The 72,089-nt window shown below is 38.9% G+C and overlaps 1 protein-coding gene and 1 long non-coding RNA gene across 4 annotated transcripts; one reads left to right on the top strand and one right to left on the bottom strand.

Moving 5' to 3' along the window:
- Positions 1–27,735: 27,735 nt before the first annotated feature.
- On the top strand, positions 27,736–30,776 carry LOC145166550 (phospholipase A1-II 1-like). Its single transcript, XM_079085560.1, has 2 exons — positions 27,736–28,750; positions 30,115–30,776. Exons 1-2 carry the CDS (start codon positions 27,983–27,985, stop codon positions 30,724–30,726), a joined length of 1,380 nt encoding a protein of 459 aa, XP_078941686.1. The 5' UTR covers positions 27,736–27,982; the 3' UTR covers positions 30,727–30,776.
- A 16,793-nt stretch (positions 30,777–47,569) lies between these two features.
- Positions 47,570–71,611, bottom strand: LOC145109262 (uncharacterized). 3 transcript variants are annotated; one of them, XR_013708856.1, is made up of 3 exons: positions 71,371–71,611; positions 71,088–71,228; positions 47,570–47,728 (listed from the first exon to the last, which is right to left on the bottom strand). It is a non-coding gene; the product is annotated as an uncharacterized LOC145109262 (long non-coding RNA). The 3 variants fall into 3 exon arrangements; XR_013708855.1 differs by lacking the exon at positions 47,570–47,728 and adding an exon at positions 57,517–57,839; XR_013708853.1 differs by lacking the exon at positions 47,570–47,728 and adding an exon at positions 69,813–70,472.
- Between the last annotated feature and the right edge of the window lie 478 nt (positions 71,612–72,089).

Genomic DNA, 72,089 nt, shown 5'->3' with positions numbered 1-72,089 from the left:
TAAGATACCTACAATAGCATATGTTGGGACCCTGGCCTCCCCTCACTGACATTGAAATGCTCGACTCCTCTCTGCTTGGGCTCCTGCCCTACCCTCACGACCGTTAGTGATCCTCGATGTAACCGGAGCAGGTGCACTCACTGCTCCACACCTAGACATCGGAGAGTCGACCTTCTTGTGGCCCACTTGGTTGTAGTGAAAACATAAAGGGCTTGTCCCCCGAGGACAATCCCGTATGACATGACCAACCCTGCCACACTTGAAGCATCCGATGCCCCTAGAACGGAAAACCCCATCGTGCTGATTCTCGCACGAGCTGCACTGACCCCGGCCCTGTTGGCCCGTCAATTGTTGATCTAAATCTTGGGTCTCCTTGGAGGACCCTTACCTGCCTACACATGCTCTGGCTCCCCCTTTCCCAGGCGCTCCAAATGGATCTCCTGCTCTCAGGCTCTAGAAATCATATCATTCAGGGTCTTACACCCCGAAAGACTCACGAACTACCCGATGTCATCCCTCATCATATCATGATACCTTACATTCTTCATTTCCTCATCTGCTGCATAATGCAGAACTAAAAGAGCCCTCTCCTAAAACTTAGCAGAGTTCTCTGCCACAGTCTCCGTAGTCCGACGAAGGTCCTGAAACTTCCTAGCAAACTGCTATACCTCAATAGCTGGTGCAAACTCAGTCCTAAACCGGGTCACAAACTCATCCCATGTCATCGTCTCCAAGGCATCGCCTCCCAAGGCGAAGTCTACCTCCTCCCACCAATCTCGAGCTCTGTCTTTCAGAATACAAGAAGCAAATATGACCCTTGACTCCTCGGGGCAGAAACTCGTCCGAAAAGAATTAGTCATGTCCGCTAACCACCTCCTACTCACAATGGGATCCTTCTACCAAAAAAACGTGTGAGCTCCACAAGCACGAATGGAAGGAAAGAGTGCAATACCCAACAATCACCAAAACCTCAACACAAAATGCGCCCAGACGCTCATCTAAAATCTCCAAAATTCCCTCCTTTACCGTTCCAAAGATCACAGGAGTCTGCTCCACAATACCGTGGGTAATCTCCGACGAGATGAAGTCCCGTATCTGCTCGCTAATTGGCTCAGTACCTACACCTGAGCCGGAACCAGAACCAAAACCTCATTCCTGAGTGCTCATCACCATACTAAAAAGCAACATTCAAATGATCAGAAGATACTCAAGGATCCTTAACCCACAGGCTTCCTAGATTCTTCGTAACTCTCCGCGATTAGAGTATGGATCTTGTGCTTTCAGTAGTACGAGAGCAATACTACCTTCCACACCTATCCATACTTTCCTCAAGAATCATCCAAGATCCTCTAAGTCACCCTCTCAAATTGTTACTCCAAATGATCGCCAAACAATGCAACCAAACCCACTAAACCACTTCCTAGGCTTTCCTAGGTTCTCGACCTCACCCTGCCATCAGCTGTTGTAGAACTACCAATAATTTATGTTAACTACTTCATGAAAACAATCACATGAAACGAATCTTAGATAATCCTTTGAGTAACTGACTCATCCCTATATTGGTTAGACTCAAACAAGAGTTTCACAATAGGGTCATCACTCTGAGATTATTCAACCTTTGTCACATGTGACTTAACATATTCACTTAATAGCTAACTCACATCATTTAAGAGTCCCACAAAGCACAAAGCAAGCAGCATTCGGGCATAAAAAATGTAACCAACGTGCCAACTAATCAAGCCATTCTATCCCATTATTTGAAGACCATATTAGCATGCAATTATAAGGCTCAAACAATCAGGTATATAAAGGCATCTTTCCTAGCATGAAATCCTGAGCCGATCCTTAGCCCAAATCTAGCATGCAATTCTCATAACATATAATGATAATAGACATGTATAAGTATTATGGGAATCACTTACTTAAGCTCGGGTGATTGCATGCACCAGACCCCTTTGTCTGTATAAAAATCCATTTTTGTAGTTTAATTCCTTTTTCAAAATATTTTTAGAAACTCATTTTCCTTTTAAGAAAATTTACCAATTCCTCAGTTTGATTTCAGTCACCACCGAGAGTGTGCCCGAATCCCTCAAACCAAGGCTTTGATACCAACTTGTAACACCTTAAAATTTCAAGGTAAAATTTTCATTTTTAATATAACCAAAACACTTGTTTATCTTTTACTCAAACATTTAGAAGTATTTCATAATAAAACAGTTATCATAGTGCAATCCCAAAATCACAAAGTTGCGGAAAAACATGGGTGTATGTGCTGCGATCAAGGAGGGGCCTTCCCTTTTGAACCAGAAGTACCTTAAACTATAAACAATAAACTGTAAGCACAAAGCTTAGTGAGTTCCTCAAAATACCACATATCATACATACAAAAGAGAATGCTATGTGCCAGCCATACTCTTGTCATCATGCCATGAGCCATATCAAGGTCTTTCCTTGCCTTGTCGGGGGCCAATACCCTAGGTCTTACTGACAAGTTCCAAGAGCCACCTCTTGGTCTTCCATGCAAGCATCACAAAGACAACATGCATACAATCTACAACTAACAACCTACTTAATTGTCGGGGTCCAAACCCTGGTGTTACATACAGATTTTCCAGGAGCCACTTCTGGGTCTTTGATACAATGCCAATGGCAACCCTTGGTCTTCCAATAATACATATGCCAATGAGCCGACACTGGTGCCTTCGATCCATAGAATAGTGAGGGGACTCACCTCAGACAGCTGAAACCCACGGATAAATCTCTAACGGTAGATCTGCTAAAATCCCCACGCTATCAATCACAGAATAACATCCAATCAATAATTGGATCCCGACTCGCACTAAGAGTCCAAATTGGGGAAAAAGACTTTTTTACCCCTTCCCGAACTTGGTCCAAGGCCAAGGCCCAATCCAATTGTCCAAAAAGCCCAAAATCTAAAATAATCACCCAAAGCCCAAATATGGCACAATTTTCCAAATTGGGGCCAATCCCTTTCATGGGCCTTCACCTATGGAAGTCCAATAAAATATCAACAGCCCAATAATAGAATACAGATTGCCCAACAAGGCCCAACACAACCAAAGAACAACATGGCCCAAAAACGAGAGCCCAAAATGATCGAAGCCTACTCTGCTAAGTATGCGGGGTGTACTCAGCTTGTATGCTTACTGTACATGCTTGAGGGCTTGTACGCGTAGCGTATACGCTTGTATGCCCAGCATACTCCACTATCTTGACCCACAACTTATTTTCAGCTCTTAATCAATTAAGACTTCAACCTATACCCAGATCTGACTTCCTTAAGGTGGTTTATCTTGTAAAGTTTCCAACTTTATGTGCATGCATGGCTCAATGGGACTTAAGAGCTCAAAAGAGCTTAATAAATGACTTAACACATGCATGAGACCAAAACCACCATAAATTTTGCATTTTTATGCTTAAGAAGCCCTTAATATGTCCAGATTTACAAGGATAAGCTCCAAAAACGATTTAACTCACAGTCACCAACCAAAGGGACCAAAATGACCAAAAACAAGCCAATGAGTAGATCTATGAAATGAGATGACAAGCTTTGAACTTTATGCCTCAAAAGCCATGAAATAAAGGTGCTAAAGCTAGATCTCAAGGCCCTCATCCAAAGAATGAGTCTTCAAGCTTCTTCTTTCCCCTCAAGATGCACAAAATCCCCCACAAAAAGCTTCACAAAAGATGAAAAGCACCACACAAAGGCTAAGGAACGAATTAGGATTTTCAAGGGTATGGAGGTTTGTTAAACAATGCAAAAGGAGGCTATCTTATGGACTATATAGGGTACAAGACCCTAAACTAGGGTTCCTTATCTGCTCACGTACGCTAAGAGTACTCCACATATGCCCACCGTACGTGGATGAGCTCTGCGAGCAACCTGTATGAGTACACCCAACGTACAAGGAGTACGCCCAACATACTCCAACTTCCTGAAGTTGATAATTTTTCCCTTAGGGACCAAAGTCGCAATACCTTCCACCCACCAAGGGTCTAAACTGAAAAGCACAATGAACCATGTGTTGTGGGTTGCACCGGATCCCATATTATTTTGGAAGGAGAACGAAACATTTCTTTATAAGGGGTGTGGATACCTTCCTTGTCACAATACGTATTAAAGTCGTGAGGGCATCAGATCCCATAAGAATTATGCAGCTAAGCGTGCCCGAGCAAGAGCAATCCAGGGATGGGTGACCCTTGAGAAGTTTTCATGCCGGGAGCCCAAAGCGGACATTATTGTTATACATGCCAGAGGCGGATGTAACAAATGGTATCAGGGCTAGGGCATGTGCCGATGTGTTCGACAGGGACATCGAACCTTATAATCGGTGGCGAAGGTGGGTTACACTGGATCCCACATCCTCTTGGAAGGAGAACGAAACATTTCCTTATAAGATGTGTGGATACCTTCCTTGTCACAATGCATTTTAAACCCGTGAGCGCAACATATCCCATAAGAACTCTACAGTTAAGCGTGCTCGGGCAAGACCAATCCAGGGATGGGTGACCCTTCTAGGAAGTTTTTGTGCCTAGAGCCCAAAGCAGACTATATTGTGTTACGGGCAAGAGTGGGATGCTACAAATGGTATAATAGTTTGGATATGGGTCAATGTTGCTGGATAAGGTGTTTAAGCCCATAAATATAGTTTGTATGTACTTGTATTGATTGTATCAGTGTCCTTTTGGGTTGTTCTCAAGACTAGCAACCATGAAGAATAATTTTGGAGAAAAAGGTTGATTTATTAATTTGATTAATAAATTGTATTAAGTACTTTATTAATATATTATGAGAATAATGTATTAATTAGAACTAGTAATATTTAATTAATATTTAATCAAAAATTAAGTAGAATTAATTTTGGGTGTAAATGAATTAATTAAAAGTGCACGGTTTGAATTGCAATTGTTTAATAATTGAGCAAGAGGAATTCTAGAACCCTCCGTAGGCATGGACGGTTTTGATATGGTCTAGGGTTTCTAGAATAGTCCTTATTGGATAATCAGGAAAGCAGATAATTACCAGGTTTAAGATTATCTTGGACTTGGGCTTATCTAGGTTTTCCTGACTGCAGTATATAAAGGGATTTACCCTGAGGATTTCGGTCACTTGTTCTTAGACAACCCTAGCCGAAATTTTTCCTCCTCTCTCCTTCTCGGTAATCACCTTCAATTTCTAGTGTTGGGTGTGAGCCATTAGAGGTGTGACAGTTGTGATACTTGTTCTCAAAACTTCAATAACATCAAGGAATTAGATTGTTATTGCTTAATAACAATCAAGGTATGTTTTGTAACCCTTTATATTGTAATTTTCGATTATATGCTAGTATCTTAGGGCTTACATATTGTTGTTTACATGGTATGTTAAATTAGAGAAAACGTAGATGAATTTTTAGGGTTGCATGCACACATAGGATTTTTGGTATTCTCAAAACCCATCAGTAGTATCAGAGAATAGATTTAGTTTTCTATTGAATTGATATTAATGTGAACTTGAACAGGGAGGTTTTAACAGAATCGTCATTCTGTTCTTACGACACGTCGTGGAGCTCCTCCAACATGGTGTGTTGATCTGCGTTTTCCGACCCGACACGGCGTGGTAATAGCTCACCACGGCATGTTGTGTTGTTAGATCCTAAAAATTCGATTTTTTTCAAATATCTCAAGGATTGATAAAGATAATTACATTAATATTGTTTTAATTGGATAAAACTGAATATTTTAAAATGTAATTTGATATCCATATCTTGAATTCATGATTGGTTATATTTTTTAATTTAATTAATTGAACATTAATTTTGAAAATTTTAAAATATAACCTAGTGTTTTTGAAAAATTTTAAAAATACACTCTTAAAAATACACTCTTATATATATATATATATATATATATATATATATATATATATATATATATATATATATATATATATATATATATATATATAAAAGACAATGCGGTCGAACCGCTAATACGCCTCATTCACGAAGTCGATCTATAATGGATGTATAAAGAAATTGCCTATAAAATGGCGATTGAATGGGTGTCCACTCTCACCCACTACTTCATTGATTGGTTAATGAAATATAAAGTAACTAAATAGATTTTTACAAGAATTCCCAATCTTAGTTGCATCATGAAAAATGTGAAATTGTGTGCTAACCCATGAAATTACACATTGCGTCTTATTGGTCGTTAGTGGAGCGTGTCTGTTTAACCGGAACACTAATATGGACTAATAATGTTGGTAATCGGTATCTCGTAAATTATCGTGGATTAATGGAGTGCGTGTGGCTAACCGGCACAATAAAATGAGATGATAAATGACATCGGGAGTACCAAGTTAATTTGCATGGTTATTCACATCTTGTTTATGATCCTCGATATCCCCGTCACATATAGAAGAGCATAATCGAGATTAAACATGCCATTGAAAAGTTCAATGATTCTCAAAAGATCAAGGAATTTCATTCAAAACTTAATTCGTTAAAATTTCGTTTTCGAGGGTGAAATTTGTAAATCGTCATTTACCTATCTTTATATAATTTGCAATTAGATAACGGCATCCCTTTTCTAAGTTGTAAATTATTTAGTTGGTTCCTAGCCTTGATATTTCATTTGGGTGTGATATTGAGGAATTTTCTTATCTAACTAAAACTTTCCTTTCTTTCAGATGTCTACTCCTACCAATGCTTCTGGTTCCTCCTCCACCAACAACAACAACTTCTCTATTTTGAACATTTGCTCAAAGGTGCAATTGGATGGAACTAACTACAATGATTAGATGTGCAATATCAATATGGCGCTTTGCTTTGAGGATAAGGAGTACGTCCTCGAAAAGCCACTCGATGAGATCGATGAAATGAATGCCAGTCCTAAAGAGATAGCTGCATATGAAAAACACTACAAGGATGCAACTAAAGTTTCTTGCATCATGTCAGCTACTATGACCCTAGAATTGCAGAGACATTATGATGATTAATGGCCGTACGAGATGAATAAGGACCTTATGGAAAAGTTCCATAAGAGAGCTCGTCAAGAAAATTACGAGGGGGTAAAGTCCCTCATGGTGTGCAAGATGAAGGATGGTGAATCTAATAGTAACCACATTTCAAGAATGCAAAGATACGTGGATAGACTCATAAAACTAAATGTGAAATTTTATGAAGAGTTGGCAATCAACATTGTGTTGAACTCCTTGCCAAGTTGTTATGATCAGTTCATTTTGACCTATCATTTGAACAACAATGAAACTACTTTGTCACAATTGCACAACCTCCTGAGAACAGCTGAGGCAGAAATAAAGGGAAAAAGTGTTACCTCCTTACCTGTTGTTGCTCCTATTTTGGCCATTCGTCAAGGGAAGGGATATAGAGGAAAGGCCCTCCCAAGCAGAACTAAAAGGGAAAATCCCAAGTTGGTCATCTAGTAATGGACCCAAAGGAAACTCTAGTTCTTTTGCTTCCCCTGTTTCCGACCCGAAGGAGGCCACTTGCTTTTACTGCAACGACAAGGGGCATTGGAAACGAAGTTATCCGAAATACGTGCAAGATATTAAGGATAGCAAGGTGAAGCCAACCTCGTTAGGTATTTACACTATTCTATCTAAAAACTCATCATATTCTCATTCTTGGGTCCTTGATATAGGATGTGGTTTTCGCATTTGTTATGATTTGCAGGGGCTAAAAAGAAGTGAGGACGTGGAGTATGGGAGAATGAACTTGATCATGGGCAATAGGGGATCGTCACTTGTTACCAATATTTGAGTTTATAACTTAGTGCTTAGTAGTGGGTTATGTGTAGATTTAAATAATTGTTGCTACTCGTCAGAAATGACACGAAACATCATTTCATTCCATGCTTCATATACACAAGGTTTTAGATATTCTTTTAATAATGAGAATGGATCTATTTATGCATATAAAAATGGTGTATTTTATTTTGAAGCTCTAGCTTGTGATGGTGTGTATGAAACTGTGATGGTTGTAGACAATTTAGGAAATAATGTTTTACAAATTGATTCGTCTAATGGTTTAGACAAAGCATGATTGTGGCATTGTTGTCTTGTACATGTCAAAAAGAAATGCATTGCCCAACTCCAAAAGGATGGAGTGCTGAAATCATTTGACTTAAGTTCGGATGATACATGTAAGTCTTGTTTGCTAGGTAAGATGACAAAATCACCTTTCACTGGTTCTTGTGAAAGAGGTGAAGGATTTTTGGATCTCATACACACAGATGTGTGTGGGCCCTTTAGATCCACCACAAGGGATGCAAATCGATTCTATGTGACTTTTACTGATGATTATAGCAGATATGGTTCTATCTACTTAATCAAGCATAAGTCAGAAACCTTTGAAAAGTTCCAAGAATTCAAACAAGAAGTCGAGAATCAATTAGGCAGGAGGATAAAGATGCTTAGATCCGAGAGAGGCGGTGAGTATCTTAGTATCAAGTTCCACGACTACCTCAAGGAATGTGGAATAGTTTCACAATTGACTCGTCCTAGAACACCACAACATAATGGTGTAGCTGAGAGGCGTAATCGAACCTTTTTGGACATCGTTCGTTCCATGATGATTCGACCTTCACTTCCGATCTCTTTCTGGGGGTATGCCTTAGAGACTGTCACCCACATTCTTAATCTTGTCCCAACAAAAAAGGTTGCCAAAACTCCTCACGAAATGTGGACGGGGAAAGTTCCCTCGTTAGGACACATCAAGGTTTGGGATTGTGAAGCTTTTGTTAGACAAGAGACTCACGACAAGCTTGAACCTAGAAGTGGGAGATGTATTTTCTTTGGCTATCCATAGAAGTCCTTTGGATATTTGTTTTACAGACCTTGTTAGAACTTGGTCTTCGTAGCACGAAGGGGAGTCTTGAGAGAGAGAGAGAGAGAGAGAGGGGGGGGAGAGCTCATATGAAAAGAGGACAGTGGGAGTATAATTGATCTTGAAGAAATTCAAGAGGCAAACGATGAAGGAACTTCTGAAAATACTAGCACTGAACCTGAAGAAGAAATTCCAGTTGAACCTATTAAAGAGTCATTACCTCTTAGGCGTTCTGGTAGGGTTAGCATTCCACATGTGTTGTATGGTTTCCATATAACAACGGAAGCTGATACATTTTATCAATGATAGTACACGGGTAAATTTGGATGAACCTGCTAACTATAAGGAAGCAATGGAAGGCGCTGAGTCTGCCAAGTGGAAAGAGGCAATGGATAACGATATCAAGTCCATGTATGACAACCAAGTTTGGAAATTGGTTGACAATGTACCAAGTCATAAGATAGTTGGGTGCAAATTGATCTTCAAGAAGAAGATCAACATGGATGGAAAGGTACACACTTTCAAAGCTCGACTGGTGGCGAAGGGCTTTACTCAAACCTCAGGGGTTGACTATGATGAAACCTTCTCACCAGTAGCTAAGATAAAGTTTATTAGGGTAATGCTTGTCATAGTTGCATTTCATGACTATGAAATTTGGCAGATGGATGTCAAAACTGCTTTCCTTAATGGGATGTTGGTTGAAGATGTTTACATGAGTCAGCCATAGGGTTTTGTGGATGCAAAATACCCCAATAAAGTGTGTAAGCTTGAGAAATCAATCTATGGATTGAAACAAGCTTCTCGCAGACGAAATCTTTGCTTTGACGAGAAAGTAAAAGAGTTTAGTTTCTCTATAAGTGAAGATGAATCTTGTGTGTATTTCAAAGCTGGTGGGAGTATAGTAACCTTCCTGGTATTGTATGTTGATGACATACTTCTTATAGGAAACGACATTCCAACCTTGCAAGAGGTTAAGTCTTGGCTTGGAAAGTGTGTCGCTATGAAGGATGTGGGAGAGGCTACTTATATTCTGAGAATAAGGATTTTGAGAGACAGGTGTAAAAGGCTAATTGGACTTAGTCAATGTACATACTTGGATAAAGTACTAAAACGTTTTAGTATGGAAAATTCCAAGAAGGGAGAATTGCCAATACAGAGTAATACCAAACTAAGTAAGACTCAGAGTCCGAGTACCAATGCCGAGATAGCAGAAATAAGTAGAGTTCCATATGCTTCGGTCGTTGGATCGATCATGTATGTTATAACATGTACTTGTCCTGATGTGGCTTTTTCTTTGAGCATGGTTAGTCGTTATCAGGGAAATCGAGGTAGAGGTCATTGGATAGCGGTCAAGAATATTTTCAAGTATCTGCGAAGATCTAAGGACTAGGTCTGTGTGCTTGGTGGCATTGAAGAGTTAAGAATAAATGGGTATAGTGACGCCAGTTTTTAGACAGACATTGACAATTTTCATTCTCAATCTAGCTGGGTGTTTACCCTAAATTGAGGAGCTATAACTTGGAAAAGTTCGAAACAGGAAACAATGGCTGATTCTACTTGTGAATTAGAGTACATTGCGCAAGCGAAGCACCGAAGGAGGCCATATGGTTGAAGAACTTCATCATAGACCATGGAGTTGTGCCAACCATAAAGGAACCAATGGAGATTTTATGTGATAATGAAGGAGTGGTTGACTTAACCAAGGAACCAAGACATCATGGTAGATCAAGGCATATTGACAAAAAATACAATTTCATTAGACATAGAGTGGAAGAAGGTCACCTCATCATGAAGAGAGTATCATCCGAGGAGAATCCAATAGATCCACTCACAAAGGGTCTGAGCAGGATTAAACACATTCAACATGCAAGGAACATTGGTCTGAAGCATGATATTAGTTTTAGTATTTAGATAAATATTTGGAAACATGTAACAAAATGAACGTAATTAACATTTGATGATTGAAGAATGGAGAATTATTTATGAGTATTGTTTACTATCATTTGTCGATTGTTTATTATTGTGTTTCATTTTGAATGTTTTACTTCCAAAATAATTAGATTATTTAAAACATCCACAGACGATCATAAGTTTGGAAGTAACTAGTGAATCAAGATTGTCATGAATTGGGTTGTAGATTGTCTAAGGGGTTTAGACATAGCAATAGTTTGCTGCAACGTTCATGAGTTCTTTGAAATAGAGATTTAAGTATTGGATTACTCGATGCTCATAGAATTACTTCATAGAATCTTATCACGAGTAATTGTGAGACGATAATATCCTATAATCTTTACACAAAGATATATGAGTTGTTGTTTCCAAGTTGGTTGTGCATTGATAATGCGTAAACACATCAGTAACTTGATGTTATAAAACGTATTGTTCTGCATGATTTGATGAGTAAATAGTACAAGCATATAAGTCAAAGTTTATCTGTTCTTTTTTTCCTTTAAGGGGAAAAACTGATATCATGGGCCCCTCGATCATTTGGTGTTGATTTGCAGTGTCGGGCCTGGCCAGGACTAGATTGATGTGTTCGATTAGTAGTTCTTTGTCATTACAAATCAGAAATCAGGAAACAAAATATTGGACAATGAGAATGATTATGTTCCATGTCATTTTTCCACATGATATCTTTCAAAACGGAGGATTATATGATCACTTATCTTAGGACACGTGACTGACTAGGTCAGAGTTCGACAACGGCTTTGAGAGCTACAATTTGCTTGTCAATTTTGAAGGATATACTGGCAACTATAGTTATTAGACTTATCCAAGTGGGAGACTGTTGGATTAGGTGTCTACGCCCATAACTCCAATTGATATGTACTAGAATTGATTGTAGCACAGTCCTTTTGGGTTGCCCTCAAGATTAGCAACTAGGAAGAATGATTTTGGAGAAAGACGTTGATTTATTAATTTGATTAATAAATTGTATTAAGTAATTTATTAATATATTATGAGAATAATATATTAATTAGAAATAGTAATATTTAATTAATATTTAATCAAAAATTAATTAGAATTAGTTTTAGGCTTAAATAAATTAATTAAAAATGCAGGGATTGAATTGTAATTGTTCATTAGTTGAGCAAGAGGCATTCTAACCATTTTGATACGGTCTAGGGTTTCTAGAATGGTCCTTATTGGATAATGAGGAATGTGGATAATTACCTAGTTTAAGATTATCTTGGACTTGGGCTTATCTAGGGTTTCCTGACTGCAGTATATAAAGGTATTTACCCTAAGGATTTCAGCCACTTGTTCATAGAGAACCCTATCCGAAATTTTGCCTCCTCTCTCCTTCTCCTTAATCTCCTTCAATTTCTAGTATTGGGTGCGAGCCATTAGAGGTGTGACAATTGTGTCACTTGTTCTCAAAGCTTCAACAACATCAAGGAATAAGATTGTTATTGTAACAGCCCAAAAGTTTTCATTTAATAATTAGAAATAACATCCATATTTTTTTTTCCAAAAATTCCATTACATAACACATTGTTCAAAAGTTCAGAGTATCCAAAACTACTAGTGTGGAATACTGGAGAGTGCACATTGTGCCATCTAGCCGGGCCCTTTCCCTTAGAGCCAGAAGTACCTGAAACACCCAACAAAACTGTAAGCACACGCTTAGTGAGTTTTCCCAAAATACATAACCACATAATTCCATGCACATATATACAAGTTTTCCATGGACTCCCTTCATGGTCTTCATTTGGAATGCCATGGGCTACCCCCATGGTCTTGTATCCAAGGGCCATGGCTCCCTTCATGGTCTTGCCAAGTGCCATGGGCTCCCCCCATGGTCTTCACATAAGTCAGCACATATACCAATTAGCAAAACCATTGCATACTCAATTACAAAAAATCTCATATCAATTAATGGGTCGGCCTTGGCGACTTCGACCCATGAGTGTAGTGAGAAGACTCAGCTCAACCTGCTGAACAATAGGTGCTCGACTACCAGTCCAAAATCTCACACTGAACACTTATACAAACAACCGTAATTAGAATTATAACACAACCTAGCCAAAAAGGCCCACAATCCTAAGTCCAAATCCCTCCATGAGGTCCCAAAAGTCTATCCTTCATTAATAGGCCTCGGGATAAAGTCTAAATCTATAATGGGCCACATGGCCCAATAAGTCCCAAACATGACATCAATAGCCCAAAGCAATTCTCAAGGCCCAACATCTCCAAACAATCCAGGCCCAAAGCTAAGTGAAGTCTAATTGGCCGAAAAAGTCCGCTGAAGCCCAATTCCCACAGTAGAGTGTACGCCCGACGTACTACGGAAGTACGGTAAGCGTACTGGGATCCTCGGATGTACGTGCAGCGTACAGGTTGGTATGCCCAGCGTACAAGCGGACAAAACACATACTCCATTAAGTTCTTAATACCTGAAGACTATACGTTCCAATTTCAGATCTAGGTCGTTTAAAGAGTCCTAAGGCATAAAGTTGGCAACTTTATAACTTTTCATGCCATAAATGCTCCCAACAACTCTATCCCATTAAGACCTTTCCAAGGGTCTTAACTCATGCATGGAGCCATAGAACCCATCAAGTTTGCCTTTTTATGACATAATAAAGTTAAAGGACCTCAGATCTATCCTTCCTAACCTTTGGAGTTGCCCAAATTCCCAAGAGATGATCTATGAACTCAGAAGAGGACTCTTAGAAAACCTTAGCTAAATAAACAACAAGGATTAGCAAGGAGAAAGCTTTTTACCTCCACAAGCTTCCTAAGCTACTCCAAATGCAAGATCCATAAGTTTTTCCGACGATCAAGTTTGCTTCATCTTCCTTCTTTTTGCTAACACACCAAAAATGAGTAATTTGAGGCACTCACAAGCTCAAGAGGCACACACAAAGGTTTTAGGGTTTTTGGGACGATAAAGAGTGATGGAGGTTGGTTAGAGTATGGTCCAAATGACTTAAGAACGTTTATATAGGTCACAAATCCGAATATTAGGGTTTTGGTCTTCAGCCACGTACGCCCCGCGTACCCCTCGGTATGCCCCACGTATGTGGTACACCTCCGCGATCAGCCTTCCCCAGTACGTTAAGCGTACACGTAAGTACGCCCAGCGAACAAAGGGACCACTTATGCAATGAAATTTCATTATAAGGGAAAGAAAGGTAAATACATGGATTCTGACTGTTACAGTTATTGCTTAATAACAATCAAGGTATGCTTTGTAACCCTTTATAATGTAATTTTCAATTATATGCTAGTATCGTAGGGTTTACATATTATTGTTCATATGGTATGTTCAATTAGAGAAAACGTAAATCAATTTTTAGGGTTGCATGCACACATAGGATTGTTGGTATGCTCAAAACCCATCAGATGTGTTCGACGGGGACGTCGAGCCCTATAATCGGTGGTGAAGGTGGGTTACACCTGATCCCACGTCGTCTTCGTAAGAGAACGAAACACTTCCTTATAGGGGGTGTTGATACCTTCCTTGTCACAATGTTTTTTAAAGTCGTAAGGGAAACAGATTCCATAAGAACTTTGCAGTTAAGCGTACCCGTGCGAAAGCAACCCAAGGATGGGTGACCGTCTGGGAAGTTTTCATGCCGGGAGCCCAAAGCGGACAATATTGTGATACGTGTCAGAGGGGGATGTTACATCGTTCCCATCAAGATTCTTCAGAAGTTTATTTCAAATGATGCCATGAGTGATTCCTCTGAGCATATCAACAAGAAATTTATTGAGCATCTCCAATGGTACATCAAAGTCATAAGTTGGCTCCAGAGTGCCTACTTGTTTGTGTTTTATGAAGCAAAGTGATAAATTGGTTGATTGCAAAGGTCACTTAGGGGAGATTGATAGAACATGAAAAATGATCCTTATGCTATCCGATGTGGTGAAAAGTCTAAGATGATGAGTTCCGAAATACAAACTATTCTAAAGTAGAATACAAGTCTGAAATGCATCTTAGTGATAGAATGTTTCTGCCACAACTAGCACTTTTGGCTAGGAAATTCCGTCCTCAGGTAAGTAAGGACTATTGTGAGATTGTGCTAACACTCCTAAGTGTTCTTTATGAGTTCCTAAGGAGCCAGGAAGTGTTAGAATGCAAATCTCTCCAAGTATAGTGAATATCTCCCAAATCTCTCCAAGTATAGTGAATCTCTCCCAAATCTCTCCAAGTATGTGAAATCTCTCCCAAATCTCCCTAAGTATGCGAAATCTCTCTAAGAACAGTGAATCTCTCCAAAATCTCTCTAAGTATGCGAAATCTCTCCAAGAATAGTGAATCTCTCCCAAATCTCTCCAAGCATAATGAAATCTCTCCCAAATCTCTCCAAGCATGTGAAATCTCTCCCAAATCTCTCCAAGTATGTGAAATCTCTCCCAAATCTCTCCGCATATCTCAAATCTCTCTCAAATCTCCCTAAGTGCCTTCCTTAGTCGAGAACAGCTCAAAACCGGAAGAGGAAACCCCAAAAAGGACCCTTTTGGTCCGGAACCTCTTGGTCTGGAACCCTCTTGGTCCGGACTCCTCTTGGTCCTGAACCTCTTGGTCCGGAACCCTCTTGGCCGAAACCGTCTTAGTTCGGAACCCTCCTGGTCCGGAACCTCTTAGTCTGGAATGTCTTCTAAGGAAACCAAGAGGAGTTGCACCACGGAAGCCTCTCATCATGACCATCTCGCAATCTCGGAACTCCTGACTCTGGACAATCTCGCCTATGGTCGCTTCGGAAAGGTCAGCTGACTTCGGAACCCTCGGTCCGGACTGTTGGCCTCGCTCCGGAATGAATCAGAAGACTTCGGAAATCCGAGAAAGTGCTCCGGAAGTTACTGTGGATTCCGAAATTTGGAGAAGAGCTTCAGAACTCGCCCAGTACCTCCAGAAATTGTAATACAGCTTCGGAAATTGCCCTAGAGTTCCGGAATTCACTATTTAGGCCCAGATTTTGGACTATTCCGAACCTTTTTATCATTTTAAGATATTTTGAGGTCGGGAATCCCACCAAACTCGTGTTTTTCTTAACTGAGACCCCTAAAACCATTATTTTATGCTAAAATTAATTATTTTAAGCATATTTTTCATAAAAATAAATGTTTGGGATTTAGGAAAACCTTATCCTAAATCAAGAAAAGGACAAAAGGATTGACTTTGTGATTTGATGAAATTCCTCATTTCTCATGCAAATCACAGTATTCCATGCTTTACCCACCAAATATCCATGTATGGACCACCAGATCCCCATGCATCAAAGATTCCTTTCCTTTTTCTTATACTCCAAAGCAACGACAGTGAGGGAGTTTAGACTCCACATCCTCTCTCACTTTTCCCATTTTCTCTCAAAAACTCATCTTCAAGCAAGAACAGGGGATCTTGCTGAAAGGAAATTTCTCAACTTCTTCCTGGGAAATTTTAAGGTAAATTCCTCCACTCATCCAATTTTTTATAATATTTCAAGATGAATCCATATTATTTTATTCATAATAATATGAGATGATCATCCATAGGAAAACATCCCTCCCAGGGAAGTTCCCCATCTCAGCAAGAGTTTAAGCTTGAGATCTTCACTCCATAACTCCAAACAACTCCTCAACCAACTCAAGGTGAGCTTCATACCCCACCTTTTCAATATTTCAATGTTTTTGGGGGAGAGTACAAGTCAAATCTTGCCTAAATACTTGAATAATTGCATATATACGTATGTTTGTATGTGTGTGTGAAATATTATTAAATTAATATTTTAGTAATATACTCATGAACGTAAGAATTCTCAATTTCATAAAGAACAGAGGATACTTTGTACAAAAGAGCCTCCCAACTATTGGATGTGTTCAACTTAACCCCTTTATCTATGCTTTCATGTCTAAAGATAAAAGTTATAATAGGGATCTTGATAAGTGGACACCATTTCTAATAAATTTTCGAAAATGGAAACTTTGTGACTATTTTGCAAACTGTCAGGGGTATTTTATAAATATTCAATATAAAAGTTTGCGTCAAGAAATTACACAAATAGAGCCTTTATGACAGAAAGATCTGCATGTCATGAACCGCTGTCATAAAACCTCCAAGAACATAAGTAATGTTCTATATGTCATAAAACAGAAAATGCGTGTCATAACCGGCAGTTATAAATTTATACAAATTATAACTTGACACTTTTTCTCTCTTGACTAAAATGACTTATTTTTCAATAAACGAAAAGGAACAAACACGAGCACCTAGTTAACGAGCACAGTCAACGATATGGAACGAGAACGATACTTCTATTCAATGAGTACGAGTTTCATTATTTATCTAACAAATAATGGATCTCTAACGATTGCTCAAAAGGTTGTTAATATTCTAGTCAGACAAATCTCAAAAGTACCTAAATATAAAAATATTAGTGTACGTCTAAGTCCTATAAGGAGTTATAGCCAGAGTCTCCTGGAGGGAGAGCGGGAATTTGTGTATAGATCTATACGGGGTTGACACTCTGCACCTTCGTTGTTCACTACAGCTAGGCAGGCCAGTCTAGGGTGACAAATGTCTTATCCAAACCGAGGGCGCCTAAGAAACGCCAAAACAGGCACTTCATCATATTATTATGGTTATAACGACTCACTAGAATATGTTATATTAACTGGAAATTTATGTAAGGAAAACCTCATAAATAAACTTTGCACATTGTGTTGACTGTCCTACACGTGATAGGTGATGGTCCGCATTTGTTGTGTTGACTGTCCTTCTTCATCGCGTAGAATGTCCACAATAGTCATGTTGATTCTTTCTCCTACAAGTATAGAGTCGTAATACTGCTATTTTTTACAAATTAAAAAGCGTAGGACTCTATGGAAAACGTTTGTAAACGATTTTGATAACGATAAACTAACCCACACATATACATAGTTGGAAACTAGAACTTACGATTATTTTATAGCAGAAAATATAGGATTTTCTGGGGAAAACGATTTTTCTACGATTTCGATAAGGATAAACTAGAACTTACGATTATTTTATAGCAGAAAATATAGGATTTTCTGGGGAAAACGATTTTTCTACGATTTCGATAACGATAAACTAGAAAGCACACACTCAATTTTACTCGATAAGAGGAACAAGATTTTCAACCATATTTCCTTTTTGAAAATAAGGGATTTTTCTTGAAACGGTTGATTGTTACTATCCAAAAGAACTATTCTCGGACACAGCTCGCTTTTACAAATCACACTACTTTTCAAAATCACTCCTTATAAGGATGAACAAAAGTAATGTCATGCATACACATATTCATGATTTTCAAGGCAAGACTTAAAACGATTTTATAGAAAATATCGGATTTTCTGAAAGTACAACAAGAACGATTCTAAACAAGTGTAAACGATTTTATACACAAAACTGCTTACGAACTCACCAACTTTTTAGTTAACGCTTTTCAAAACGACTTGTATTCTCAGGTATCTAGTAAGCAGGTAACAAGGGACACGGATGCAAGACTTTTAGCTGTAGCTTGCATTTTTCTGCTTATGTCTCTTTTATGTAATTCGAAGAACAAATACAATATGTAAACAATGTAAGTTTGTTATGTCAATGTATGATGTTTGGATTGCTCTGTTTCATTTATATTCAATTATTATGATACTGCACAATGAAGTCACCCGTCTCCGGACGTTTCCGCCGTCTGGTCCGGGGGTGTGACAGATTGGTATCAGAGCATTGTTTATAGTGAACTGGTATATCTAGCCATACAAGATATACAACTATAAATACAATGCGACTAAAACAAACTCTGCCTGAAGTATACTTTAAAAAGACAAGTATTCTATAAAAGTATATGTAACTACTAACACAGTATCATAACGAGAAGAAAACAAAAGTAACTAAAAGGTTGAACACTACAGTCAAACCTGGGCAGTTATGTAATCATATATGGGATCAATATAGCCTGATCAACTATATTTATTTGAGATATGACCAACATGTTCTTGGGAGTGATGGTGGTGTTGCAACAAACCTAAGATCTACCAACTATGCGCACAAGAGAATACTATAATCGAACATCAAGTTTAAAATACTATAGGAGTATTTTAGGACACTATGAACCCCTCCCACACCTAAACTTTCCCCGTATATCTCGTACCTCGATTCTCGCACAAACAAGTAGTTGAAATTCCTCGCCAAGACTTCTACTACCCTATCACGATGATTTGCGGATGGGGCAAGGAGAGACCAAAAGAAGACCAAGAGGAAAATCCAGAAATGGATCCTAAGGGATACCCAGAGATGAATTGTGAAAGGGAGAATTCCGACTAAGAAACCAGCAAGGATGAAAGCGCCAAGGAAACCCTTGACGAGCTTTACCCGATTGGGAGCAGACAAGAGACCCTTTCACCTTTCTCTTCCCAGATACGTAACCACCCAATATAAGTGCCCCTGGGATGAACATACCTAGAAACAAAACGATATCCACACTACAACAAGTTAAGCAATTGACTCCTATCCGGTTTAGGGCGCGTCTCCACAAAAGACAATCCATAATCGACATGCATCGAACTCCGATAGACAACACCCTCACGAATCAGGCATCACCTCTGTCTAGACCACAAGTAACCCGAATTGACTCCCGGTTTCCAACTCTCCGTCATGAAGTAATAGAGACCATAAGAAAAGCCCAATGTGCAACAGTGTAAATCCGATCACCCAAAAATAACAAGAACACCATTCCAAATGCCTTACGAAACCCACAAGTAGGACCATAAAACTATACAGACCATGTGCACTCCTTAAAAGGGGAAATGGTCATTTGGAGACCACAACTCATAACAATCAAGGCTAGGACAGCCTTGGCAGCGTAAGGAACACAAAAAGGGCACTCATAGTATACGTAAATGGCCAAGCACTTTGTGTGCCAAAAGAGGATCACCACACTACTCGCCTTAGGTCCATAATGCCCTTAATCGCAACCAGTAGTAGTAAACCAAGAGGAGTACATCCTCCAAGAATCCATACAACCGAATCTGTTAACTATAGTGCTAGCTATGTGCTATTTTGACGGACTTTACGTTAGACAATACATGTTCCCACTCAATACCATAACTGCATCATGGGGATGTAGGTTGACACAATTAGCACCAGTACGTTAAGATTTTAGGAGTAAACCCACTTGAAACTAGCTACAAGTACATGCGAGCTCACTTTTCGTGTGCAACAGGGTCATGTCTTCCCATGGAGACAACCAGTACCCTGACGATGCACAGGTCTTGCGAATAGACTCTGCCACTTTCCAAGCCACGGTAACAACGGCTGTGGCAGCCGTCATGGCATACTTCAATGCCAACGACACAAGCGAAGCTGGAAGCAGTGTTGGTAACTCCAACCGTAACAACAACCAAGGAAACCAACGAAGAACAACTCACCCATGAACTCAAGGAACTAAACCTAAGAACAAGAAACGAAAGTTCGGAAACGAAAAAGGAGGTAGTTTGACTCAGAGGCTTACTAAAAGGCAACAAGCGGGACCAGTCTCTACCCCTGTTAACCCTACTCCTCCCACACCAAGACAATCATACCTTGGGAACAATCGACCCTGCAACAAGTGCAAATAACATCAATGGAGAGTCTGCTAGACATTTCGTTGCAAAAGGTGCAACAAGATGGGGCGCACCTTCCGCGACTGTAGGGCCCCGGCCCCATGCGTCACCCCAACCCGCAACCCAGAAGAAAGCGCAGTTTGCCACAAGTGCGGTGCAACAGGACATCTCAAGGGAGAGTGTCCAACAGAGATGACTAACGAAGGAGTCGACAACTAGACATGAGTCGACGACAAGGAACCCTACCGCAGTTTTTGGTACGTTCCACGGTAAACTTAAGCATCGAATTATCACTAAAAAGCTTTTGGTTAATTAAAAACATAATCCAAAAACTATTGTCTTGTTATAGCAAATCCTGTGAATTACGGGAAGCTAGGAATCCTTACGAATGGACCATGATGGTCCCATATGAACGTTAATATCATCTATGATTAGGATTCCACAAGCTAAGACCGTACGATTCCGCCTTACTTTCTGTCCCTGGGCTGAATAGCGATTGGGACAGAACCCTACAGTCAACCATCTCTAAAGATCTTAAGTATGTACGGTTAGGTCACATCCATCTATAGCGGAAGGACCTGGCGGAATTCGGATTATGAATTCCCTTGACTTATAACAGGCCTTTGTGTCACTAGAACACCTAACAAGCAGAAACGAGATAGACCCAATGGTAACAACGAAAACGAAACTAGCAACGATAAGAACACGAACACTAGAACACCTAACAAGCAGAAACGAGATAGATCCAATGGTAACAACGAAAACGAAACCAGCAACGATAAGAACACGAACACTAGAACACCTAACAAGCATAAACGAGACATATCCAATGGTAACAACGAAAACGAAACCAGCAACGATAAGAACACGAACACTAGAACACCTAACAAGCAGAAACGAGATAGATCCAATTGTAACAACGAAAACGAAACTAGCAACGACAAGAACACGAACATTGGAACACCTAATAAACAAAAATAAGATAGACCCAAATGGTAACAACGGAAACAAAACTAGCAACGATAAGAACATGAACATAGAACACCCTGTCATGCCTAGCAACCAGTGCTCCTCGAATCGACGTAACAACAAGAAGTCTAATGCCATTAATTGGCACAGACCGACTTGATCCTCACCTTACAAACCTCGAGCTCTGCCAATAGACTTTCTTCCTACTCCACCGGGTAACGAAACTCTTTCAGCCGGTAACGGCATATCCCTAGCAACCAGACACCTAAGTCCTGGTGTAAGAATTGCCACACGCTCTTCCCTAGCCCCGATAAAGATTTAAAAATCAAGGAGCAAAAGGCATTAAGGGAATTCTAAAGGCTTCCAACCTTCCTCCAAAGGTTCCCAAAACCTCTTGGAAATCTCAACCATGTGCTAAGCGGAGATAGAATCACCCCGACTCCTGGAACCACCCCAATAACCGAACACCTGATACCACTTAGCACAGTCACAAGAACACATAGTGTCTGATTGCAATATCGGCATAATAGATAAGGGAAACATCAGACCCAGTCACTAACCATAGGAGGCACATGTCTGACTCATAAGGGAGAAATACGAAACTACCATAGGCACCACCGACTACGAATAAGCCAAACAAATCCATCCTCAAGGATCGATACTCCCTACCCCCGAATCGGAGACATGTTCAACCAACAACGAGGACTGGCAGAGGCCGACCTACCATTAGCTCGGGAAAACTATAGGAAGAAAACTCCCAAGATAATCTAAGACTCATAAGGTTAACTGCACCACTCGTAAACGCAACCTTGGTGGCCATAGTACCAACTCCTAAGACCTAGAAAACTCTACTTCTAGGACACCAGGATCCCGATCCCTAGAAGACTATTCAAAAGGCCTCGCCAAGAAAGGTCCCGACAACTCATAGTCTCCGATTAACATAAGGAACTACTTTTGGACATTTCACCTTCCATGTGCTCAGCGCTCATGAGTGTCAGACCACCGAAACTTTAGAAATATCCACCTGTCGAGGTCAAGGTAAACACAAACCCACACCCCGAAGAGAAGCATGTGTAGTGGACATTGACAAAGTTGGATGCCCACTTGCTTTTAATCGAGTATTCATATGACAACAACTACCACTCGAGCATAGGAGTTGCACCCCTCGAGGCCTTGTGTGGCCAGAGGTGCAGATCATCCGCTGTTAGGCTGAGATGGGAGATACCCAGCCGGCAAGATGACAAACGCCCAATAGCACACTCACTAGACCCGAGATTACTCGAGAAACCACAAGAAGGATAGTCAAAACCTAAACACGACCTCAAACATCAACAAAGGAACTATGTAGATAACACCTTAAAACCTTGAAATCCCAAGTAGGTATCAGGGTACTATTTAAGAACTCCCCTCGAAGAAGAGTAACTCGAATCAAAAGGGAAAGTGAATTAAACTCCCGATGCACTAGACCCTTCGAGATCCTCACACGGATCAGCCGGTAGCCTACCAACTCCAATTACCCTCCGAGTTTAGTAACGCACACCCTGCATTCCATGTATCGAACCTAGAAAGTGTCTATCGGACAACCCTCCCAGTCCCACTAGACAAGACTAAGGTGAACTAGAACCTCCTAATCATTGATCCGCCTATCAAGACAATGAACGGGAAAGTTAAGAACACAAAACAAAGCCGCATCCCTATTGTGAAGGTTCGAGAGAACGCTAGGCGTGAACCGGTTTTCACTTGGGAACGTGAGGACCAAATAAATCAATAGTACCCTCACCTATTTTCGCATTCATAACCCTACCCTTCGAAAGAATTTCGGGACGAAATTCCCTCTAACCAGGGGATGATGTCTCAACTAGCACTTTTGGCTAGGAAATTCCGTCCTCAGGTAAGTAAGGACTATTGTGAGATTGTGCTAACACTCCTAAGTGTTCAATATGAGTTCCTAAGGAGCCAAAAAGTGTTAGAATGCAAATCTCTCCAAGTATAGTGAATCTCTCCCAAATCTTTCCAAGTATAGTGAATCTCTCCCAAATCTCTCCAAGTATGTGAAATCTCTCCCAAATCTCCCTAAGTATGCGAAATCTCTCCAAGAACAGTGAATCTCTCCGAAATCTCTCTAAGTATGCGAAATCTCTCCAAGAGTAGTGAATCTATCCCAAATCTCTCCAAGCATGTGAAATCTCTCCCAAAGCTCTCCAAGCATGTGAAATCTCTCCCAAATCTCTCCAAGTATGTGAAATCTCTCCCAAATCTCTCCACGTATCTCAAATCTCTCTCAAATCTCACTAAATGCCTTCCTTAGTCGAGAACAGCTCAAAACCGGAAGAGGAAACCCCAAAAAGGACCCTTTTGGTCCGGAACCTCTTGGCCCGGAACCTCTTGGTCCGGAACCCTCTTGGTCCGGAACCCTCTTGGTCCGGACTCCTCTTGGTCCTGAACCTCTTGGTCCGGAACCCTCTTGGCCGGAACCCTCTTAGTCTGGAACCCTCCTGGTCCGGAACCTCTTAGTCTGGAATATCTTCTAAGGAAACCAAGAGGAGTTGCACCACGGAAGCCTCTCATCCGGACCATCTCGCAATCTCGGAACTCCTGACTCCGGACAATCTCGCCTATGGTCGCTTCGGAAAGGTCAGCTGACTTCGGAACCCTCGGTCCGGACTGCTGGCTTCGCTCCGGAATGAATCAGAAGACTTCGGAAATCCGAGAAAGTGCTCCGGAAGTTACCGTGGATTCCGGAATTTGGAGAAGAGCTTCGGAACTCGCTCAGTACCTCCGGAAATTGTAATACAGCTTCGGAAATTGCCCTAGAGTTCCGGAATTCACTATTTAGCCCCGGATTTTGGACTATTCCGGACCTTTTTATCATTTTAAGATATTTTGAGGTCGGGAATCCCACCATACTAGTGTTTTTCTTAACTGAGACCCCTAAAACCATTATTTTATGCTAAAATTAATTATTTTAAGCATATTTTTCATAAAAATAAATGTTTGGGATTTAGGAAAACCTTATCCTAAATCAAGAAAAGGACAAAAGGATTGACTTTGTGATTTGATGAAATTCCTCATTTCCCATGCAAATCACAGTATTCCATGCTTTACCCACCAAATATCCATGCATGGACCACCAGATCCCCATGCATCAAAGATTCCTTTCCTTTTCCTTATACTCCAAAGCAATGACAGTGAGGGAGTTTAGACTCCACATCCTCTCTCATTTTTCCCATTTTCACTCAAAAGCTCATCTTCAAGCAAGAACAGGGGATCTTGCTGAAAGGAATTTTCTCAACTTCTTCCTGGGAAATTTTAAGGTAAATTCCTCCACTCATCCAATTTTTTATAATATTTCAAGATGAATCCATATTATTTTATTCATAATAATATGAGAAGATCATCCATAGGAAAACATCCCTCCCAGGGAAGTTCCCCATCTCAGCAAGAGCTTAAGCTTGAGATCTTCACTCCATAACTCCAAACAACTCCTCAACCAACTCAAGGTGAGCTTCATACCCCACCTTTTCAATATTTTAATGTTTTTGGGGGAGAGTACAAGTCAAATCTTGCCTAAATAGTTGAATAATTGCATATATACGTATGTTTGTATGTGTGTGTGAAATATTATTAAATTAATATTTTAGTAATATACTCATGAACGTAAGAATTCTCAATTTCATAAAGAACAGAGGATACTTTGTACAAAAGAGCCTCCCAACTATTGGATGTGTCCAACTTAACCCCTTTATCTATGCTTTCATGTCTAAAGATAAAAGTTATAATAGGGATCTTGATAAGTGGACACCATTTCTAATAAATTTTCGAAAATGAAAACTTTGTGACTATTTTGCAAACTGTCAGGGGGTATTTTATAAATATTCAATATAAAAGTTTGCGTCAAGAAAATACACAAATAGAGCCTTTATGACAGAAAGATTCGCATGTCATGAACTGCTATCATAAAACCTCCAAGAACATAAGTAATGTTCTATATGTCATAAAACAGAAAATGTGTGTCATAACCGGCAGTTATAAATTTATACAAATTATAACTTGACACTTTTTCTCTCTTGACTAAAATGACTTATTTTTCAATAAACGAAAAGGAACAAACACGAGCACCTAGTTAACGAGCACAATCAACGATATGGAACGAGAACGATACTTCTATTCAATGAGTACGAGTTTCATTATTTATCTAACAAATAATGGATCTCTAACGATTGCTCAAAAGGTTGTTAATATTCTAGTCAGACAAATCTCAAAAGTACCTAAATATAAAAATATTAGTGTACGTCTAAGTCCTGTAAGGAGTTATAGTCAGAGTCTCCTGGAGGGAGAGCGGGAATTTGTGTATAAATCTATACGGGGTTGACACCCTGCACCTTCGCTGTTCGCTACAGCTAGGCAGGCCAGTCTAGGGTGACAAATGTCTTATCCAAACCGAGGGCGCCTAAGAAACGCCAAAACAGGCACTTCATCATATTACTATGGTTATAACGACTCACTAGAATATGTTATATTAACTGGAAATTTATGTAAGGAAAACCTCATAAATAAACTTTGCACATTGTGTTGACTGTCCTACACGTGATAGGTGATGGTCCGCATTTGTTGTGTTGACTGTCCTTCTTCATCGCGTAGAATGTCCACAATAGTCATGTTGATTCTTTCTCCTACAAGTATAGAGTCGTAATACTGCTATTTTTTACAAATTAAAAAGCGTAGGACTCTATGGAAAACGTTTGTAAACGATTTTGATAACGATAAACTAACCCACACATATACATAGTTGGAAACTAGAACTTACGATTATTTTATAGCAGAAAATATAGGATTTTCTGGGGAAAACGATTTTTCTACGATTTCGATAAGGATAAACTAGAACTTACGATTATTTTATAGCAGAAAATATAGGATTTTCTGGGGAAAACGATTTTTCTACGATTTCGATAACGATAAACTAGAAAGCACACACTCAATTTTACTCGATAAGAAGAACAAGATTTTCAACCATATTTCCTTTTTGAAAATAAGGGATTTTTCTTGAAACGGTTGATTGTTACTATCCAAAAGAACTATTCTCGGACACAGCTCGTTTTTACAAATCACACTACTTTTCAAAATCACTCCTTATAAGGATGAACAAAAGTAATGTCATGCATACACATATTCATGATTTTCAAGGCAAGACTTCAAACGATTTCATAGAAAATATCGGATTTTCTGAAAGTACAACAAGAACGATTCTAAACAAGTGTAAACGATTTTATAAACAAAACTGCTTATGAACTCACCAACTTTTTAGTTGACGCTTTTCAAAACGACTTGTATTCTCAGGTATCTAGTAAGCAGGTAACAAACCATGTTCACGCACTCAGTTTAGCATTCACAGAAAAACGGAGAGAAGAAAGGTATCCTTTTTCGACAGCAAAGAGGATGAGACTGGAGGAGGTGGTGGTCGATGGACTTGACTTCAGTGCAAGTCGTCGGTGGTGGTGTATTGCTTGATTTCGTCATTAGTTGGAGAGAGAAGGGCTAGGTCATTCATGGCTACAATTAAGTCACAATAATAGTGACAAGTTTTAGTGGCGACAACTATTAGTGGCCACTCCCAATGTACTGGATGGATAATCTCACAGGTCTTTTTCAAGGGAGTAATAGTTGTGACAACCTATCGCTGCTATTGTCTTTGCCGAACAAGAACCAAACATAGCCACTAGATCGATCAATGGTACCAATGGCTAGAATTAATTAGAAATGAAGAATATGGGTCAGAAATCAAGAATACAGATCGGGATGATGAGCTGTTGAGCTTTAGTCATGGTGCTTTAGCGTCGACACCAACAATAGCAATGATTCCAAGATCGTCCAGTTTGGAGTTGCTGTTGTTGGTGGTGTCGCCACTATAACTCATATTTCTTGTAGTGATAGTCCTTATATTTTGGCTTTTATTTATTTTCTTTTCTTTTAAACTTAATTTCTCATTTTTAAGTTGGACAAAACTTTTTTGTTTGTCACTAATTTATAATAACCAAATTTAACTTTGAAAAGTTGAGATCGGTGTTCTTTTTAATACTATGGCAATAAACTTTTCTAAATCTTTCTAGTTACATTTGATTATGAAATGCGACTAGTTGCGTGAGGATAGGTTATTTGAAAAATAAAGAAATTTTATCATGAAAATTTGTCCTTGCTAGATTTTTATTTCCATAAACGAAGGATATAAATTATACGCTGAAGCATCCGCTTACTGCATGCTTACGGAATCGTCCCACTATCCAGCAATCTCACTATATATATGAATAACTACAAAATATAATTAATCACCCACACTCCAATCTAATAAGAAGATTTGGCAAAACTGATTCCTTAGAAGGTACGTAGAACTTAAATTAATTAGCCACTTCTTTACATTCCAATAATACTAATGCGTTTTCCTAGTGTACTGATTTTATCTCTTCGGTGAACTTTGATACTATAGGTATATTCTACACATCGGTAATAAAGTAAAATTTTCGGCATTATATTGAAAATATTCAGATAAATTTGAACCTTTTTTTTGCGTGAAAGGTATTTATGTGCCATTTTTTTGCAAGTGTTGTTGCTTTATAATGAGCAAATGGCGTTTTCCATACGATTTATATGACTTAGACTTCACTGAAGGACTTTCATCTATAAGTAATGTTTGCTTTAGTACTCCATTCCATTGTAGCCCTAAAAAAAATCAAATGAAGAGTTTCTTTCACACTAAGAAAAAACACGGGAAAAATACTCATGTCCTCGAAGACATGGATAACATCTCCAAAAACTGGAAAACTCTTAGCGGAGAAACCAATTGGAAGGGTTTATTAGATCCTCCTGGACAAGATCTCCGTAATTATATCATCCACTATGGCGAAATGGCTCAAGCCACTTACGATGCTTTCAACTCTGTTAAACTATCAAAGTATGCTGGAAGTTGTCGCTATGCAAGAACCAATCTGTTGTCAAGGGTAGGAATTAGTCAAGGACGCCCATTGAACAAGTATCATATAACTAAATACTTATATGCCACGTCTTCTATACCTCTTCCTGATGCATTCATTTTCAAGTCATTGTCGAGGGAGGCATGGTGTAAGGAATCGAACTGGATGGGGTTTGTAGCAGTTGCTACAGATGAGGGGAAGGTGGTGTTAGGGAGGAGAGACATTCTGATTGCTTGGAGAGGAACTATTCAGACCATGGAGTGGGTTAATGATCTTGATTTCACGTTGGTTTCCGCTCCAATAATTTTTGGAGAAAACAATGCTGTTGATCCAAAAATACATCAAGGTTGGTACTCAGTCTATACTACTGATGATCCAAGGTCACCTTACAATAAAACTAATGCTAGAGATCAGGTGCGTATGTATAATCCTCACATAACATAATTTTTGAGTAAATTACACAAGTAGTTCCTATGGTTTAGGTAGTCTACGTTTTGGTTCCTTTTTTTTTTTTTTTTAACTCGCAACATTTCTATGGTTTCGCTTTTTGTCCCCGCCCCACGCCTTGTCAGTTGTTTAAAATCTAATTTTTAATATTTGTTTTGAATTGTAATAATATTATTTTAATATATGGCTCACCTCACATACTTCTCCCACACCCCAGTCGGAGAGCCTTATGAAACTCCCCACTAACTCTCACCGTCTCTCCCATTGTTGCATTGCCCGATGATCGACCAACCCACTTTCTGCCACCCACATCGCAGCCACCGGTGCCGGAAAAATGACTGAGCCACCTTCTACCGCCAGCATAATAACCACAACTTCAACCACCACCCCTCACCCACTCCGTTATTCCTTCCCCCATCGCCCTCTGCCACCGCCGTTCTACTCCGCCTCTCTCCACTCTGTCCGCAGTGATAACCCTCTCTTCTATTCTAGCTTTGAGGAACCCACAAAAACTAATATTTACGTTTTGATATGAAAGGCCCTTCTAAAATAAAAGTTTTTATGTGAAAGAAAATCAGTAAACAGATCCAAAATTGATTTTGCAACTGGTTCAATTTTGGTTTGGATCTATTTTGTTTTTAAATTAGGTTTGGATCCATTTTGTTTTGTATCTTTATATCTCGGTTTGGGTTTGGGTGTAGCTTAAGTTTCTTGAATCAATCTTCCTTTTCAATGGGGGTTCGATTTGGAATTATGAGGATGAAAATTTCTTCGGGATTATTATTTTTTAGTTTTTGAACACTTTTTTTGATTGTGTAACAAGATTTTTGTTTGAAATTCATATTTTTTTAAAAATTGAAATATCTTGAATACATCTTCATTCTTAATATGTGTTTCTCTAGTTTCATGCATTTTGAGATTCATATTGCATGTTTACTGCTAAAACACATGTTTTTATAAATATGTGTTCTTGGTAGTAGAGGATAATGGGTGACAAATGATTTCCGATGAGGAAATGGGATTCTCCGACAAGCTAAGTGGTGACCTCTGAAACGATGGGGGAATGGGGTGGGGTGGGGATGGTGGCGCTTGAGGGATAGTCTTTTTGGCGTGATCCGAGACCAAATCCGAGACAAGACCAAACCACATGGATCATCGAAGTTAAAAAAATACAGAGTTAGGGACCAAACATGCAAGTTAATCCAAACCATCCGGACTATCCGTGTAATTTACTCATAATTTTTAATGTGTATTTAATGTTTCAATGGGAAATTATTTTGAATATTGGATGATTAAAGATTTGTTTTTTAATATGGTATAAAAATCGTTAGGTACTTGCGGAGGTGAAGAGACTAGTGGAACAATACAAGAACGAGGATATTAGCTTGACCATAACCGGACATAGTTTGGGTTCAGCAATCGCAACACTAAATGCGATTGACATAGTTTTGAATGGATTCAACAAGCCGAAAGATATGCCAAACAAGGCATGCCCGGTGACCACCTTTGTGTTTGCTAGCCCTCGTGTGGGAGATTCGAATTTTAAGAAAGTTTTCAGTTCACAAAAAGATCTTCATGCTCTACGCATTTGCAATGCATCAGACGTGGTTCCAAACTACCCTTTGATAGGGTATTCAGATGTTGGGATTGAAATGGAAATTGATACAACCAAGTCTGAGTACTTGAAGAGTCCCGGGAATTTGTCAAGTTGGCATAGCTTGGAGGCTTATATGCATGGAGTTGCAGGGACACAAGGCAGTAAAGGAGGGTTTAAGCTAGAAGTTAGGCGTGATATTTCACTTGTAAACAAGCATTTGGATGCACTGAAGGAAGAATACGGCGTGCTTGTCTCTTGGTGGTGTGAGAAGAACAATTGTATGGTTCAACAGGAGGATGGTTCATGGGAGTTAATAGATCATGAAGAAAATGATTTTGGTCCATGAGATTAATTGATAGAAAAAATTTCATTACATAGAAAATTTTTACGATCAAATTCCTTCTTTCTTTTCTATTTTATTCATGCAATTAGTCGCCAGGTGTTTCTTTCTTCTTATTTGGGATTCATATTATTAATCCCTAATTCTTCTCCTATCAAGATTTCAACCATAATAAAAAGCATTAAGGCGTGACTGGTACCCATTACATGCTTTCTTCAAACAACTCAACCATCTTTTCGTGGATGTTCTATAATACACACACAAAAAATAAAAATAAAAAAAGTCAAAGTGTTGATATAATATTTGCTTTTTTATTACTAATTATCACATAATTATTTCCAAATATTTAAATCTTTTGTAATCCTAGCTTCTCTCTACTTAATTCTTTATTCTTAATTAAATCTTTTATTATTCCAAAAAAATAAAAAATACATAATACCAAAAGATAAACCTTCTCGCGGGGTGCCTGGGGCTCACCTGGTAGCACTGTGGGTATAGGAACACCGCCCCAAACTCTTACATCACCACATGGTGAAGGAGGCATTAGAGAAACCCTAAAATCTAAATTGGATCTATATGTAAAATTTGGATCAAATGAGAACCACTAAAGGTTAGAAACCCTAGGAACCACTTACTTTTAACTTATCAGTAAGGACATTTTTGTCTATTCTAATATTTTGATTTTTTATGTTTTCATAAATAGATAAAAATCAATAAGGACGTAATAGTCATTTTTAACTCTAACAGAAAATGGCTAACATCTAACAACATTCATGTAATGTCCCAAAATACAAGGTAAAATTTTCATTAAAATGAACAGAATCTTTCTTTCATTACTTCCAAAGGATAATCAGAGTATTACAGGTGTTTAAAAATAACATCAATGTGATAATAAAATCATAAGTGTAGAATCTTCGGTGGAAGCGATGCAATCTCGTCAAACCTTTTCCTTTGAACCAGAAGTACCTGAAACATTTAAACATAAAACCATATGCACAAAGCTGAGTGAGTTCCCCAAAATACCACATATCATACATAACATATATAATCTATGAATGTTGTGGTCATCCCACAGTCTTATAATCATTCATTATTGTAGTCCTCCTGCAGCCCTCATTATGATGGCCCTCCCACAGTCTTCTGTACAGATGTCATGGTCCTCCCATGGTCTTTCATATAAGTATCATTATCCTCGCATGGTCTTTCATACAAGTGGCATGGTCCTTGTCTTTCTGTCTAAGACTGTAACCGATCTCTCCACAAAGTTCAGGCGCTCATCAACCTGAATGTCATCCAAGGAAACTATTGTGGTGTTATCAGCCAAAAACTTCCGCAACAGAGAGACATGAAATGTAGTGTGAATCTGACTAAGCTCCGCGGGTAAATCCAAACAATAAGCAACCTTTCCCACCATGGCGAAAATCCTGAAAGGTCCAAGAAATCCAGGGCATGTAACGCCCGTGTTTCTAGGCTAGGCATTAATGTTGACATAATAGTCTAGGTTAACTTTTGTAACTCATTTTGAAGACATGAAGAGGAATTATGTGATTATTATGTGTTTTATGCTTAATTATTAGGATTTAATTAATTAAGAGTAAAAATGAGCGTCGAAAATAAATATTAGATAAAGCCGATATTTATTAAGAAATGTGTTCGTGACAAGGGTTACGGATATATAAAGAATGCCAAAATCTGAGTTATAACGAAGAAGTTATGACCTGTCGAAGTTTCGCGACAAAACCGGCACGGTGCCGAATGTCGTAAAAATTAAGTTTTTGATAAACTACTTTTTAGCCTTAGTGATCTAAACGAAAGTCGTAGTGTTCGTTAAACCGAGAGTATGTATAAAAAGAACGTCCAAATCTGACTTCGTGTGAGGAAGTTATGATTTTTCCAAGTTCCAGCTTAGCAGTAGACAGCTAAAAACTCGAATTTTAGATTAAGTGATTTTTAGCCGACACGACCTAAACGAGAATCGAAGGTCTCGTAAATAGTAGTACAACGGTAAAAAGACAGACGAAAACGGACGTCGGATGAAGAAGTTATGAATTTTTAACGGATTTCCTGTCCCGGTCTGTTAAAAATAATAATATAAAAATTATAGTCAAAATTAGCCGACGAAGTCTAAACGAAAGTTGTAGAGCGTAATTTTACCTACGCGTGCATATAAAGAACGTCAAAAACGGAGCTCGTATGCGAAAGTTATGAATTTTAGAAGACTTTGGCACAAAATTCGAGAAATTTCGCATAGATAAGCTTCACCCGTAAAAGCCACGTCACGCTCGCTCAAAACGTGCCACGTGTCCGAACTGCTGAGTCACCCGGGGCCACCTGGCGAGGCGTGTCGCCTGCCCTCGCATCCGAACTTCGGTCCAATGGGAGTCCGACGCGTGCCTCCTCCTGACGTATCCGAACCTCGCAGGCGTGCCACGAACCCCCTCCTCGGACCCTAGACTTCGGTCCAATCAGAAGTCTCCGGCAGAACCCTCACATGTGCGAGCCATGTGACTACTCTTCGCATATGCTGCCGCGTGGCTTCCTCCCAGCCGTCCGATCAGGAGCCTCGCACCTATCAATAGAAGGGTGCGAGACCTCCCGGGTAATTTTGGAAAATTGTCCCTTTTCACCCATTTTTCAATATTTTTACTATCTTGACATCCCCCGAAGCCCCGGTATCAATTATAGCACCCGAAACACGTCCCGAAGTGCCCGAGAAGCCCGAGAAAATTTTCTTTTCGGTTTCGAAGCCCGACCCTTGCAGAGCCCGGTTTCTCAATAGAACTCCCGATTTTATTAGAAACGATCGTTTTAGGAAACGAAGTGCTGCCCGATTATCACTAAATCAAGTGAGTGTGTAGTTACTTTCACCTTACACATAGATATGAAGTATTTTATATAAAATACGTATTGTGTGAATATATAATGTTTGTTTATTTGAGATGGATGTTGAAGGAATGATTTATACAGGTTTTTAAATAATTTAAACTGTATATGTATTTTTATCTACAAAAAATGTTGGGTAAAACATGGGTAGATGAAATAGTGGATGTGTGATGAAATGTGAGTTGGATGAATGAGATGATCAGTGATATAGATCATGAGTTGAGGGTGAGTGGTGAAATATGAGAAAAGCTCTTACCCAAACGTGGCCCCCGTCATTCAGCAGAGTATGGATGACAACCATGGACTATTCTAGATGATCTGTGGAACACTAGCAGGCTCGCAACCTGTAACTGTGTGAACTATATGTTCAGCAGTCGTACTCTAAAAACCCATTGACATGTATGACAGGGAGATTCCTGTGAATAATAATGTCGATAAATAAGGGCTATAGACTTAGCACATGTTGTATAAACCTTGGCAGTTATGTACTTAGTGCATGTTGTATAAACCCTGGCAGCTATGGATTTAGTGTCTGTTGTATAATCCCTGGAGACGATGTGACTCCGTGCCTATTCCTTAGGATGAATCCTTAGGAGTGAGTGATGGTTGAATCTTAGGGTAAATCCTTAAGAAATAAATAAGATAATGGGGTTGGGGTAATTTGGTTGATTGATTGATGTTTAAGTATAATAAATTTATTTATTGTGGGTTGAAAACCCTATATGCTCACCAGGCTTCCAAGCCTGACCTACTCAGCTTTTTATATTACAGGTAGTGGATCCCGAGCATAGTCGGATGATGATGATGAGTGATTTTTGGATTATAGGCTAGTAGTTGTAAATAATTGTTGTAAGGCTTATAATGTCTTGTTTATGCTTTTGATCTGTATCGGAACATGACATCCCGAGGTTTTGATATGAAATAAAAATATATATTTCTTAAAGAAAGGTTTTGATAAATTTTTATCATGTTTGGTTTTGGGAACAAATTCCGCAACATCTTTTAAAAGGATTACTCTGATTTTATTTTAAAAAGCATAAAATAAATCGGTCTTTTCTGGCCGAGAAATTAGGGGATGTCACAGTTGGTATCAGAGCATTAGTTTAAGCGAACTAAGAAATTATAGGATTTCTAGACTTAAACTTAGAATGCTAAGTGATGATTGTGAGATGAGTGTCTACCATATTTTAGACACGAGCACTAGTTTATTTTAGGAAAGATGCCTAAAATGCTTTTATGTGCTAAATGCTATATGTTTGCCATATATGCCGTCATTTGTTCGGATCTATGGTCTGTTGCCGACCGGATCTGGGAACCTTATGTGTGTAGGATTCTAAATGTATGACTACGATATTAGAACTAACATATAAACGTTTCGGAGTAATAACGAAGATTTAACATCTATCGAAAATAAAGATCTAAAATCACCTACGATTGGTGTATAGATCGAAATGGCGAGTACGCAAAGTGAATTCGGAAACGATAATCCGCAGCCTGAGCCAGTCACGATGGCTGGGGTGCAGGCAATGGTGCGTACGATGTTGGATCAACAGATGGAAGAAACAAAACGTTTACTTCAACAAAGTAAGGATGAACTTACTGTGCCAGTACGTCAGGCATCTGTTCTTGAGGCAACTATTTGGGTTGCTAGGTCTATTGAAGAAATGATCAATGACAGGACCGCCAACAAGGTTGAAGTTGGCAAGAAGAGGAAATTTGAGGGGTCTTCAAGACCCAAAAAGAGCAACATATTCTCAAAGTCTGGCAAAAGAGGAGGTAAAGGAAAATGGTGCGGGAAGTGCAAAAATAAACACTCTGGGAATTGTGGCAGGAAGGTGAATTGCTTTAGGTGTGGAGAAATTGGGCATTACGCCAATGAGTGTACGACTCCCAAGGGGGTGTGTTACAGATGTAAGGAAGAAGGCCATATTTCTAAGGATTGTCTGAAGAAAAATGAAATAACAAGGCCAAGTGCACTGCCAACGCCAAGGGAATTTCAGAATATCCTTGACGAAGCAAATAACAACGCTAGGAAGTAGAAGTAAAGACTTGATACCCGAAGATCAAGTTATGAAGTAGTAATGTGAATAGTAACAAGTGGTTTAGCCTATTAGAGGCATAGTATAGGGTAAACTTGAACCTCTGTGTAATCGTTTCAAGGAAATAATATAAACCCTAGTTTTGTCATCTGAAGAATTAAATGACTATGTGAAATTCTTGTATGATCATCTGAAGGATTTTGTCGCCCTAGACTGGCCTAGTCTAGCTGTAGCGAACAGCTAAGGCGTTGGGGGTCACCCCGTATAGATCTATACACAAACTCCCGCTTTCCTACCAGGAAACACTGATTATAACTACAGGCTACTATTGTACACTCAGAGGTGTCAACCGACATGTCTCACTAGATTCTTAACCCCTTTTTACTATCCTTAATATTTACGTATTTGTGGTATGTTTTTGTATTCAAAAGGTACATATGTAAGTATACGACGTTTAATGATTTCGCAAAGGTGTAGTTACGGCCTATTACCATGTGAAATTTCCATTCCAAGCCCTATTAGCATTAATTAGACCACAAATGCCCAATAACATGTAAGAGGGTAATTTAGGCCCAATAGGCATGTAAATGGGCCACAAAAGCCCAATAAACATGTAATCCATAACTTAGGCCCAAATTAACATGTAAGTGGGTCACAAGACCCAATAAACACGTCATGGAAAACATTGGGCTCAATATGCACTTAATTGGGCCCTTAGGGTCCAATGGCCAAGTAACGTGTGTATTAGGCCCAATAAATAGTTATCGACGTATTCAGTTCGTTTGTTTTATTCCGTTGTTTGTTTTAGCTCGAAGTTTAATAGATTGATGATAAAAATCCTCTTTTTGTAAAAACGACGTTTTTGGCCAATAATCCTCTAATTTTTAATTTAGGCCCAAAGTTTTGTAAAAATGACACTTTAGTCCACAATTTATAAAAGTTTGCAATTTTGTCCCAAATGTCTAAAAATTTACAGTTTTAACCCAAAAAGTTATATTTTCACATTTAGAACCCTGTTTTGCAGAAAAATGCATTTTCAGCCCAATTTTGAACAATTTTACATTTTTGGTCCAATTTGAAAATAAATGTTATTTTCACCTCTAAATTTGGTTTATTTACATTTATGCCTCAAACTTTGGCCAAATAACATTTTTAACCCCAAAACTTCATTTTTTCGCAAATTGGGCCCAAAACCATGAGGCCCAAAAGTTTTGGCCCATTAAGCTTAAACTTGCATTTTTGGCCCTTTTTAAAGTATGTTTAGCATAAAAATACCTTTTTATACATGTAGGACCTGTTTGGCCCTTTTAAAAACATAATTTTCACTTTTTACCCTTATCTTTTGTTTTCTTGACAATTTTGACCTTTAACAAGGTTTTTGTTGAATTATTTTGCATCTTAAACATGTAATCACTTTTGGCTTGATAATGTAATGTATATAATGTCATAGTTCCTAGATCTTTGTTAAATAATACTTAAAATTTCGAGATTTTCTAAGATCTAACCCATTATTACCAAACAAACTAAGAATTCACACAAAACATGCATATAACACATAGATCTACACATTTTACTTGCATTCTCCCCCAAAAATCATATGAAACCCAAAAACAAGGGGGTATGACCTCACCTTTGCTTGATGTTTCGGTTTTTGAAGAAGTGGAAGAGATTTTTGGTCTTAGCACACCTTTGATGTAGATCTCGAGTTTATGAAGCTTCTAAGGTGTGATCATGGAATAAAAACCATGTAAGGAGTTTTTCATATTAAGATGAAAGAAGATACTTGTGGTTGACAATAACTTACCAAAGATTTGAATGTCTTGAAGAAGAATCCTTAGAACCCTAGCAAATTTTTGAGATCTTGGAGGAAGGATGAGGATGATTTTTGAGAGGTTTGGAGAGAATTTTCAAGTGTGTGTGTGTGTATGTTTTTGGCTCTCGGCCGAGAGTAGAAGAGGAGAGGGGTGAGAGAGAGAGAGGTAAGCTGACTGGCATGGATGTATGGTGGTCTTTGCATGGATACATGATGAACAAAATGGAGGTGGCACCTCCAAAGTCAACCCCCCCCCCTTAATTCTCTTCTTTTCCTTTTGTTTTTTTTTTTTTTTTTTGTTTATACATGGGCCGAGATTTTAGGCCAAGAAGAAAGGGTGGAGTAGTTTGGGCCCATTAACTTTAGCTAGGACATTTGGATCCTAACCATAAAAATTTTCGGCCCATTGGGCTCTTGGAAGCATCCACGGCCCAATTAGAATAAAAGAATGGGCTTATGGCTCACTAAGGTTAATTGGATTAGTTATGGCCCAATAAGGCCCATTAGGGTTAGAATGAATCATTCTAGACCCAAATAGTCCAAAATGTTTTAGATTTATGAATTGGGTCCAATTAGGATCCAATTAGGGCTTCTAAGTCCAATAAAGTTGAATTGGGTGCTTATTGGTCCATTAGGCCCAATAAGGAAATTCTAGTCCAATATGGACTTAAACCGGGATTCTTAGGGTTTTCAGACTCTTTGATGAATCTATATGAGCATTGAGTGAGATTTACCTAGAGCATATGATTTACAATGGTTGAATAGTTACACAGGAATAAAATTTCCTAGCTAAAATGCTAGTTGTGAAAAATTGCAAGCCCTAGCGGAACTACCGAAGCAAATTCATCTTTTTCAAACAGTGTATTCCTTCCAGAAGATGAAGAATCGGAGAAGCAACAAACTACTAATGACTTCTCTTTGCCAATCGCCACTCGTAATGGTTCCTCCAAATACGATTTCGTCAAGGTTTGTTGCTTCTCTAATCCTTAAGTTTCGTCCTACTTCTTGTTGTGATATATAACTGTAGCTGAGAGAAAAGATGAGAGAATTTTGGAGAGTGTCATTTGGTTGCTAAGTGTAGAATGAAAGAACTTTATGGAGAATGAGGAGAGAGGATCAATCCTCCAGCTCTTAGAACGTGGGAAGAGCTGGAGATTGGGTGTAAAGGTCCACTAAGGTGACAAGGAGTAGTGGGAATGAGTGGATGATCATAGAGTGAGGTGGTGGTGGCTTGCTTTTGTCATAAAATAAGGAAAAGCAAATATTCCCTCAATAATTAGTCCAACCACCAATTCTTTTAATACATTTTTATAAAAACCCTGGAGATTTATATATTTTGGGGCCTTAGTTTATAAAATAAAGTTTTGGGTGAAAATCCCACGTTAAAATAATGAAAAACGGAGTTAAAACGAAGTCGTAGTCGAAAAACCGGTAAAAAGGGGCCGTCTTTGGGAGAGATTTGGGAGAGATTTCAAATAGAAAGAGATAGAGTGAAAACGATTTAGAAAGGTTTCGTTTGTGATTAATTTGAGTGTCCGGCTTCACAACGCAAGGTTCGTAAACCCCGTTAAACCGTGTTTTAGTGTCGTACACAATCCCGATGATTGTGCAATAGTGTTTTATCGCTTTGGTTCGTTGTTTAGCACTGTTAAGGCTAAGGAAAATCAAACACATGAACTTTCCAAATGATGATTTCTCATTAAAATAGCGAATTGTATAGTGATTACATAACGTAAACCCTAACATACAAGGGTTATTGGAGTTGACCGGTTTGACTTGTTGACTTTGTTTGACTTTGACTTGACCGAAATTTGACGGTTGTCACATCATCCCCCCGTTAGAAGGAATTTCGTCCCGAAATTTTCATTTTGACTGGGATTTCAAGAGTTTGGGAAGAGATGTGGATACTTTTGTTTCATCTGATCCTCGCGTTCCCAGGTGAATTCGGGTCCTCGTTTAGCGTTCCAACGGACCTTCACGATGGGAATACGACTTTGTTTCGTTCGTTTGATTTCCCGATCCATGATTTCGACTGGTTCCTCCACGAAGTGGAGATTTTCGTTAACTTCGATTTCGTCGAGTGGTATTACGAGTGTCTCATCAGACAAACACTTCTTTAGGTTCGACACGTGAAATGTGGGATGTACTTTGTCGAGTTCCTGAGGTAATCGAAGTTTGTATGCTACTGGCCCAATCCTAGCAAGGATTTCGAATGGCCCGATGTACCTTGGATTTAGTTTCCCGCGTTTGCCGAATCGTATCATTCCTTTCCAAGGGGAAACTTTTAGTAGTACACGATCACCCACCTAGAATTCCAAGGGTTTGCGTCGTTTGTCTGCGTAACTCTTTTGCCGATCGCGAGACGCTTTCAGTCTTTCTCGAATTTGAACGATCTTTTCTGTGGTTTCCCTTATGATTTCAGGGCCAGTGAGGGTGCTATTAGAGACTTGCCCTCTAGCTAGCTGTGTATCCCCCACCTCAGCCCAACACAGGGGTGATCTGCATTTGCGACCGTAAAGAGCTTCGAATGGAGCCACTTTGATGCTAGTATGATAGCTGTTATTGTAGGAGAATTCGATAAGCGGTAGATGGGTATCCCATGCTTTACCGAAGTCTATCACACAAGCTCTTAACATGTCTTCCAACGTTTGAATGGTTCGTTCGCTCTGTCCGTCGGTTTGTGGGTGGTAGGCCGTACTCATGTCAAGCCTAGTTCCCAATGATTTTTGTAGAGACTGCCAAAACCGTGAGGTAAATCTACTATCTCTATCGGAGATAATGGATATCGGCACACCATGGAGTCGTACAATCTCTTTGATGTACGTTCTAGTCAGCTTCTCCATCTTGTCGGTTTCTTTTATCGGTAGGAAGTGTGCTGATTTGGTCAATCTGTCTACGATTACCCATATGGTGTCAAGCCCGCCCGATGTCTTAGGCAGCTTGGTTATGAAGTCCATGGTTATTCGTTCCCACTTCCACTGAGGTATATCCGGCTGTTGTAATAGCCCGGATGGTTTCTGGTATTCGATTTTGACCTTGGCGCAAGTCAGACACTTGCTCACATAGGTAGCAATCTCAGCTTTCATGTTCGGCCACCAGTATAATTTCTTGAGGTCCAGATACATCTTATCCCACCCGGGATGGATGGAGTATCGAGTCTTGTGTGCTTCATTCATGACGACGTCTCGGAGTCCACCGAACTTCGGTGTCCAAATCCAGTTCATGATATAACGTGCTCCATCATCCTTGACTTCTAAGTTTTTATCCATTCCCCTTAATGTCTCTCCTGCCACCTTTTCTGGTTTCAAAGCTTCCAGTTGAGCTTCCTTGATTTGTATGGTCAGGTGGGAATGGATTGTCATTGTTAAGGATTTTACTCGGCGGCCCGAGTACTCCTTCCTGCTTAGAGCATCGGCCACTACATTGGCCTTGCCCGGATGATAACGAATTTCGCACTCGTAGTCATTCAGCAACTCTACCCATCTCCTCTGTCGCATGTTGAGCTCTTTCTGATTGAGGATATGCTGAAGACTTTTGTGATCAGTGAAGATAGTGCATTTCGTGCCGTAGAGGTAGTGTCTCCAGATCTTCAAAGCGAATACTACTGCTCCTAATTCCAGGTCGTGGGTAGTATAATTAACCTCGTGCGTCTTAAGCTGTCTTGATGCATACGCGATAACCTTCCCTCTCTGCATGAGCACACATCCGAGGCCTTGATTCGAAGCATCACAGTACACTACGAAGTCTTCGGTTCCCTCTGGGAGAGACAAGATCGGTGCGCTGCATAGGGCTTGTTTTAACGTTTGGAAAGCAGTTTCTTGTTTATTTTCCCACTTGAATATCACACCTTTCTGCGTCAAGGTGGTGAGTGGTTTCGCAATCTTGGAGAAGTTTTGTATAAATCTTCGGTAGTAGCCAGCAAGCCCAAGGAATTGTCGAATTTCGGTTGGCGTCTTGGGTGCTGACCAATTCTCGATTGCCTTGATCTTGGAGGGATCCACATGTATGCCTTTCTCACTTACCACATGGCCAAGGAAATCCACTTCTCTAATCCAGAATTCACACTTAGAGAACTTAGCATAAAGCTTCTCCGCTCTTAGTGTCTCTAGCACTTGGCGTAGATGTAGGCGATGCTCTTCTTCGCTTCGCGAGTAGATCAAGATATCGTCGATGAATACGATTACAAACTTGTCTAGGTAGGGTCGACACACTCTATTCATTAGGTCCATGAATACCGCAGGTGCGTTTGTTAAACCGAAGGACATCACCACAAACTCGTAGTGCCCATAGCGAGTTCTGAATGCAGTTTTGGGAATATCTTCTTCTTGAACTCGTAGCTGATGGTAACCTGACCTTAGGTCGATCTTTGAGAAGAAATTTGCTCCTTGGAGTTGGTCGAAAAGGTCGTCGATTCGGGGTAGAGGATATCGGTTCTTGATGGTGAGTTTGTTTAGTTCCCGATAGTCGATGCACATGCGAAAGGATCCGTCCTTCTTCTTTACAAAAAGGACTGGTGCTCCCCAAGGTGAGAAGCTTGGTCTGATGAACCCTTTGCTCAAAAGCTCGTTCAACTGACTGGACAACTCTTGCATTTCTGTTGGTGCGAGGCGGTATGGAGCTCTGGCTACGGGGGTAGCTCCGGGTATTAAGTCAATTCTAAAATCGACTTGTCGTGCGAGTGGTACACCAGGAAGATCTTCTGGGAACACATCCGGGAAGTTACACACTTCGGGGATGTCTTTGATGTCTTTCACGTCTTGTTTCTTGTCTACTACGTGGGCCAAGAAGGCGTGGTACTCCTTCCGGAGATACTTTTGGGCTTTGATGCATGAGATGATTTGTAAATTCGCACTAGGTTTGTCACCATAGATGAAAAGGGTTTCGTCATTTGGTAGATTGAGGCGAACGGCCCTTTCGTAACATAGAATGTCGGCACGGTGAGGAACTAACCAATCCATCCCGATGATTACGTCGAAGCTTTTTATGGTGACCGGCATCAGGTCAATTTTAAATGTATGGTTGTTTAGAGTGAGAGTACACTCTGAGTATATATCGCTAGTGCGTTCTACTTTCCCATTTGCCATTTCTACTACATAAGTATCCTTTAGTGCTTGGGGATTTTGTTCAAGTAATTGTTTATATTGGTGGCTCACGAAACTCCTCTCCGCTCCACTATCGAATAGTACGCATGCATAAGAGTTATTGAGGAGAAACGTACCGGTAACCACCGTGGGATCCTCAACTGCTTCCCCATGTCCTATTGCCAGAATTCTTCCTACTCCACCAGCATTAGGGGCTTGTGCTTTGGGGCAGTTTCTTTTGAAGTGACCGGCGTCTCCACAGTTGTAGCAGGTTCGGGTTGCCCCCGTACTGGCGACTTGGTTGATTGGTCGAGCCGGCGCTTTACAGAAACGAGCAGTGTGCCCCTTCCTGTCGCAGTTGTTACAGTGCATCTCCCTACAAGCACCATTGTGGTGAAAGTTGCACTTGTTGCACTTAGGTAGGGTTCCAGCATATGGCTTCGGTGGTGCTGGAGTGGTAGCAGTAGTGGCAGCATTAGTGGCAGCATGGACAGCAACAGTTTGTTGCTTCTTAGCGGGGTCCTGTGCTGGTTGGGTCTTCTTTTGGTTCCAGAACTTCCTTTTGTTGTTTCCCCCTTTTGATTGATCAGTGGTGGTGGTTGTAGTATTATGACCGGCTCGGTGGTCAACAAGTTGTTGTGCCAGCTCCCTGGCACTGTCAAAAGTAGTTGGCCTTGAAGCCAGGACACTACTTTGCACTTGGGGAGACAGTCTCCAAAGGTATCGCTCCACCTTTTTCTCCTCCGGAGTAACCATTGTTGGGCAGAGGAGAGCCAATTCACTGAATCGGGTGGTGTAGGTTTCAAGGTCGGAGCACGTCATCCTGAGGTTCCAAAGTTCTTGTTCCAGCTTTTGAATTTCACCTCTCGGGCAGTACTACTTCATCATCAAGGTTTTTAGTTCTGCCCAGGATATGGAGCTAGCCACTTCGAGAGTAAGTGAATTAATCCGACAGTTCCACCAAGTAAGGGCCCGGCCGGTGAAAGTGAAGGCTGCGAACTTAACTTTGCTCGCTTCGGGGCAAGAGCACACTTGAAAGACTACTTCAGTCTTTTCAAACCATTGCATTAAAGTGATGACTCCCCCGCTCCCATTGAAGTTGTCGGGTTTGCCATTGGTGAAGTCTTTGTAGGAACACTCTCTTGTACGCCATGTACTGTCTCCGTGGTTAGAGTTTGTTGCACCCGATCCAGAACCACCAGCTCTGTTTGTCCCTATCTGCGATATTACGGCCGCTACGGCTGCTGTTACTGCAGCCTGGAACATCGCAGGATCAAACTGTGGAAGCAGCGACGGAGGAGGTGTTGCTGTGTTGCCGGAAGGTCTTGGTCTTCTCCTTGGCGGCATGATTCTGTCATAAGTCGTAAACCAATGTACTTTTAGTAAAAGTATATTTATAGGAAGAGAAATCTTTTATACATAAAGTATATTATTACGTTGTTTTCCGGTATGTTTACGATACATACGATTTTATACTTTTAATTGACCCAATACATTGGGTTATGAGGTAAAATGAAAGTATAAAATATTTTATTTGAGTTTCCTTGTTTCCAAGTATATGACTGTTTGTAAAAGTTTTACATATACTAATTTAGTCGGGACATAATTAATATATTATATTTTAAAATGATCTTTATCGGTTACTTAATTAGTTGCAAAGTGCATACCAGTCATATGTGATTAAGATATAATAGTCCTTCGAATAGATGACCCTAACTCCAAGACCACAACCAAACAAGGACAGGAAGTGAAACAAAGATACATAAATTCTAAGTCTATAGCATCTTAGTTACATATGACCTTAGCGCATCCACTTAGCAGCTATTGATCTATAAATAAAGACCTATTTAATTCTCAGATAATTTATTATAGTAACACAAAATACTCCTATAGTATTTGTAAATGTTTAGTTTTGAGTTCTTAAAGTATCCTTTTGTAGTGTGTTATTAGGTTTGTTAGATTTGTTGTCCATCCTGACCATCCCCCGGTATATGCAAGTCAATTCCCGGACAGATATAGTTGATCAGGCTATATCCTTCCCAGATTTAATCCACATATACTAAGGCATACTCAAAATGTTCAACTCTTCTTCTTTTGCTTTATGTTTTCGCTAGTTATGATACCATGCGAGCATGTAATGTATGTATGTATACTTTAATCAAGAAAATCATTTATTTTCTAAGAGTATATTTATTTGAAAAATGCACAAATCAGAGACTATTAGTCCCAATTGTGTTTATAGTTTGTATATCTTATGTGGTTTGATATACTTAATTTACTATAAACTGTGCTCTGATACCAATCTGTCACACCCCCAAACCAAGGATGGCGGAAACGTCCGGGGGTGGAGGACTTCATGTATAGTATCATAACAACAATTGTAATAGTAATTGAAGCAAACACAACCAACATATATATAATTGAAAAAGTGACATCATTGTATGAATTACATGTTTACGAATCAATTACAATATGTTGAAAAATATGAAATAGTAGACGCCTTAGCACCCCATCCTCAAAAGCACTTGGTTACCTGTTTAATGATTTCCTGAGAATACAAGTTGTTTGAAAAAGTGTCAACACAAAGGTTGGTGAGTTCATAAGTTTTTGTTTGGTATTATTAAAAGCCTTTCGTTTGTAAAAGTAGTATTTGTGTTAGAAAATCCAATATTTTCCTTAATGTGTAAATGTAGTCTTAAAACCCAAAGACCGAAATGTACAAGTAATTTGTCATATTTATAGTAAAACAATGCAAGTTTAAATCGACATAAACTCGTTAAATTTTAATGAAGTTCCCGTAAATTCCAATGTTTATTAATACTTTATGTGAGTTTATTATAACCATACTATGACCAAGGTTGCCTAAAACGACGTTCTTCAGGCGTCGGAAATGTTATGACATTTGTCACCCCAGACCTATCGGTCTAACTGTTGCATGCAGTTTAGGTGTGGGTTTGTCAAACCCAATATAGATCTATACACAACTATCACGCTCTCCTTCAAGGAGACTCTGGTTACAATATAGGACTTAATGGTAATTTGAAGTAATGTCTCACAAAGTCATTAACGGAATTACGTGTTATGAAAACTTGGTACCGTATGGCCGTACCTTGCTTAATGAAAATATCCTTTGTATAAATGTACCCTTTTTAAATGTATGTGTTATGTAATGTATCATAAACTATACCTATTATAGTTTATCAACCAAGGGTAGTACGTAGTAATGTATGCAAACTATTTTCAAAATAGTTTATTAAATGTTTGAATGTATCGGTTGTACTTTGATTATAATCACTTGTTATTCTTTATATTTTATAAGTCCAAATCCATTTGTAAACTGATGTGTGTCAAAATATTAAGATAAAATGTCATATATTGCAATAACATATAATCACATAAAGATATACACCTTGCTCAACATGTTACAAGGTGAAATGAAATTGACAGCAACTTTTCGTTGAATACAGTTTTTGTTACTGTTCTTAGAAAATTTATAGAAAAATCATCAAAGCTCCAAATCCAAATCCACAAATTATGAGAGTTTGGAATATGAGTCTAGTTTGTTCGTAAATTTTATCATGATTTTTAGTGATCTCTAACAGAGGTGAAAATGTTCATAATCAAAGACTGGTCCGGGTTTGCCTCTGAAATGACAGGAAGTTTTGTAAAAATCACCATAAATTGTAGAAAAATCATATGGAGATGTGCAAGTAGCCATTTTAAAGCTAAGAGTTTGAACTACTTGCACCTGGAACAGTTTTGAAAACTAAAATATTTAAGTTGAGCAAAACAGTCCGTGATCGAAGTTCATCTTTTCTGATGTAATCTGATAGAAAAAGTTTAATTGTGTTCTTGATGATTTTACTTGTATTCCCCCCTTAAAACTTAAGAAAAACATGTAAATGTAGGGGTATGAACTCACCTTATGTGATTTCAGTAGATGAAAGTGAGATAGAGGAAGTGTTCAACCCAAGAACACTAAGAAGATGTCTTGATGATTCGAGAATCTAACACCGAATAAGATGGAATTTGTGTAAGATATCAATGATTTGAGTAGAATGGAGTTTAATAATTATATGAATGATGAATATACTTACTAATTGAAGAAAGAAATCCCTGAAGAAAGCCTTGAAGTTCTTGAAGTTGAGAGAAAAGATGAGAAAATTTTAGAGAGTGTCCTTTGGTTGCTAAGTGTAGAATGAAAGAACTTTATGGAGAATGAGGAGAGAGGATCAATCCTCCAGCTCTTAGAACGTGGGAAGAGCTGAAGATTGGGTGTAAAGGTCCACTAAGGTGACAAGGAGTAGTGGGAAAGAGTGGATGATCATAGAGTGAGGTGGTGGTGGCTTGCTTTTGTCATAAAATAAGGAAAAACAAATATTCCCTCAATAATTAGTCCAACCACCAATTCTTTTAATACATTTTTATAAAAACCCTGGAGATTTATATATTTTGGGGCCTTAGTTTATAAAATAAAGTTTTGGGTGAAAATCCCACGTTAAAATAATGAAAAACGGAGTTAAAACGAAGTCGTAGTCGAAAAACCGGTAAAAAAGGGCCGTCTTTGGGAGAGATTTGGGAGAGATTTCAAATAGAAAGAGATAGAGTGAAAACGATTTAGAGAGGTTTCGTTTGTGATTAATTTGAGTGTCCGGCTTCACAACGCAAGGTTCGTAAACCCCGTTAAACCGTGTTTTAGTGTCGTACACAATCCCGATGATTGTGCAATAGTGTTTTATCGCTTTGGTTCGTTGTTTAGCATTGTTAAGGCTAAGGAAAATCAAACACATGAACTTTCCAAATGATGATTTCTCATTAAAATAGCGAATTGTATAGTGATTACATAACGTAAACCCTAACATACAAGGGTTATTGGAGTTGACCGGTTTGACTTGTTGACTTTGTTTGACTTTGACTTGACCGAAATTTGACGGTTGTCACATAATCTGTCACACCCCCAAACCAAGGATGGCGGAAACGTCCGGGGGTGGAGGACTTCATGTATAGTATCATAACAACAATTGTAATAGTAATTGAAGCAAACACAACCAACATATATATAATTGAAAAAGTGACATCATTGTATGAATTACATGTTTACGAATCAATTACAATATGTTGACAAAATATGAAATAGTAGACGCCTTAGCGCCTCATCCTCAAAAGCACTTGGTTACCTGTTTAATGATTTCCTGAGAATACAAGTTGTTTGAAAAAGTGTTAACACAAAGGTTGGTGAGTTCATAAGTTTTTGTTTGGTATTATTAAAAGCCTTTCGTTTGTAAAAGTAGTATTTGTGTTAGAAAATCCAATGTTTTCCTTAATGTGTAAATGTAGTCTTAAAACCCAAAGACCGAAATGTACAAGTAATTTGTCATATTTATAGTAAAACAATGCAAGTTTAAATCGACATAAACTCGTTAAATTTTAATGAAGTTCCCGTAAATTCCAATGTTTATTAATACTTTATGTGAGTTTATTATAACCATACTATGACCAAGGTTGCCTAAAACGACGTTCTTCAGGCGTCGGAAATGTTATGACATTTGTCACCCCAGACCTATCGGTCTAACTGTTGCATGCAGTTTAGGTGTGGGTTTGTCAAACCCAATATAGATCTATACACAACTATCACGCTCTCCTTCAAGGAGACTCTGGTTACAATACAGGACTTAATGGTAATTTGAAGTAAATGTCTCACAAAGTCATTAACGGAATTACGTGTTATGAAAACTTGGTACCGTATGGCCGTACCTTGCTTAATGAAAATATCATTTGTATAAATGTACCCTTTTTAAATGTATGTGTTATGTAATGTATCATAAACTATACCTATTATAGTTTATCAACCAAGGGTAGTACGTAGTAATGTATGCAAACTATTTTCAAAATAGTTTATTAAATGTTTGAATGTATCGGTTGTACTTTGATTATAATCACTTGTTATTCTTTATATTTTATATGTCCAAATCCATTTGTAAACTGATGTGTGTCTAAATATTAAGATGAAATGTCATATATTGCAATAACATATAATCACATAAAGATATACACCTTGCTCAACATGTTACAAGGTGAAATGAAATTGACAGCAACTTTTCGTTGAATACAGTTTCTGTTACTGTTCTTAGAAAATTTATAGAAAAATCATCAAAGCTCTAAATCCAAATCCGCAAATTCTGAGAGTTTGGAATATAAGTCTAGTTTGTTCGTAAATTTTATCATGATTTTTAGTGATCTCTAACAGAGGTGAAAATGTTCATACTCACAGACTGGTCCGGGTTTGCCTCTGAAATGACAGGCAGTTTTGTAAAAATCACCATAAATTGTAGAAAAATCATATGGAGATGTGCAAGTAGCCATTTTAAAGCTAAGAGTTTGAACTACTTGCACCTGGAACAGGTTTGAAAACTAAAATATTTAAGTTGACCAAAACAGTCCGTGATCGAAGTTCATCTTTTCTGATGTAATCTGATAGAAAAAGTTTAATTGTGTTCTTGATGATTTTACTTGTATTCCCCCCTTAAAACTTAAGAAAAACATGTAAATGTAGGGGTATGAACTCACCTTATGTGATTTCAGTAGATGAAAGTGAGATAGAGGAAGTGTTCAACCCAAGAACACTAAGAAGATGTCTTGATGATTCGAGAATCTAACACCGAATAAGATGGAATTTGTGTAAGATATCAATGATTTGAGTATAATGGAGTTTAATAATTATGTGAATGATGAAGATACTTACTAATTGAAGGAAGAAATCCCTGGAGAAAGCCTTGAAGTTCTTGAAGTTGAGAGAAAAGATGAGAGAATTTTGGAGAGTGTCCTTTGGTTGCTAAGTGTAGAATGAAAGAACTTTATGGAGAATGAGGAGAGAGGATCAATCCTCCAGCTCTTAGAACGTGGGAAGAGCTGGAGATTGGGTGTAAAGGTCCACTAAGGTGACAAGGAGTAGTGGGAAAGAGTGGATGATCATAGAGTGAGGTGGTGGCGGCTTGCTTTTGTCATAAAATAAGGAAAAGCAAATATTCCCTCAATAATTAGTCCAACCACCAATTCTTTTAATACATTTTTATAAAAACCCTGGAGATTTATATATTTTGGGGCCTTAGTTTATAAAATAAAGTTTTGGGTGAAAATCTCACGTTAAAATAATGAAAAACGGAGTTAAAACGAAGTCGTAGTCGAAAAACCGGTAAAAAGGGGCCGTCTTTGGGAGAGATTTGGGAGAGATTTCAAATAGAAAGACCGATATGATACCATGAAAAGGGGCCGTCTTTGGGAGAGATTTGTGCATTTTTCAAATAAATATACTTTTAGAAAATGAATGGTTTCTTATTAAAAGTATAAATACATGCATACATGCTCACATAGTGTTATAACTAGAAGAACATAAAGTAAAAGAAGATGAGTTGTACATTATGGGTATGCCTTGGTATATGTAAATCAAGTATGGGAAGGATATAGCCTGATCAACTATATCTGTCCGAGGAGTGACTTGCATATATTGGGGGATAGTCATAATGGGCAACAAATCTAACAACCTAACTACACCCTACAGGGAATACTTTAAGAATCGAATCTAAACACCTAAAAATACTATAGGAGTATTTGGTGATACTATAACCAACTTATGTGAAAACTAAAGACCTCTATTAGTAGGCCTATGATAACTGAGTGCATACGCCAAGGTTATACATAATTAAAGATATTATAGACTCAGAATCTATGACTATTGCTCTACTTCCGGTTCCTTGTTTGGTTGTGGACTTAGAGTAGAGTCATTTATTCGAAAGTCTATTCTATCTCAAATTATGTATAACTGATATGCACTACGTGATTATAGACGTAATTAATAAGGATCACCCCTATAAGTAATTATAGGATTAGGCGTCTATTAATTATCTCTTCTACCCCTATTCTCGCACGAGCAACATGATGTGTAAATTTTAACGCCCGTACAAAACCTACTTCTACCCACTACCATAACTCCGTCTCCAAGACGTTAACAGAAACACCAAGAATAGTTCACTAAAGTGCGAAATTATACATGTGTATATAAATGGTAAGGATATTTACTAAAAGGTTTATCAATGAAATAGGCATGCATTTTATTTCATTAAATCTCACTACTTGGTATTACAAACAATTTACAACTGGTAACTCTAAGATTCTTTAGGTGTACCTCGAAGTTATGTGTAATTAAGGAATGATTGACCTAGAAATGGTGAGTCCGCCTTAGGACCTGTTCCTTGTTTGGTTGTGGACTTAGGGTAGACTCATTAGGATCAACAGTCTAATAAAATTTTAATTACACATAACTGGGGGCATGTCAAGTGAATCTTAGGGGTGGATCAGACATGGAACAAATCACAAGATTATAATCAAGTTATTCCTACTAAATTCATAAGTCTATTTATATAGACCTCTGGTATAGAGTCGTCGGCGTAGTCGTGTCGGCAATCTACAATATGGCTAAATACATAATACAAACTATAATACCCAAATTATACAAAATTTTCTGCATTAATAATCAATAGACAAATACATAAAATGAAACTAAAAAGGGTATCAAACTATCAAGAGAAAAACACATACAATGTAGATTAAAATCCACTAATTATAACAAAATGGCTAAGGATTGTTAAGTCCTCTCTTCTTATAAATAGCTTTGAAGCAAGCTTGCCTAAGCTTCTTTGTTCTTTCTGTCAATTTCATACCTGGCAATTTCTCCATCATCTTCTTGTGCCCTTCTAACGTCTCTATCTCCTCCTTTAATCCCAACTCCTAATTTTTTTTATAAAAGGTAGATGCAATATATTTTTCATGTGAGTTCACAAAATTTACAATGAGTTAAGTTTATATAAATATAAATCAGGAAATCGTAGTAAATCAATTGATTTGATGTGGCATATGCCTAGGACCTATGTTTAGTTATAAAGAAACTAACAATTAAAATTTTAGAAAATACCAAAACTACTTTGGTTACCAAGTGCATGAGTAATGTATAGAAGGTTATTATCATAATTTACCTTGGCATTTTCAATGAGGGATTGAAGGCTCTTAAGTTTTCTATGAGGCCATCTGTTTATGTTTAGCTCTCTGCACCTTTTCTTCAACACTGTTAAACTTATCCCTAGTTCCTTTGCTGTTATGATTATCGGCATCTCAAAGTACTTCTCTATCTCTTCAAACTCCAATGGTCTCAATCTCTTTGCCACCTTCCGGCCACCGTGATTAGTGGTGGCAGCACTAGAACTACATGTAGCCTCACCACCGGATTTACAGTCTTCACTGAAACTAACCAATGGTAAATTACCATCCTCCCAACAATCCCATAAGCTTATATCTTCAAGGGGATCAAGATCATGAAACTCATTTCTAGAAATGATGTTTTGATCTTTGTTAAGTACTGTGGAAACGTTCTGATCGAGCACTTCATGCAATTTTTCCGACAACTCGTAATCATGATGGTTGAGCATGTCACCACTGCAAAAATCCAAAAAAAAAACTCAAGATAATCAAATCCAACACGATGAAAGACTCTTTTTGATCACTACAAATCCAAAACAAGTTTTGATCAATGTCGACAAAATCACTTTTATGTGCGTAAGATGGTGTAATGAGTGACGTTTATATATACCTGAAAAGATCTTGATGATCAAAGTACTGAAACCAATCGAGGTCATCTATGGGGTTTTGATGATCTGCAGGTGGATCCATTTGTGAGGGAGAAGTTAAAAGTCGCGGTAAGAATGTGATGATTTATATAAGTAAAGTGGGAGAAGTAATTAATAGCAAATTGTTGGGAATGCAACAAAACAAGTAAAGCACTTCTGAAAAATTGATAAATGATTTCGGTAACACTCGCGGAATATAAACTAGTGAAAATTACAAATGAAATGGAATATATATAGTCTATGATGTTATGGTTATTGTGTATCTAACAAATGAAGAGAAAATGAATATATATATATTCTTTGAGCCGTAACCTTCTTCTTCAATTCACACACATATACGTATATGTTGCTGCAAATTATGACTTGTGTGCCTCATGCATTTAATGCATCACATGCCTACTGCATATGCTTGACTTTGAAGCTACGTACCAGTTTCCAATTTCCCCAGTAGCACAGTTTTCATTAGAAAGTACTCCAAGTCTTCACACATGAACCAGTTAGAAAGTACTCCAAGTCTTCACACATGAACCAGTTAGAAAGTACTCCAAGTCTTCACACATGCAAATTATGACTTGTGTGTCGCTATAGGTATGTCGTTGGCTCTTGTTAAAAACCTATAGCGACAACAAGTCATCGTAATAGATTAAACCTGTGGTGACGACAAGTCGTCGCTATAGGGAACGCGAAGATCAAATGAAACAAAAATACCCACATCTTTTCCCAAACTCTTGATGTCCCAGCCAAATGCAAATTTCGGGACGAAATTCCTTCTAACGGGGGGATGATGTGACAACCGTCAAAGTGCTTTTGAGGATGGGACGCTAAGGCTTGTCGTCACCACAGGTTTAATCTATTACGATGACTTGTTGTCGCTATAGGTTTTTAACAAGAGCCAACGACATACCTATAGCGACACACAAGTCATAATTTGCATGTGTGAAGACTTGGAGTACTTTCTAACTGGTTCATGTGTGAAGACTTGGAGTACTTTCTAACTGGTTCATGTGTGAAGACTTGGAGTACTTTCTAATGAAAACTGTGCTACTGGGGAAATTGGAAACTGGTACGTAGCTTCAAAGTCAAGCATATGCAGTAGGCATGTGATGCATTAAATGCATGAGGCACACAAGTCATAATTTGCAGCAACATATACGTATATGTGTGTGAATTGAAGAAGAAGGTTACGGCTCAAAGAATATATATATATATATATATATATATATATATATATATATATATATATATATATATATTCATTTTCTCTTCATTTGTTAGATACACAATAACCATAACATCATAGACTATATATATTCCATTTCATTTGTAATTTTCACTAGTTTATATTCCGCGAGTGTTACCGAAATCATTTATCAATTTTTCAGAAGTGCTTTACTTGTTTTGTTGCATTCCCAACAATTTGCTATTAATTACTTCTCCCACTTTACTTATATAAATCATCACATTCTTACCGCGACTTTTAACTTCTCCCTCACAAATGGATCCACCTGCAGATCATCAAAACCCCATAGATGACCTCGATTGGTTTCAGTACTTTGATCATCAAGATCTTTTCAGGTATATATAAACGTCACTCATTACACCATCTTACGCACATAAAAGTGATTTTGTCGACATTGATCAAAACTTGTTTTGGATTTGTAGTGATCAAAAAGAGTCTTTCATCGTGTTGGATTTGATTATCTTGAGTTTTTTTTTTTTGGATTTTTGCAGTGGTGACATGCTCAACCATCATGATTACGAGTTGTCGGAAAAATTGCATGAAGTGCTCGATCAGAACGTTTCCACAGTACTTAACAAAGATCAAAACATCATTTCTAGAAATGAGTTTCATGATCTTGATCCCCTTGAAGATATAAGCTTATGGGATTGTTGGGAGGATGGTAATTTACCATTGGTTAGTTTCAGTGAAGACTGTAAATCCGGTGGTGAGGCTACATGTAGTTCTAGTGCTGCCACCACTGATCACGGTGGCCGGAAGGTGGCAAAGAGATTGAGACCATTGGAGTTTGAAGAGATAGAGAAGTACTTTGAGATGCCGATAATCATAACAGCAAAGGAACTAGGGATAAGTTTAACAGTGTTGAAGAAAAGGTGCAGAGAGCTAAACATAAACAGATGGCCTCATAGAAAACTTAAGAGCCTTCAATCCCTCATTGAAAATGCCAAGGTAAATTATGATAATAACCTTCTATACATTACTCATGCACTTGGTAACCAAAGTAGTTTTGGTATTTTCTAAAATTTTAATTGTTAGTTTCTTTATAACTAAACATAGGTCCTAGGCATATGCCACATCAAATCAATTGATTTACTACGATTTCCTGATTTATATTTATATAAACTTAACTCATTGTAAATTTTGTGAACTCACATGAAAAATATATTGCATCTACCTTTTAAAAAAAAATTAGGAGTTGGGATTAAAGGAGGAGATAGAGACGTTAGAAGGGCACAAGAAGATGATGGAGAAATTGCCAGGTATGGAATTGACAGAAAGAACAAAGAAGCTTAGGCAAGCTTGCTTCAAAGCTATTTATAAGAAGAGAGGACTTAACAATCCTTAGCCATTTTGTTATAATTAGTGGATTTTAATCTACATTGTATGTGTTTTTCTCTTGATAGTTTGATACCCTTTTTAGTTTCATTTTATGTATTTGTCTATTGATTATTAATGCAGAAAATTTTGTATAATTTGGGTATTATAGTTTGTATTATGTATTTAGCCATATTGTAGATTGCCGACACGACTACGCCGACGACTCTATACCAGAGGTCTATATAAATAGACTTATGAATTTAGTAGGAATAACTTGATTATAATCTTGTGATTTGTTCCATGTCTGATCCACCCCTAAGATTCACTTGACATGCCCCCAGTTATGTGTAATTAAAATTTTATTAGACTGTTGATCCTAATGAGTCTACCCTAAGTCCACAACCAAACAAGGAACAGGTCCTAAGGCGGACTCACCATTTCTAGGTCAATCATTCCTTAATTACACATAACTTCGAGGTACACCTAAAGAATCTTAGAGTTACCAGTTGTAAATTGTTTGTAATACCAAGTAGTGAGATTTAATGAAATAAAATGCATGCCTATTTCATTGATAAACCTTTTAGTAAATATCCTTACCATTTATATACACATGTATAATTTCGCACTTTAGTGAACTATTCTTGGTGTTTCTGTTAACGTCTTGGAGACGGAGTTATGGTAGTGGGTAGAAGTAGGTTTTGTACGGGCGTTAAAATTTACACATCATGTTGCTCGTGCGAGAATAGGGGTAGAAGAGATAATTAATAGACGCCTAATCCTATAATTACTTATAGGGGTGATCCTTATTAATTACGTCTATAATCACGTAGTGCATATCAGTTATACATAATTTGAGATAGAATAGACTTTCGAATAAATGACTCTACTCTAAGTCCACAACCAAACAAGGAACCGGAAGTAGAGCAATAGTCATAGATTCTGAGTCTATAATATCTTTAATTATGTATAACCTTGGCGTATGCACTCAGTTATCATAGGCCTACTAATAGAGGTCTTTAGTTTTCACATAAGTTGGTTATAGTATCACCAAATACTCCTATAGTATTTTTAGGTGTTTAGATTCGATTCTTAAAGTATTCCCTGTAGGGTGTAGTTAGGTTGTTAGATTTGTTGCCCATTATGACTATCCCCCAATATATGCAAGTCACTCCTCGGACAGATATAGTTGATCAGGCTATATCCTTCCCATACTTGATTTACATATACCAAGGCATACTCATAATGTACAACTCCTCTTCTTTTACTTTATGTTCTTCTAGTTATAACACTATGTGAGCATGTATGCATGTATTTATACTTTTAATAAGAAACCATTCATTTTCTAAAAGTATATTTATTTGAAAAATGCACAAATCTCTCCCAAAGACGGCCCCTTTTCATGGTATCATATCGGTCTTTCTATTTGAAATCTCTCCCAAATCTCTCCCAAAGACGGCCCCTTTTTACCGGTTTTTCGACTACGACTTCGTTTTAACTCCGTTTTTCATTATTTTAACGTGGGATTTTCATCCAAAACTTTATTTTATAAACTAAGGCCCCAAAATATATAAATCTCCAGGGTTTTTATAAAAATGTATTAAAAGAATTGGTGGTTGGACTAATTATTGAGGGAATATTTGCTTTTCCTTATTTTATGACAAAAGCAAGCCGCCACCACCTCACTCTATGATCATCCACTCTTTCCCACTACTCCTTGTCACCTTAGTGGACCTTTACACCCAATCTCCAGCTCTTCCCACGTTCTAAGAGCTGGAGGATTGATCCTCTCTCCTCATTCTCCATAAAGTTCTTTCATTCTACACTTAGCAACCAAAGGACACTCTCCAAAATTCTCTCATCTTTTCTCTCAACTTCAAGAACTTCAAGGCTTTCTCCAGGGATTTCTTCCTTCAATTAGTAAGTATCTTCATCATTCACATAATTATTAAACTCCATTCTACTCAAATCATTGATATCTTACACAAATTCCATCTTATTCGGTGTTAGATTCTCGAATCATCAAGACATCTTCTTAGTGTTCTTGGGTTGAACACTTCCTCTATCTCACTTTCATCTACTGAAATCACATAAGGTGAGTTCATACCCCTACATTTACATGTTTTTCTTAAGTTTTAAGGGGGGAATACAAGTAAAATCATCAAGAACACAATTAAACTTTTTCTATCAGATTACATCAGAAAAGATGAACTTCGATCACGGACTGTTTTGGTCAACTTAAATATTTTAGTTTTCAAACCTGTTCCAGGTGCAAGTAGTTCAAACTCTTAGCTTTAAAATGGCTACTTGCACATCTCCATATGATTTTTCTACAATTTATGGTGATTTTTACAAAACTGCCTGTCATTTCAGAGGCAAACCCGGACCAGTCTGTGAGTATGAACATTTTCACCTCTGTTAGAGATCACTAAAAATCATGATAAAATTTACGAACAAACTAGACTTATATTCCAAACTCTAAGAATTTGCGGATTTGGATTTAGAGCTTTGATGATTTTTCTATAAATTTTCTAAGAACAGTAACAGAAACTGTATTCAACGAAAAGTTGCTGTCAATTTCATTTCACCTTGTAACATGTTGAGCAAGGTGTATATCTTTATGTGATTATATGTTATTGCAATATATGACATTTCATCTTAATATTTAGACACACATCAGTTTACAAATGGATTTGGACATATAAAATATAAAGAATAACAAGTGATTATAATCAAAGTACAACCGATACATTCAAACATTTAATAAACTATTTTGAAAATAGTTTGCATACATTACTACGTACGACCGTTGGTTGATAAACTATAATAGGTATAGTTTATGATACATTACATAACACATACATTTAAAAAGGGTACATTTATACAAAAGATATTTTCATTAAGCAAGGTACGACCATACGGTACCAAGTTTTCATAACACGTAATTCCGTTAATGACTTTGTGAGACATTTACTTCAAACTACCATTAAGTCCTGTATTGTAACCAGAGTCTCCTTGAAGGAGAGCGTGATAGTTGTGTATAGATCTATATTGGGTTTGACAAACCCACACCTAAAATAATGAAAAACGGAGTTAAAACGAAGTCGTAGTCGGAAAACCGGTAAAAAGGGGCCGTCTTTGGGAGAGATTTCAAATAGAAAGAGATAGAGTGAAAACGATTTAGAGAGGTTTCGTTTGTGATTAATTTGAGTGTCCGGCTTCACAACGCAAGGTTCGTAAACCCCGTTAAACCGTGTTTTAGTGTCGTACACAATCCCGATGATTGTGCAATAGTGTTTTATCGCTTTGGTTCGTTGTTTAGCACTGTTAAGGCTAAGGAAAATCAAACACATGAACTTTCCAAATGATGATTTCTCATTAAAATAGCGAATTGTATAGTGATTACATAACGGAAACCCTAACATACAAGGGTTATTGGAGTTGACCGGTTTGACTTGTTGACTTTGTTTGACTTTGACTTGACCGAAATTTAACTGTTGTCACATCATCCCCCCGTTAGAAGGAATTTCGTCCCGAAATTTTCATTTTGACTGAGATTTCAATAGTTTGGGAAGAGATGTGGATACTTTTGTTTCATCGGATCCTCGCGTTCCCAGGTGAATTCGGGTCCTCGTTTAGCGTTCCAACGGACCTTCACGATGGGAATACGACTTTGTTTCGTTCGTTTGATTTCCCGATCCATGATTTCGACTGGTTCCTCCACGAAGTGGAGATTTTCGTCAACTTCGATTTCGTCGAGTGGTATTACGAGTGTCTCATCAGACAAACACTTCTTTAGGTTCGACACGTGAAATGTGGGATGTACTTTGTCGAGTTCCTGAGGTAATCGAAGTTTGTATGCTACTGGCCCAATCCTAGCAAGGATTTCGAATGGCCCGATGTACCTTGGATTTAGTTTCCCGCGTTTGTCGAATCGTATCATTCCTTTCCAAGGGGAAACTTTTAGTAGTACACGATCACCCACCTAGAATTCCAAGGGTTTGCGTCGTTTGTCTGCGTAACTCTTTTGCCGATCGCGAGACGCTTTCAGTCTTTCTCGAATTTGAACGATCTTTTCTGTGGTTTCCCTTATGATTTCACGGCCAGTGAGGGTGCTATTAGAGACTTGCCCTCTAGCTAGCTGTGTATCCCTCACCTCAGCCCAACACAGGGGTGATCTGCATTTGCGACCGTAAAGAGCTTCGAATGGAGCGACTTTGATGCTAGTATGATAGCTGTTATTGTATGAGAATTCGATAAGCGGTAGATGGGTATCCCATGCTTTATCGAAGTCTATCACACAAGCTCTTAACATGTCTTCCAACGTTTGAATGGTTCGTTCGCTCTGTCCGTCGGTTTGTGGGTGGTAGGCCGTACTCATGTCAAGCCTAGTTCCCAATGATTTTTGTAGAGACTGCCAAAACCGTGAGGTAAATCTACTATCTCTATCGGAGATAATGGATATCGGCACACCATGGAGTCGTACAATCTCTTTGATGTACGTTCTAGTCAGCTTCTCCATCTTGTCGGTTTCTTTTATCGGTAGGAAGTGTGCTGATTTGGTCAATCTGTCTACGATTACCCATATGGTGTCAAGCCCGCCCGATGTCTTAGGCAGCTTGGTTATGAAGTCCATGGTTATTCGTTCCCACTTCCACTCAGGTATATCCGGCTGTTGTAATAGCCCGGATGGTTTCTGGTATTCGATTTTGACCTTGGCGCAAGTCAGACACTTGCTCACATAGGTAGCAATCTCAGCTTTCATGTTCGGCCACCAGTATAATTTCTTGAGGTCCAGATACATCTTATCCGACCCGGGATGGATGGAGTATCGAGTCTTGTGTGCTTCATTCATGACGACGTCTCGGAGTCCACCGAACTTCGGTGTCCAAATCCAGTTCATGATATAACGTGCTCCATCATCCTTGACTTCTAAGTTTTTATCCATTCCCCTTAATGTCTCTCCTGCCACCTTTTCTGGTTTCAAAGCTTCCAGTTGAGCTTCCTTGATTTGTATGGTCAGGTGGGAATGGATTGTCATTGTTAAGGATTTTACTCGGCGGCCCGAGTACTCCTTCCTGCTTAGAGCATCGGCCACTACATTGGCCTTGCCCGGATGATAACGAATTTCGCACTCGTAGTCATTCAGCAACTCTACCCATCTCCTCTGTCGCATGTTGAGCTCTTTCTGATTGAGGATATGCTGAAGACTTTTGTGATCAGTGAAGATAGTGCATTTCGTGCCGTAGAGGTAGTGTCTCCAGATCTTCAAAGCGAATACTACTGCTCCTAATTCCAGGTCGTGGGTAGTATAATTAACCTCGTGCGTCTTAAGCTGTCTTGATGCATACGCGATAACCTTCCCTCTCTGCATGAGCACACATCCGAGGCCTTGATTCGAAGCATCACAGTACACTACGAAGTCTTCGGTTCCCTCTGGGAGAGACAAGATCGGTGCGCTGCATAGGGCTTGTTTTAACGTTTGGAAAGCAGTTTCTTGTTTATTTTCCCACTTGAATATCACACCTTTCTGCGTCAAGGTGGTGAGTGGTTTCGCAATCTTGGATAAGTTTTGTATAAATCTTCGGTAGTAGCCAGCAAGCCCAAGGAATTGTCGAATTTCGGTTGGCGTCTTGGGTGCTGACCAATTCTCGATTGCCTTGATCTTGGAGGGATCCACATGTATGCCTTTCTCACTTACCACATGGCCAAGGAAATCCACTTCTCTAATCCAGAATTCACACTTAGAGAACTTAGCATAAAGCTTCTCCGCTCTTAGTGTCTCTAGCACTTGGCGTAGATGTAGGCGATGCTCTTCTTCGCTTCGCGAGTAGATCAAGATATCGTCAATGAATACGATTACAAACTTGTCTAGGTAGGGTCGACACACTCTATTCATTAGGTCCATGAATACCGCAGGTGCGTTCGTTAAACCGAAGGACATCACCACAAACTCGTAGTGCCCATAGCGAGTTCTGAATGCAGTTTTGGGAATATCTTCTTCTTGAACTCGTAGCTGATGGTAACCTGACCTTAGGTCGATCTTTGAGAAGAAATTTGCTCCTTGGAGTTGGTCGAAAAGGTCGTCGATTCGGGGTAGAGGATATCGGTTCTTGATGGTGAGTTTGTTTAGTTCCCGATAGTCGATGCACATGCGAAAGGATCCGTCCTTCTTCTTTACAAAAAGGACTGGTGCTCCCCAAGGTGAGAAGCTTGGTCTGATGAACCCTTTGCTCAAAAGCTCGTTCAACTGACTGGACAACTCTTGCATTTCTGTTGGTGCGAGGCGGTATGGAGCTCTGGCTACGGGGGTAGCTCCGGGTATTAAGTCAATTCTGAAATCGACTTGTCGTGCGAGTGGTACACCAGGAAGATCTTCTGGGAACACATCCGGGAAGTTACACACTTTGGGGATGTCTTTGATGTCTTTCACGTCTTGTTTCTTGTCTACTACGTGGGCCAAGAAGGCGTGGTACTCCTTCCGGAGATACTTTTGGGCTTTGATGCATGAGATGATTTGTAAATTCGCACTAGGTTTGTCACCATAGATGAGAAGGGTTTCGTCATTTGGTAGATTGAAGCGAACAGCCCTTTCGTAACATAGAATGTCGGCACGGTGAGGAACTAACCAATCCATCCCGATGATTACGTCGAAGCTTTTTATGGTGACCGGCATCAGGTCAATTTTAAATGTATGGTTGTCTAGAGTGAGAGTACACTCTGAGTATATATCGCTAGTGCGTTCTACTTTCCCATTTGCCATTTCTACTACATAAGTATCCTTTAGTGATTGGGGATTTTGTTCAAGTAATTGTTTATATTGGTGGCTCACGAAACTCCTCTCCGCTCCACTATCGAATAGTACGCATGCATAAGAGTTATTGAGGAGAAACGTACCGATATTGGTGGCTCACGAAACTCCTCGACTGCTTCCCCATGTCCTATTGCCAGGACTCTTCCTACTCCACCAGCATTAGGGGCTTGTGCTTTGGGGCAGTTTCTTTTGAAGTGACCGGCGTCTCCACAGTTGTAGCAGGTTCGGGTTGCCCCCGTACTGGCGACTTGGTTGATTGGTCGAGCCGGCGCTTTACAGAAACGAGCAGTGTGCCCCTTCCTGTCGCAGTTGTTACAGTGCATCTCCCTACAAGCACCATTGTGGTGAAAGTTGCACTTGTTGCACTTAGGTAGGGTTCCAACATATGGCTTCGGTGGTGCTGGAGTGGTAGCAGTAGTGGCAGCATGGACAGCAACAGTTTGTTGCTTCTTAGCGGGGTCCTGTGCTGGTTGGCTCTTCTTTTGGTTCCAGAACTTCCTTTTGTTGTTTCCCCCTTTTGATTGATCAGTGGTGGTGGTTGTAGTATTATGACCGGCTCGGTGGTCAACAAGTTGTTGTGCCAGCTCCCTGGCACTGTCAAAAGTAGTTGGCCTTGAAGCCAGGACACTACTTTGCACTTGGGGAGACAGTCCCCAAAGGTATCGCTCCATCTTTTTCTCCTCCGGAGTAACCATTGTTGGGCAGAGGAGAGCCAATTCATTGAATCGGGTGGTGTAGGTTTCAAGGTCGGAGCCCGTCATCCTGAGGTTCCAAAGTTCTTGTTCCAGCTTTTGAATTTCACCTCTCGGGCAGTACTCATTCATCATCAAGGTTTTTAGTTCTGCCCAGGATATGGAGCTAGCCACTTCGAGAGTAAGTGAATTAATCCGACAGTTCCACCAAGTAAGGGCCCGGCCGGTGAAAGTGAAGGCTGCGAACTTAACTTTGCTCGCTTCGGGGCAAGAGCACACTTGAAAGACTACTTCAGTCTTTTCAAACCATTGCATTAAAGTGATGACTCCCCCGCTCCCATTGAAGTTGTCGGGTTTGCCATTGGTGAAGTCTTTGTAGGAACACTCTCTTGTACGCCACGTACTGTCTCCGTGGTTAGAGTTTGTAGCACCCGACCCAGAACCACCAGCTCTGTTTGTCCCTATCTGCGATATTGCGGCCGCTACGGCTGCTGTTACTGCAGCCTGGAACATCGCAGGATCAAACTGTGGAGGCAGCGACGGAGGAGGTGTTGCTGTGTTGCCGGAAGGTCTTGGTCTTCTCCTTGGCGGCATGGTTCTGTCATAAGTCGTAAACCAATGTACTTTTAGTAAAAGTATATTTATAGGAAGAGAAATCTTTTATACATAAAGTATATTATTACGTTGTTTTCCGGTATGTTTACGATACATACGATTTTATACTTTTAATTGACCCAATACATTGGGTTATGAGGTAAAATGAAAGTATAAAATATTTTATTTGAGTTTCCTTGTTTCCAAGTATATGACTGTTTGTAAAAGTTTACATATACTAATTTAGTCGGGACATAATTAATATATTATATTTTAAAATGATCTTTATCGGTTACTTAATTAGTTGCAAAGTGCATACCAGTCATATGTGATTAAGATATAATAGTCCTTCGAATAGATGACCCTAACTCCAAGACCACAACCAAACAAGGACAGGAAGTGAAACAAAGATACATAAATTCTAAGTCTATAGCATCTTAGTTACATATGACCTTAGCGCATCCACTTAGCAGCTATTGATCTATAAATAAAGACCTATTTAATTCTCAGATAATTTATTATAGTAACACAAAATACTCCTATAGTATTTGTAAATGTTTAGTTTTGAGTTCTTAAAGTATCCTTTTGTAGTGTGTTATTAGGTTTGTTAGATTTGTTGCCCATCCTGACCATCCCCCGGTATATGCAAGTCAATTCCCGGACAGATATAGTTGATCAGGCTATATCCTTCCCAGATTTAATCCACATATACTAAGGTATACTCAAAATGTTCAACTTTTCTTCTTTTGCTTTATGTTTTCGCTAGTTATGATACCATGCGAGTATAAATACACTAAGTGGATGCGCTAAGGTCATATGTAACTAAGATGCTATAGACTTAGAATTTATGTATCTTTGTTTCACTTCCTGTCCTTGTTTGGTTGTGGTCTTGGAGTTAGGGTCATCTATTCAAAGGACTATTATATCTTAATCACATATGACTGGTATGCACTTTGCAACTAATTAAGTAACCGATAAAGATCATTTTAAATTATAATATATTAATTATGTCCCGACTAAATTAGTATATGTAAAACTTTTACAAACAGTCATATACTTGGAAACAAGGAAACTCAAATAAAATATTTTATACTTTCATTTTACCTCATAACCCAATGTATTGGGTCAATTAAAAGTATAAAATCGTATGTATCGTAAACATACCGGAAAACAACGTAATAATATACTTTATGTATAAAAGATTTCTCTTCCTATAAATATACTTTTACTAAAAGTACATTGGTTTACGACTTATGACAGAACCATGCCGCCAAGGAGAAGACCAAGACCTTCCGGCAACACAGCAACACCTCCTCCGTCGCTGCCTCCACAGTTTGATCTTGCGATGTTCCAGGCTGCAGTAACAGCAGCCGTAGCGGCCGCAATATCGCAGATAGGGACAAACAGAGCTGGTGGTTCTGGATCGGGTGCTACAAACTCTAACCACGGAGACAGTACGTGGCGTACAAGAGAGTGTTCCTACAAAGACTTCACCAATGGCAAACCCGACAACTTCAATGGGAGCGGGGGAGTCATCACTTTAATGCAATGGTTTGAAAAGACTGAAGTAGTCTTTCAAGTGTGCTCTTGCCCCGAAGCGAGCAAAGTTAAGTTCGCAGCCTTCACTTTCACCGGCCGGGCCCTTACTTGGTGGAACTGTCGGATTAATTCACTTACTCTCGAAGTGGCTAGCTCCATATCCTGGGCAGAACTAAAAACCTTGATGATGAAGGAGTACTGCCCGAGATGTGAAATTCAAAAGTTGGAACAAGAACTTTGGAACCTCAGGATGACGGGCTCCGACCTTGAAACCTACACCACCCGATTCAATGAATTGGCTCTCCTCTGCCCAACAATGGTTACTCCGGAGGAGAAAAAGGTGGAGCGATACCTTTGGGGACTGTCTCCCCAAGTGCAAAGTAGTGTCCTGGCTTCAAGGCCAACTACTTTTGACAGTGCCAGGGAGCTGGCACAACAACTTGTTGACCACCGAGCCGGTCATAATACTACAACCACCACCACTGATCAATCAAAAGGGGGAAACAACAAAAGGAAGTTCTGGAACCAAAAGAAGAGCCAACCAGCACAGGACCCCGCTAAGAAGCAACAAACTGTTGCTGTCCATGCTGCCACTACTGCTACCACTCCAGCACCACCGAAGCCATATGTTGGAACCCTACCTAAGTGCAACAAGTGCAACTTTCACCACAATGGTGCTTGTAGGGAGATGCAATGTAACAACTGCGACAGGAAGGGGCACACTGCTCGTTTCTGTAAAGCGCCGGCTCGACCAATCAACCAAGTCGCCAGTACGGGGGCAACCCGAACCTGCTACAACTGTGGAGACGCAGGTCACTTCAAAAGAAACTGCCCCAAAGCACAAGCCCCTAATGCTGGTGGAGTAGGAAGAGTCCTGGCAATAGGACATGGGGAAGCGGTCGAGGATCCCACGGTGGTTACCGGTACGTTTCTCCTCATTAACTCTTATGCATGCGTACTATTCGATAGTGGAGCGGAGAGGAGGTTCGTGAGCCACCAATATAAACAATTACTTGAACAAAATCCCCAATCACTAAAGGATACTTATGTAGTAGAAATGGCAAATGGGAAAGTAGAACGCACTAGCGATATATACTCAGAGTGTACTCTCACTCTAGACAACCATACATTTAAAATTGACCTGATGCCGGTCACCATAAAAAGCTTCGACGTAATCATCGGGATGGATTGGTTAGTTCCTCACCGTGCCGACATTCTATGTTACGAAAGGGCTGTTCGCTTCAATCTACCAAATGACGAAACCCTTCTCATCTATGGTGACAAACCTAGTGCGAATTTACAAATCATCTCATGCATCAAAGCCCAAAAGTATCTCCGGAAGGAGTACCACGCCTTCTTGGCCCACGTAGTAGACAAGAAACAAGACGTGAAAGACATCAAAGACATCCCCGAAGTGTGTAACTTCCCGGATGTGTTCCCAGAAGATCTTCCTGGTGTACCACTCGCACGACAAGTCGATTTCAGAATTGACTTAATACCCGGAGCTACCCCCGTAGCCAGAGCTCCATACCGCCTCGCACCAACAGAAATGCAAGAGTTGTCCAGTCAGTTGAACGAGCTTTTGAGCAAAGGGTTCATCAGACCAAGCTTCTCACCTTGGGGAGCACCAGTCCTTTTTGTAAAGAAGAAGGACGGATCCTTTCGCATGTGCATCGACTATCGGGAACTAAACAAACTCACCATCAAGAACCGATATCCTCTACCCCGAATCGACGACCTTTTCGACCAACTCCAAGGAGCAAATTTCTTCTCAAAGATCGACCTAAGGTCAGGTTACCATCAGCTACGAGTTCAAGAAGAAGATATTCCCAAAACTGCATTCAGAACTCGCTATGGGCACTACGAGTTTGTGGTGATGTCCTTCGGTTTAACAAACGCACCTGCGGTATTCATGGACCTAATGAATAGAGTGTGTCGACCCTACCTAGACAAGTGTGTAATCGTATTCATTGACGATATCTTGATCTACTCGCGAAGCGAAGAAGAGCATCGCCTACATCTACGCCAAGTGCTAGAGACACTAAGAGCGGAGAAGCTTTATGCTAAGTTCTCTAAGTGTGAATTCTGGATTAGAGAAGTGGATTTCCTTGGCCATGTGGTAAGTGAGAAAGGCATACATGTGGATCCCTCCAAGATCAAGGCAATCGAGAATTGGTCAGCACCCAAGACGCCAACCGAAATTCGACAATTCCTTGGGCTTGCTGGCTACTACCGAAGATTTATACAAAACTTCTCCAAGATTGCGAAACCACTCACCACCTTGACGCAGAAAGGTGTGATATTCAAGTGGGAAAATAAACAAGAAACTGCTTTCCAAACGTTAAAACAAGCCCTATGCAGCGCACCGATCTTGTCTCTCCCAGAGGGAACCGAAGACTTCGTAGTGTACTGTGATGCTTCGAATCAAGGCCTCGGATGTGTGCTCATGCAGAGAGGGAAGGTTATCGCGTATGCATCAAGACAGCTTAAGACGCACGAGGTTAATTATACTACCCACGACCTGGAATTAGGAGCAGTAGTATTCGCTTTGAAGATCTGGAGACACTACCTCTACGGCACGAAATGCACTATCTTCACTGATCACAAAAGTCTTCAGCATATCCTCAATCAGAAAGAGCTCAACATGCGACAGAGGAGATGGGTAGAGTTGCTGAATGACTACGAGTGCGAAATTCGTTATCATCCGGGCAAGGCCAATGTAGTGGCCGATGCTCTAAGCAGGAAGGAGTACTCGGGCCGCCGAGTAAAATCCTTAACAATGACAATCCATTCCCACCTGACCATACAAATCAAGGAAGCTCAACTGGAAGCTTTGAAACCAGAAAAGGTGGCAGGAGAGACATTAAGGGGAATGGATAAAAACTTAGAAGTCAAGGATGATGGAGCACGTTATATCATGAACTGGATTTGGACACCGAAGTTCGGTGGACTCCGAGACGTCGTCATGAATGAAGCACACAAGACTCGATACTCCATCCATCCCGGGTCGGATAAGATGTATCTGGACCTCAAGAAATTATACTGGTGGCCGAACATGAAAGCTGAGATTGCTACCTATGTGAGCAAGTGTCTGACTTGCGCCAAGGTCAAAATCGAATACCAGAAACCATCCGGGCTATTACAACAGCCGGATATACCTGAGTGGAAGTGGGAACGAATAACCATGGACTTCATAACCAAGCTGCCTAAGACATCGGGCGGGCTTGACACCATATGGGTAATCGTAGACAGATTGACCAAATCAGCACACTTCCTACCGATAAAAGAAACCGACAAGATGGAGAAGCTGACTAGAACGTACATCAAAGAGATTGTACGACTCCATGGTGTGCCGATATCCATTATCTCCGATAGAGATAGTAGATTTACCTCACGGTTTTGGCAGTCTCTACAAAAATCATTGGGAACTAGGCTTGACATGAGTACGGCCTACCACCCACAAACCGACGGACAGAGCGAACGAACCATTCAAACGTTGGAAGACATGTTAAGAGCTTGTGTGATAGACTTCGGTAAAGCATGGGATACCCATCTACCGCTTATCGAATTCTCCTACAATAACAGCTATCATACTAGCATCAAAGTCGCTCCATTCGAAGCTCTTTACGGTCGCAAATGCAGATCACCCCTGTGTTGGGCTGAGGTGGGGGATACACAGCTAGCTAGAGGGCAAGTCTCTAATAGCACCCTCACTGGCCCTGAAATCATAAGGGAAACCACAGAAAAGATCGTTCAAATTCGAGAAAGACTGAAAGCGTCTCGCGATCGGCAAAAGAGTTACGCAGACAAACGACGCAAACCCTTGGAATTCTAGGTGGGTGATCGTGTACTACTAAAAGTTTCCCCTTGGAAAGGAATGATACGATTCGGCAAACGCGGGAAACTAAATCCAAGGGACATCGGGCCATTCGAAATCCTTGCTAGGATTGGGCCAGTAGCATACAAACTTCGATTACCTCAGGAACTCGACAAAGTACATCCCACATTTCACGTGTCGAACCTAAAGAAGTGTTTGTCTGATGAGACACTCGTAATACCACTCGACGAAATCGAAGTTAACGAAAATCTCCACTTCGTGGAGGAACCAGTCGAAATCATGGATCGGGAAATCAAACGAACGAAACAAAGTCGTATTCCCATCGTGAAGGTCCGTTGGAATGCTAAACGAGGACCCGAATTCACCTGGGAACGCGAGGATCAGATGAAACAAAAGTATCCACATCTCTTCCCAAACTCTTGAAATCCCAGTCAAAATGAAAATTTCGGGACGAAATTCCTTCTAACGGGGGGATGATGTGACAACCGTCAAATTTCGGTCAAGTCAAAGTCAAACAAAGTCAACAAGTCAAACCGGTCAACTCCAATAACCCTTGTATGTTAGGGTTTACGTTATGTAATCACTATACAATTCGCTATTTTAATGAGAAATCATCATTTGGAAAGTTCATGTGTTTGATTTTCCTTAGCCTTAACAGTGCTAAACAACGAACCATTATTTTATTTTTTCTACAAACTTTCATGTCTAATCTTTGATAATATAATGTGTCATGCAAGTTTATTCAAAAAAGTTATTGTGGTCAAAAACGTCGTTGTGGTCATAAAGAATCATATTTTTATTTTATTTTTTTTATAATTTGTGTATTACAACCAAAAGACTTCTACAATATGGCAAATCTAAGTAAAGGGCATTTTCGTCTTTTTTATCCTAAATTTCCTTTTCTCTATTTATGAAGTGGCTTTATCCCCATTGCTTAATGAACTAAACCAAACTAATATCTATTTATGTTTGTGTTTCTCAGATTCAAGTATCAACCAATCCATTTGGTTGTAAATAGTAATTTATATTCTATAAAGTATATTGCTTTCTCTTGCATTTAACCAATGAGGGCAGGGGCATGTACTTGAAATCAGACTAGGAACCATCTGTTTATGGTCAGGGGCATAATTGTCAATTATGTATATGGGCAGTGTACTTGAAATGGCAATCTATTTAAAAATTAAAATAGATTTTTTACAAATTTTCATGTCAAATCTTAATAACATCAGGCGTGGTGCATTGTTTATCAAAATAGTCAATGTGCTCATTCAAATACATGTGTCTGTTTCAAACCTATGGTATAATATGATAACAGAAATGATTATCAACAGTTCAGGGGCATTTCGGCCGATATCTTTTTTTTTCCCTTTTAAGTAATGCCTTTTCCCATCTAATTTTGAGTAATTTAAAAAAATGTTATTAATACATGTGTTGATTGACAAAAAAGTCATTTGTCTTTTATAAATTTGTTGTTGTTTTTTTTTCCGATTTATGTCTTATAGCATCTTACTTATCTCTTTTAAAACAATTATTAAAATAAATTAAAGTAGGTTGCTAGAATTGTATCGAGCTCATACTTATCTGTTTTAAATCAATTATTAAATGAAATAAAATTTGGTTATTTATTTTTAATTTTCATAGTTTTTTTAGGCATTATACTTTCAGTCATGTATGCATAATATATTTTCTTCATAATTTTTTGAAAATGCTTATATTCAATTTAAAGTTCATGGCTCCAACCAACATTACGATGATGTAATTATTTTAATTAATATACCCAAATTTCACCTACATCCTCCCTTTCTTTTTACTTTAAAATTTGAACTGATAATTTTTAATGTTGCTTCTAATGTTAATCTCATGACATTTTTGCCCCCTTATGTGCTTGGGTATTGATAGCTTCAACTACAAATATGATATATGGTAAATCCAGTCCTTTTTTTTATAAATGATGCCAACAAGATAATTTAAATGCTATGAGAAAATAGTGAAAATTTAACAATTCAAATAAGCAAATTAGAGAGATATTTGACACGTGCCATTTTTGGTCAACAAAAAGGTTGAGATGATAAATAGCTTTAGAAGCATAACAGATTGGAAAAAAAATTAAACTTTTAAATCTCCAAATTTCCCTTTGTCTGTGTCTGTTTTTTTACAACTATAATGATTTTGAGAAGAATTTTGTTCCTGGTTTGCATCTTTTCACTTATTTAGATATCCCTATATCACTAAAAGAAATAAGAAAAGAGTTAGAAAATGGTAATGTTGTGATTGATAGTCATACAATATGAGAACCCTAACAGGTTGTAACTACATTTGGAAGTATAATGTTGTAATTTGTTGTTATTTTTGAGGTAATGTCTTATGAAAAAGATCAGATCCATAAAGAAGGTCAAGTGGTGTATGTTTCTCACATCTAGGGCTCTGTACAAAGAAAAACTATAATGCAAGTTTAGTGGAATTCCTACATTTATCTAATTTGAAGTAAATGATTTTCATTTTAGATGTATTTTTTAGCAATTTTTCAAATCTAATCTAGCGATTATGCTGATTTGCTTAGCAACAGTCTGTTTTATAGCTTTTTTGCAAGTCTAATTTAACATTCTGTATTTTTTTCTTATAAAGGTGTACATATTTTTATTTTTATTGATCTTAAATTTTTAATGCTATTATTACTTTAAACTAAATGTACATATTTTTATTTTCATAACTTAAAACAACTTACCTATAGAATTATATTTCATAGCTAGTTCTATAAAAAATATATTAGTTTATAATTAACTGTAATTCTATAGCAAAATAGCTATAGATTTTTATTACGGCCATTAGTATAGTTAACCAACCTTAAAGGTTCTAAAGATTTGAAGAAACAAATCAAACTTCCAAGGCCTTAACGTTGATATGATAGGCCGACATAAACATTCAAGCTGAAAACGAGAATGAGGTTCTGCAGATCGAGACCATAGAACTAGGCTCCATTTTATCTGGCAAAATAATAGAACAATTAGCTAACAAATTATTACGTTGGTAAATCACAAACCCAGTTTGTTCTCTATGGGATTTCTACATAATATGTGATTTTGTTAACCCATTACGTTTGGTAACAGAAGGACAAAAAAACCTTACCGAGAGCTGTTGTCGACGACTTTTAGGGAGCTAGAGGACGGCGCTTCCGGCGGCGTCTATTGGAGGAGGCGGTGGTCGGCTGGTGGCGAAGGGGCTGGTGTAGTGTTGCAGATCGGAGATGCAGTCGGAGGGAGCAATGAGGTATCGAGTGAAGTAGGAAGAGAGAGAGAGAGAGAGGGGAAAAACGGGAGCTAGAATATTAGGGTAAAATTGGGCAGAGTGAATGAATCTAGCTTTAAATTTGTTTCATTGTACAAAAACATGGGCTTAGTAAAAAGGTTATTTTTGAAGTCCAAAAAGTTCAAACAAATATTTCTAAAATAGTTAAGAACTGTTGGACGACAAATATATTGTAACAACACAATAAAATTGATAAAGAATTGTTCGACGACAAATATATTGTAACAACACAATAAAACTGATAAAACTTTGAGTGCGTGAGAACGGTTTGATAAAACTTTGAGTGCGTAAGAACGTGTAATGAAAAGATAATAGGTGACCACAGCCGAAACTTTTTCCAAAAAAAAATTCAACATATACAAAAAGTAAAATGAAATTAAAGAGATAAAATGCATGTTCATCATACTTAATCTTTTTCAAATTAAACTAGTAGGTGATCTAGGGTTTCGCCCAAGACGTTAAAAATCGATGCTTTTAAAATTAAAAAAAAAGGACTAAAATTTACAAAATCCAAAAAAAATAAAAATAAAATCAAAAGT

Source organism: Lactuca virosa, chromosome 1 (genome assembly GCF_052849685.1).
Source record: "Lactuca virosa cultivar CGN04683 chromosome 1, Lactuca_virosa_CGN04683_v6, whole genome shotgun sequence".
Lineage (NCBI taxonomy): Eukaryota > Viridiplantae > Streptophyta > Magnoliopsida > Asterales > Asteraceae > Lactuca > Lactuca virosa.
The sequence above is the reverse complement of the archived record's forward strand: the minus strand, read 5'-3'. Positions and strand labels throughout refer to the sequence as shown.

Excerpts from the sequence above, each read along its gene's own strand:
- LOC145166550 (XM_079085560.1), top strand. The coding sequence starts at position 27,983 with ATGAGCAAATGGCGTTTTCCATACGATTTATATGACTTAGACTTCACT. Across the intron at positions 28,751-30,114 it reads AAACTAATGCTAGAGATCAG|GTACTTGCGGAGGTGAAGAG; the intron begins GTGCGTATGTAT and ends AAAAATCGTTAG.